The sequence below is a fragment of the Natator depressus genome, chromosome 7, assembly GCF_965152275.1.
Source record: "Natator depressus isolate rNatDep1 chromosome 7, rNatDep2.hap1, whole genome shotgun sequence".
Classification (NCBI taxonomy): Eukaryota; Metazoa; Chordata; order Testudines; family Cheloniidae; genus Natator; species Natator depressus.
Genome location: NC_134240.1, coordinates 29541424 through 29593298, shown reverse-complemented (window position 1 = coordinate 29593298; position 51875 = coordinate 29541424). Strand labels below are relative to the sequence as shown.

At 58.2% G+C, this 51875-nt stretch overlaps 5 protein-coding genes and 1 non-coding gene across 7 annotated transcripts; 1 reads left to right on the top strand and 5 right to left on the bottom strand.

Annotated features, from left to right (window-relative positions):
* Nucleotides 1-259: 259 nt before the first annotated feature.
* Nucleotides 260-7661, bottom strand: RIN1 (Ras and Rab interactor 1). Its single transcript, XM_074959711.1, has 11 exons — nt 7572-7661; nt 7095-7157; nt 6733-6916; nt 5960-6074; nt 5684-5756; nt 5263-5354; nt 4005-4808; nt 3292-3597; nt 2511-2642; nt 1566-1717; nt 260-1257 (listed from the first exon to the last, which is right to left on the bottom strand). The coding sequence occupies exons 2-11, from the start codon at nt 7118-7120 to the stop codon at nt 1003-1005; spliced, it is 2139 nt and encodes a 712-aa protein (XP_074815812.1). The 5' UTR covers nt 7121-7157; nt 7572-7661; the 3' UTR covers nt 260-1002.
* Nucleotides 7662-9989: 2328 nt separating this feature from the next.
* BRMS1 (BRMS1 transcriptional repressor and anoikis regulator) lies at nt 9990-17545 on the bottom strand. Its single transcript, XM_074957822.1, is given in 13 exon segments — nt 9990-10464; nt 10702-10834; nt 11188-11227; nt 11987-12051; nt 12494-12586; nt 13168-13264; nt 13705-13784; nt 14520-14647; nt 14912-15002; nt 15333-15478; nt 16955-17115; nt 17117-17335; nt 17337-17545. Coding segments are annotated over 13 exon segments (1422 nt in total). The 5' UTR covers nt 17388-17545; the 3' UTR covers nt 9990-10346.
* Nucleotides 17546-18157: 612 nt separating this feature from the next.
* On the bottom strand, nt 18158-22179 carry B4GAT1 (beta-1,4-glucuronyltransferase 1). Its single transcript, XM_074957823.1, has 2 exons — nt 20980-22179; nt 18158-18823 (listed from the first exon to the last, which is right to left on the bottom strand). The coding sequence occupies exons 1-2, from the start codon at nt 22060-22062 to the stop codon at nt 18632-18634; spliced, it is 1275 nt and encodes a 424-aa protein (XP_074813924.1). The 5' UTR covers nt 22063-22179; the 3' UTR covers nt 18158-18631.
* Nucleotides 22180-22531: 352 nt separating this feature from the next.
* Nucleotides 22532-22613, top strand: TRNAS-GCU (transfer RNA serine (anticodon GCU)). Its single transcript has one exon. It is a non-coding gene; the product is annotated as a tRNA-Ser (tRNA).
* A 4753-nt stretch (nt 22614-27366) lies between these two features.
* Nucleotides 27367-37289, bottom strand: SLC29A2 (solute carrier family 29 member 2). Of its 2 annotated transcripts, XM_074959710.1 has the most exons (14): nt 36888-37289; nt 36064-36334; nt 33163-33271; nt 31978-32059; nt 31517-31707; nt 30872-31011; nt 30317-30451; nt 30001-30098; nt 29567-29651; nt 28992-29209; nt 28673-28778; nt 28405-28490; nt 27970-28169; nt 27367-27574 (listed from the first exon to the last, which is right to left on the bottom strand). In XM_074959710.1, exons 3-14 carry the CDS (start codon nt 33189-33191, stop codon nt 27463-27465), a joined length of 1482 nt encoding a protein of 493 aa, XP_074815811.1. In that variant the 5' UTR covers nt 33192-33271; nt 36064-36334; nt 36888-37289; the 3' UTR covers nt 27367-27462. The 2 variants fall into 2 exon arrangements, with proteins under 2 accessions (XP_074815811.1, XP_074815810.1); XM_074959709.1 differs by lacking the exon at nt 36064-36334.
* Nucleotides 37290-43747: 6458 nt separating this feature from the next.
* NPAS4 (neuronal PAS domain protein 4) lies at nt 43748-50892 on the bottom strand. Its single transcript, XM_074959708.1, has 8 exons — nt 50691-50892; nt 50142-50290; nt 49583-49685; nt 48920-49169; nt 48108-48217; nt 47876-48014; nt 46113-47389; nt 43748-44880 (listed from the first exon to the last, which is right to left on the bottom strand). Exons 1-8 carry the CDS (start codon nt 50863-50865, stop codon nt 44852-44854), a joined length of 2232 nt encoding a protein of 743 aa, XP_074815809.1. The 5' UTR covers nt 50866-50892; the 3' UTR covers nt 43748-44851.
* Between the last annotated feature and the right edge of the window lie 983 nt (nt 50893-51875).

Here is a 51875-nt window from a genome sequence, read left to right as displayed (position 1 = left end):
TGAAGCCATGGCTCTGCTACCGGATGCTGGGGCTCCAGGGGCCTCCCATTTCCCCCTTTTGGTTTCTCTGATTTTCACCAACATCCAACGGCTCTTGCCCATTGCTGCCTAGAACGTTCCTGGAAATGTTGGAATTGATTGTACGCAGTGTTCAAAAGTTATCTTGTTACAGATAGAGACAGCCAAACAGATGGCACGTCATTCAGCCAATAAAGCAGACCCTACAATAATATCAACAGGAGAGTTTCGTGTTCCAGAGTGTTGTATTTATCAAAACCATATATTGAAGCTTCAGAAAATAAAAAAAACCCACAGACTTGAGTTAAAAACAAAGAATGCCACTCTTCGAACAAAGTAAATCTTTTTTACAAATAGCAAATAAAGCAGGCCCTACAATAATATTGATACAAGAGCATTTTGTTACAGAACTCCTTTTTCTTTTAATATATGAACAATTGTAAATTTGAGGCCTCAGACAAACCAGGCCGTGTCGCTTTTGGGAGAATAAAAAATAAAAATGAATTTCCCCCCTAAAAAATATTTAATAAAGTAGGCCCTATAAAAATAACATCAGCAGAAGAGGTTTTTGGGCCAGCAAATCCCCCTGGTGTATGTACATTGATCCTCTGTGTCACTAGAGAAAGAGTCTCTCTCTCTCTCTCTTTCGGCATTTAACTGACTCTTATTCAAGTCAGGAGTGATTGTCACAAGCTAAGATACTCCCTGCCCCACCCCCAAAGTGAGGAAGAGGCTCCCCCAGCACCCCCCGCCCCCGGAACAGGGAGGGGCTACCGGGGACAGACATTCCTTCCACACTGCTGCAGGTCTTATTCGCCTTGTTTTACAGAAGGGGGAAGCTGAGGCACCAAGAGGGAAGTGGTCATAAAGCCAGTCACAGCAGAGCTTGGACTAGAATCCAGGAGATCTCACTCCCAGGCCCACTGCTCTAACCTATAGGTCCCACTCCCCTCCTAGATCTGGGACAGAACCAGGCATCCCAGGTCAGAGGGGTTCATCCAGGTCGACAGCCCCTTCGCGGAGCAGCCTGTGCGGGGGTCCTGGCCCGGGTCCCATCTCCCCGGGGAGGCGGTGCTGGGCTGGGTGCTCCTGGGGCTGGCGCTGTCCTTCAGGGTGCAGGGGGAGACTGTTGTCTGTGGGATGCCCCCGTAGCTGCTCTGCCGTCCCCTGGGCTCCCAGAGCAGGCGTGGTGGAGTGGCACCCACTGCAGGGGGCCTGGGTCTTCTCAGGCCGTGGGTCCTGGAAGGCAGAGCAAGTCCGTGACTAAGTGGGCATGGGTGTGGGGGGTGGGACTAAGAGCAGCAGGGACCAATGGGGATGGGGGGCAGGGACTGAGTGGGCACTGAGGCGGATGGAGGGGCAAAGATGGGGTGATGGGGGATAGGGACTGAGCAGGCACCAGGGGTGATGGGGGGACTGTGCAAGCAGCGGGGAGGGGTAAGGAAGGGGGTAGGGATGGAGTGGGGCGTGGGTGGAGTAGGGGCAGGGACTGGGTAGGTAGCAGGGAGTCCCCGTCAATGACTCCCCCAGAGCACTTCCCCACATACCTGGCATGGGCTGCCAGGGGGCCGCCCTGGGGGGCACGGGTGCTGCCAGCTCAGGGTTCTCTGGACATCGGGGTGCAGCTCCCTTGGCTCCTCTTCATGGAAACGCTCCAGCAGGGCCAGGCTGGCCTGGAGAGTGGTCAGGTAATAGCCACCTGGAGGAGGATGGGGTGTAGATTGTCAGGCCAGAAGGGACCCTGGGGATTCTCTAGGTTGCCCTCCTCTCTGCACAGGGCTGCCCTGAATTGATTCCTGGAGGAACTAGCACAGATTTCAGAAAAACATCCCCCCTGCTTCAGACACTGCCAGTGACGGAGAATCCAGCCCTTGGGAGGCTGTGCCCCTGGTTAATTCCCCTCACTTACAAACATGCACCTTATTGCTAGTCTGAATTTGTCCAGCTTCAGCTTCCAGCCCTTGGTTCTTGCTAGACCTTCGGCTGCTAGACTGAAGAGCCGTGTGCTCTCCCGTTTCTGTTCCCCACGTAGGTACTTAGACTGGGATCACGCTTAACCTTTTCTCTGTTAAACTAAACAGATCGAGCTCCTGGGGTCTCTCCCTCTGAGGCTTGTTCTCTGAGCCTTTAGTCGTTCTCGTGACTCTGCTCTGAGCTTTATCAGCATCCCTCTTGCATTGTGGGCACCAGGACTGGCCGCAGGGCACCAGCGCCACACCCGGAGGTAACAGAACCTCCCTTCTCCTAGTCGAGATTCCCCTGTTACACACCCCGGGACCGCTTTAGCCCTTTTGGTCACAGCGTCGCACTGGGAGCTCACGTTCAGATGATTAGGTGGTCCCCCACCCCGCCCAGCATTTAGGGAAGTAAACGGACTCAGGGATTTTCCCCTCTAGGGGGCGCCATCTCTGATCTGGCCCCAGGGTGAGGGGACTGGCTGGCTTAGCGGGACAAGGAAAAGGGGTAGTGGAGGGCCTAGGCATCTCCCTTACCTTCCCCCAGGAGCTGGCTGGGCTCCATCAGCTCCATCATGTACTCAGCCTCCATGAGCAGCTGGGGCAGGTCGCACTGAGCCAGGATGAAACTCAGAACTGGCAAGAACTCGTCCGCCCCATAGCTCCCATCTGGGGGGAAGAGGAGACATGTGAGTGGGTGCTGGCAGGGATGGAGCAGGAACATAAGGGGGATGGGGGGGTCCTGGCAGTAGGGGAGGCAGGTGGCGTTGGGAGCATGAGCTGGGGGAGGGGGCCTCCCAGCGGGGAGTAGCATGGAGAGCACAGGCTGGGCAGGGATGGGGGAGGGATCCTGGAAGCTGAGGAGGCATGGGGTGCAGGTTGCACAGATTGGGGGACTGGGGAGGGAGGGGCAGGGGGAGACCAGGGTGGCTATGTTAGGTGTGGGAGGGCACAGGGGTCAGTTACGGGGGTGGGCAGGTATGGGGATATGGGGAGGATCAGGAGGTTGTAGGGAATGAGCAGGTTGGAGGTGGGGGGGGGGGGGCAGACTGGGTGGTATGGGGATGGTGCTGGGGAACAGGGGGCCGTATGGGGGTTGTCCATACTTGGGGACAGATCTATGGCTGCAGAGACGCCCTCCTAGGCCTGGGTGCTGGGCGAGGAAGAACGGGAGGCAGGGGGGCCATGCAGGTTAGGGTGGTCGGGAAGGCTGTGCGGGGGCCCCCCCCATGGCTCTGCAGACACCTTTGCAGCCCTGCAGGAGCAGCATCACGTGGGCGAGGGAGGGGACGGGGGGAAGGGATGAAGGGATCCGTACCCGGGGCTGCCCCCATGGCTCGGTAGACACCCTTGCAGGCCTGCAGCAGCAGTGTCACCTGGGTGCTGGGCGAATAGGCGCGCAGAAGCTGCAGCAGTTTGCGCCGTGCCCGCTGGGTGTCGGGGGGGCTAGGCAGCGTCGCCCGTGCCGGGAAGGCACCAGGGCCCCGCTCCCGCACCAGCCGCAGGTTCTCCCGGAGCTGGCCCAGGGACCCATCTGCCATGCGTCGCCTGCACAGCCGTGATGCCAGCACTGGTTTGAGGGGCTTCAGCACACAACGATGGAGGGCCCGTTCCAGCACAGCATCTGCGGAGTAGGAGTGGGTTACATGGGCTAGTGACAGAGCCAGGAGTCCCGGCTCCCAGCCCCACTGCTCTAACCCACTAGGCCCCACTCCCTTCTCTGAGCTGGGAATAGAACCCAGGTGTCCTGGTCCCCACTAGACTGCATTCCCCTTCCTGAACTGGGAATAGAACCCAGGCATCCTGGCTCTCCCCTGCCCCAACCCCCACCCTTCTCTTAGAACCCAGCAGTCCTGGCTCCCAGCCACCCCTGCTCTAACCATTACACCCCACTCGCCTCCCAGAGCTGGGGACAGAACCCAGGAGTCCTAGCTCCCAGCCCCACAGCTCTAACCCAGTAGACTCCATACCTGTCCCAGAGCTGGGAATAGAACCCAGGCACCCTGGATCCCTTCCCCCAGCCCCACTCACCCAGCCTGTGGTCAGGCAGCAGCGTGGGGCTTGGCAGCTCCAGGGCTGGGCTCTGCAGCAGCTGGGCCTTGGTGTTGGTCAGGAAGGTCCGGATGGGGCTCAGCAGCTCGTGGCTGGACTGCCACTCCCCCCCGCCACCCCTCACTAGAGTCAGGAAATCCTGGACGCTGGCTCCCAGCCTGGTGCTCCGGTCCCGCGCCAGCCCCTCCACGGCCCGTGACAGCTGTTTCTCAGGGGCCAGCACTGCCAAGACGGCATCGCTCATGCAGCGCAGGGGGGCACGGGGGCGGCGCTGGGCAGGAGGTGAGGGGGCCCGTGGACCCCCACCCCCCTCGCTCTCTGAGCCACTGGGGGACCCGCTGTCCAGCTCCTGCAGGGATGGGAGGCTGCTCCCGGCTGGCTCGGGATTAAGAGGCTCCCCAGCCCGCTGGGGCACCCGATACCCTGACATGCTGAGCGGTGAGTACTGGCCCGGTTCCTGGCGCAGGGTGGGGGACGTCCCTGTCTGGCTGGCAGGGATGGGGGGCGGTGGCTTGGGGGGAGGTGAGAGAGGGCTGGAGGTCTCGGTGGACACCCGCACTTTAATGCTGCGCTTGAAGTCGTCCCGCCGTGAGCCCCCGTCCCTGCCCTGGAACAGGGGGTTCAGGAAGCCCAGCGCCCCGTTGCCCAGGCCGCAGTCCAGCTCCCCTGGGCTCCGCGTGGGGATCGCACCCAGCTGGCCAGCTGCAGGGGCAGCATCCTCACAGAGTTGGGGCTCAGGCGACTCCAGGGGGTCCTTGGCATTGAGAGAAGAGCTCCAAAACTCTGGGGGAGGGGGGAGGAAACGAGGGGTCAGCACCGAGGAGAGGACAGGGGGCCTTTCCCCTGTAGGGGGCGCTGGCTGTGATCCAGCCCAAGGTGGGGGGCCTGGCTGGCTTAGGGGGCCAGAAATGGGATATGAGCCTTTCCCCTCTAGGGGCTGCCAGCTCCAATCTAGCCCCAGGCCAGGGGGAGGGGAGGGGAATTAGAGGAGGAATGGAGGGGTGGGATTTCCCGGCTACCTAGGGGGTGCAGGGAGGAGGTCCAGGGTGATGGGGGAAGGGGAGTGGGGATGGGGTGGAAATGGGGCACACAGAAAATGAGCAGGGAGGGGCCAGGGGGATTGAAGGGAGAGGAAGGATCAGGGAGAGGAGTGTAAGGGCCACTGAGATGTGGGGCAGGGGTGGGGGTCTGAGAGAGGGGTCCAGGGGGAAGGGCTGTTGCGGGGGGTGTCACTCACCGAGCCCCAGGTGGGAAATGGCCTCCAGTTCCTTGTGCGACACCGCCTGCTGGATGGGCGGGGGCAGGCGCAGGGCAACCGGGAGAACCTCCCTAGGGGGACAGTGCATCAGGCTCTGACGGCAGTCCCAGGGCTCCCCCCTCCCCCTCGGGCACTCCCCCAATTCCCTTCTGCCCTGCCCCCTCCCCCAGGGGCACTCCCCAATTCCCTTCTGCCCCACCCCCTCCCCCAGGGGCACTCCCCAATTCCCTTCTGCCCTTTGCCCTCTCCCCCAGGGCTGCCCCAACGCCCTCTATCCTATAACCCCTCTGCTGTCCCCCACTGCCCTGGACACTACAGGATCTCCGTCCACTGGGAGCAAGGGAGAGCTGGAGCTGGGTGGGGCTCAGATTTTGGGGTGCCCCCCCATCCTCCCACTCACCGGCTCTGGCAGTAGGAGGCCACCAGGTGCAGCATATCTGGGAAGCTCTGGGATGAGCCCTCCAGGGAGATGCCTGCAAAGAGAAGGACCCTCAGACCTGTGGCACTAGGAGGCACTCTCCCTGGCAGTCAGTACTTGCCTACTGGCCCAGTGCAGCGCTAGGGGGCACTGTGCTGCAGGGAGCTGGGGGGCTCAGTAGGGCGCCAGACGCAGGGCTGTGTGTAGGCGTGGCACTCCCAGGGGGGCACAGGGCAGCACAGACAGATGCGTCCCTACCAGCTGCTCTCTCCTGCAGGCAGTAGCTAGCGACGAAGGCCGGGGCCAAGTCATCTAGGAGGCGCAAGCAGAGAACCCGGCGTCGGTGTGTGTTCGATCGGCGCACCAGGAATGTCTGGGGCAAGAAGGGGGCACCTGTCAGCAGGGCCTACACCGGGGCTGGGGACATGGAACACTTCCCAATATCCACCCCCTTCCCTGCTCAGCCCCATGAACCCATCCAGTGTGGGATCCCCCACTCCCAATCAGCCCTGTGGACCCATCCAGTGTGGGATTCCCCCCCCATCAGCCCCATGGACCCATCCACTGTCGGATTTCCCTCCCCCAGTCAGCCCCATGGACCCATCCAGTGTGGGATTTCCTCCCCCCCACATCAGCCCCATGGACCCATCCAGAGTGGGATTTCCCTCCCCCAGTCAGCCCCATGGACCCATCCAGTGTGGGATTTCCCCCCGCCCATCAGTCCCATGGACCCATCCAGAGTGGGATTTCCCTCCCCCAGTCAGCCCCATGGACCCATCCAGTGTGGGATTTCCCCCCGCCCATCAGTCCCATGGACCCATCCAGTGTGGGATTTCCCCCCTCATCAGCCCCATGGACCCATCCAGTGTGGGTCCCCCCCCCATTAGAGCCATGGACCCATCCAGCCCAGTATTATTCCCCTCCCCAGATGAGCCCCAGGGGCCCACCCTGCCTGAAAACTCCCATCAGACCAATGGACCCATCTGCCCCAGTATCCAGCCCGGCAGGGCAGAGGCCCCCTGAGCCCTCACCCCGGGGGGCTCACGCTGCAGGATGTGCAGGGCGGTGGCAGAATTGAGGCTCAGCTGCAGCCAGACAGACTGGGTGAGGAGCAGACGATCCAGGAGGCTGACGCTGTTCAGAGACCCCCGGGCTGGCCTGGGCTGGGGGAAGACATGTGGGTCTGGGACATCGTACACCGGGTCACGCCCCAGGCTGAGGAGGGAGACAGCGCTGTGAGGAGGGCGGGGAGCCCCTAGCACTAAGGGCCAGAGCATGGAACCCAGGAGTCCGGGCGCCCAGCCCCACCTGCTTTAACTCACTACCCCCCACCCCCACCTGGGCTAGACCTCAGGAGCCCTGGCCCCCCACCTCCCAGGCCCCTCTGCCATACCCGTCTGGCTGGTCCGGGGGCTCCATCTCGGCTGGGTGACCAGGCTGCAGAGACAGGCTCCCTCTGCCAGAAACAGGAGTTGCTGTTAACCCTTAGCGGACCCCCCACCCCCTGGTACCCACTCCCCTGGGCCCCCCAGGGGCGGCTGAGTGTGGGACAGCCCAGCCCAGCACGACGCCAGCCCTGAAACGCTACCGGGAAGCTGCAGGAGGAGCAGGAAGGGGCACGACTCAGACCCACGTGGCCCTTGCTGGGAATACGCTTCTCCCCCGCGCCGGGGGCCCTGGCGGGGCGCTGAGATGCGGCCACCTCTGGGGTGGGGCGCGGGGGCTGTTTGTCCCGGGAGCGCAGCCGGGGAGAGGGGGCTCCTGCCCAGGGCGGGCTGCGGCAGCGGCGACCCAGGCAGTGCCCCAGCTCCGCGGGACGGGGGAGCTGTTCGGGCCTGGGCCAGGAATGCGCGAGTCGGCTCTGACTCACCGTCACACCAGCCCTGGCACAGGGCTGGGCCAGCCCCAGGCAGGGACGGGCGGGCTCCCCCCTCCCGCAGCTCAGTCACGTTTCCAAGGCAAAGCTCTCTGGGCTGGCACAGCCCATGCGGGGGCGCAGATCTAATCGGCAACCCAGCCCCGGGGCAGGGGGAACAGGAGGAGACAAAGCCTCCCAGCGTGCCCATTTTGTACAGGGGTAAACTGAGGCACGGAGCAGGGTTCTGCCCAAGCGAGAGTCCAGGAGTAGTGGCTCTCAGCCCCTCTGCTCTAACCCCCTAGACCCCAATCCCTGAGCTAAGAATAGAACCCAGGCGTCCTAGCTCCTAGCTCCCTGCTCTGACTCACTAGACCCCACTCTCTTCCCAGAGCTGGGGCTAGACCCCAGGAGTCCTGGCTCCCAGCCCCCGCTCCTCTCCCTGCGCTGGGGTAGAACCCATGGACCCATGTCCATGCTCCTAGTGCCCAGCACCCTGGTCTACCCACTAGACACTGTTCCTCTTCCAGATGGGAGAGAAAGGTCAATCTTAGGGCTGCAGGGCAGGTGTGTAATTGTGTGTGTATAATCACAGGGAAATGGTGCTTTGAGGCAGGGCAGTAGATGGAGGAGTTGGGGCGGGGGGTGCAGGGGAGAGAAAATTAGCAAGAGGTGGAAAATCCATCAGAACCATCCCAGATCCCCTCCCCTGATCTCAGCTCTCTCCCAGATCCCACCCCCCCTTTTCAGCCCCCCACCCCCAAGGTCCTGAGCTTGAAATAGCTGCTGGGCTGCTCCCTCCCTGCCTGGAGTGAAGTTTTGATGTGAACGGAGCTTACATTGCGGCTCATCCTGGTGGAGTCCCCAGTGCCCACTTCCCACTCCCCTAGTGCCCCATGCAGCCCCACACCCTGTCCCAATGCCCCCAACCGCAGGCCCTTACCTGGCAGTGCCCCCTCGCTGTCTGCAGCATCGTTATTAATTCATTATTCCCTTCGCTCCCAGGTTGAACTCAGATGCGCTGGGCTCTGAGCATGTCTGGGTTGCCAGCCAAATTCAGCAGCTGCCTGGCCACCCCCAGACACCAGGGGTCCTGGGCACCATCCCTAGGGTCTTGCTTTATCCTGGGTTTTGTATCTGTCTCCAGCCCCCAGCCAAGAGCCCTGCCCAGATGCCCTATCCCCTCACCCTGGCATCAGGGAGGCCACAGTAGCACCCAATACGGGGAGGGAAACTGAGGTACAAACAGGGGAGGGGACTCTGCCACTGTCAGCCAGCCAGCTGGGAAGAGAACCTAGGGGTCCTGGCTTCCAGCCAGCAACCCCCACTCCCCAACCAGTGGACCCCACAGTCCTTTCAAAATGGAGGATAGAAGCCAGGAGTCCTGGATCCCAGTGCCCCTGTCCCGCTTGACCCCACAGCCCTCCTAAAACTGGATAGAACTCAGGAGTTCTGGCTCCCAGACCCCAATCAGCTGGGCATGCAGAGAAGGGAGCTGAGCCATGGGGAGGGTAGTGGGATGTTGGAATCCAGATCAGTTCTCTGCACCACTCATGGGGTGTCAGGCTAAAGCCCCAATGTGGGGAGGGGCTAGTAGAGACCCCCTGTGGGCAGTTGGCAGGAGGGTTTGAAAGCCCAGCACGGGACAGAACCAAGGAGATCGGGGCAGGGTTCCCAGGTCTGTGCCAGATCCCACCCTGTGACCCAGTCCCACTCACCCTAAGGCCCTTGTAACCTCTCCAGGGCCTGTGAAGTTGGGGTGCAGCTCTGGCTGGGCTCATGCAGAAGGGATGGGAAGGGATCCCCCATTCATTACCCCCCTTGCTCTGCTGAGGAGTGCTGGAGGGGTGCAGGCAGCTGCAATTCTGGGGGAGACCTGACTGAGAATGAGCACGGCCCAGACACGAGAACCCCAGGCTGTCGGCCACGTGAGCAGCTCCCAGCAGTATGGTCTGGCCAGGGACTGTGAGGGGCCCTGTCTTTCCCGAGGGGAAGGAAGGCTGGAGAAGGGGCAACAGTGCAGGCTAGGAGAGTTGGCTGGGCGGTCCCAAAGGTGCTGCCACTTGGGGGAAAGGAGCCAGGGTGGGTGTCCCAGAATCAAAGCAGGTTGGAGTCAGGGGGTGCCCTGATGCTGCAATGACCCCTCTAAGGGCCAACTGTTCTGGAGGGGCTCAGAGACAAGAGACTGTGCACACAGCTGGGGCAGGGCTGGCTTGGAGCTGGGGATCCTCGGCGCCCCAGCAAGGGGACACCCCACTCACCCTCCACCCCCAGCCCACCCTGGAGCCAGAACGGAGTTGGCGTCCCCTAGAAGAGAAAAGGCCCATGCCCCACTCCCCATTCCCCCGCATATGCTGAAATAAATCAAAGGGCCACGAGTTTGTATGTTTCACTTGGTTTTTAATGTGAACATTTCCAGGGGGCTGGCCGAGGCCCAGGGCTTTTCCTGCTGAAGCCCCTGGAACCAGCACCCCTATTTCCCTGGGGGGCACAACAGCCCCAGGCACCGGGGTTTACGTGCAGCCCCCCAAGATTGCTACAAACATCAGAGTCCTAGTGAGGGAAGCGAGCAGTGAAGCCTCGTGCTGGCCTGTCTGCAGGGATCTGAGGCGGGAGCGCTGGCCATGGGAACACGCTGCCGGGCAGGGCCCCAGAGTCCTCTCCATCGGAGTCCTAGTGCAAGGGGAGAGCAAGCCCAGCCACTCGCTGCGCCGGGGAAGGTCCGTGGGCCGTTGGTGTCCAGGAGGAGGCCTGTGCCGAGCCGCAGGGCTGAGCCACGAGAAGGCCCGCTCAGGCCTTGTGCACCGAGTACTTGCCCTTCTGCAGCTGTGAGACGTAGATTTTGGTCTTGGTGCCATCCTCCCGGCGCAGCCAGACCTCCCCAGTGCTGACAGCCGTGATCACAGCCCTGCGGGGGAGAGCAGGGGTCACACCAGGCCCCCAAAGAGAGTCAGTTGCGTTGCCTCCCCCGCCCTGGGACTGGATTAGAGCCAGTACCCCCTACAGGGGAAAGGCCCTGTATCCTATTCCCTGCCCCCCGAGCCAGCCAGTCCCCTGCCTTGGGGCTGGATCAGAGCTGGTGCCTCCTAGAGGGAAAAGGCTCCGTGGCCCATTCCCTCCAGCCAGCCAGTCCCTGGCCACTCACTGCGCGGGCGCCTCGTCCCCGACCTCCAGGATGACGCTCTGCCCTTTGCTGTAGATCTCGCCCTCGTAATGCAGCCGCCCGTCCTCACAGCGGGCTGAGAATTGGGCCCCCGGCTTCTCCACCTTCACCAGCACTGGGGGGAGAGAGGTGGTCAATGCTGGGGGGGCAGGCACAGCCCTACATACCTGAGGATGGGCCCTGCTGGCAGCAGCAGGACCAGGTTAGCTCATGTCCTGGCTGAGGCACTGGGGGAGACCAGAGGTGGCAAGGGGGATCTGTGCAGGGTGGTGGAGGGCAACAAGATGGCTGGCGAGGAGCCATGAAGGGGCAGGAGGGACCCGGCTGGGATTCAGGGGGGCCCACGTCAGAGCCAGCGCCCCACTCCCTGAACACCTGAGCCAGCCAGTTCCCTGCCCTGGGGCCAGACTGGAGCTGGTGCCCCTAGAGAGGAGAGGCCCCATATCTTATCCCTTCCCCAGCTCTTACCATCTGATTTTCTTTTCTGGGGGGATACGGCTGCTTTAGCCTGTAGGGAGAGACAAGACGATTAAAGGGGCTTATGCAGGGAGCGTGCTCAACCCCCTGCAACTGCTCACAGAACTATGCAGACCCCACCCATGCTGGTCCCCCAGGAAGGATGGCAGCATTAGCCTGTGTGACAGATGGCAAAACTGAGGCACAGGGTAAGGGACTCACTCAGCATCAGTGAACAGAACCAGGGAGTCCTGACTCCCAGCGCCCACTCTCTGCCCACAGCTGGGGATAGAACCCAGGAGTCTTGGTTCCCAGCCCCACCCTCCCCATCACTAACCCACTAGACCCCTCCCCAGCTCTGCTCCCAGAGCCGGGGACAGACCCCAGGAGTCCTGGCTCCCAGCTTCTGGCCCAGCTATGCAAATGGTGACTTTTAAAGGGCATATTAAGAATACACATGAAAACAATCCCATTTCCACATGTTTGATCCCAAATGGCAGAGCTAGGAAGGGGGATTATTATGGGACATGGTGTTCTGCAGCACAACTAAGGGGGTGTGTGAGGGGTGGTTATTAAGGGACCCAGGCAGCCTGTGGGGCAGCCAGGGGACGTCTGTGTGTGGGAGGGGCTTAAGGGATCCAAGCATTGTGTGGGGTGACCGGGGGTGTGTGAGGGACTTGGGGTCCTGTGGTGTCGCTGAGGGATGTGTGGGATGGGGTTTAAGGGACTCAGGCATTGTGGGGGTTGGCCAGTGGTATGCAAGGAAGTGGGGGTTATTAAAGGACCCAGGCGTCCTGTGGGTCAGCCTCACCTTTTTGATGGCCGTCCAGTCTTCCAGGATGTCGATGTCCCGCAGCATGTAGACGATGTAGGGGCGTGAGGGGCACGTTAAGGGCTTGCAGCCATACATAGCCATGGTGATCATTTAGCCCTATTCCCTTTCACACCAACTGGGGGGGGGCGGGGGCAGCACTAGGATGCGGGGGGTGGGTGGGTGGGGAGATAGTGGCAGCCAGCCAGGAGCCAACAGGACTCCCTGCCACAGGGCACCAAAGGGGGGAGCCCCTTGGCCAGACATCCCAGCCCCCTCTTCCCCCAACATCAGCACTGGGACTGGAAGGGTCAGGGGCCAGGACTGATGGGACGCCTGGTGGGATGGGTCTGTTCTGGGGGAGGAGATACCAGCATGGCCAGCGGGGGGGAGATACCAGCAGAGCGTGTGTGTGTGTGGGCGGGGGGGACGGGACACCAGCATGGTCCTTGCCCCAAGCCCAGCGGGGGGGGGGGGGCGGGGGATGGGATACCAATGTAAGGATATCAGACACAAGTGGCGCTTTCTTCCTCTTGGCGGGCCGGAAGGGATCCCACTTCTTGAGGCTGTTCTTGGGGCGCAGCTTGTCGTCCCACCACTCTAACCCAGGAGGAGAGGACAAGGGTCAGAGGACAGCCCCACCCACCAGGCTGGGGGGGGCCTGCTTGGCAGCAGCCCCCTCTCTCCCTTCCCCCTGCCCCACAGGGATGCCTCTGGGGGGCAAAGGGGACTCAATCCTCTCTCCCCACTGGGGCTGCCAGTGCAGGGGAAGTTAGTGCCCTCTGGGGACAGGGATGAAGGGAATGGTTTGTGCCAGGAGTGGGGGGGCCAGTGATCCTGCCCCATGAGGGACTGGGCTGAGACCCAGCAAACTCGCCTCACACATGGAGCAAATGAACAGCTAGAAAGTGGGAACAACGCTAGGATACTGGGCAGGATGGACCCGTTGGTCTGATCCATGGGGTGCAGGGACCCTGGACACAGCTGCCTTTGTAATGGGGACGTGACACCGGGGCCCTGTTGGGGGCAGCAGCAGTGTGGCAGGGGGCATCAAGCTGGGGATGATTGTGGGGGCACACTGAAGTGAGAGCAGGTTAGAGGCACCCTGGATGACCAGGAGGCAGAGACATGTGGAGAACTGCCGGGGAAGGGGGTCGAGGGAGGCCCCAGGGCTCACTGACCCGAGGTGATGTCGATGCTCTGCCGATCATCCTCCAGGCGCTGGATGCGCTCCAGCAGCTCACTCTGCATGTTGTCGTACAGCAGCAGCTTCTCACTCTGTGTGGACAGGACGGGGTCGGGGGGTGCAGCCAGGACGGACCCACCCCACTGGCCCTGAGGACACTAGGGAGGCCCTGGAGGCGCAGCCAGACCCGATCCCACCCCAAGGCTGTGGGCTCCCAGCCTCCCACCTGGCTCAATTGGTCCCATTCCTGGACCCCCCGCAGTGGTTGGCGTCACCCACAGGTGCTCCCTGGGAATGCTGGGGGTGCAGAAGTCAGCCACTGGGCTCACACAGATGCGGCATCTGGAGCTGGGAAGTAGATGGAGGGTCTGCGGGAGCAAGGCAGTCCGTGGGGCACTCAGAGGCAAGATCGGGGGGCTTATGCAGGGGGCTCCTGCGGGGCGGGGAGGGACAGATGGGGACCTGCAGGGGACCTCAGCAATGGGACTGAGGGGGGCGGGGAAGAGCAAAGCAGGTTCATGAGGGCCCTCACCTCCAGGTGCTGGTGTGCTCCCTGCAGCTCACACTCGTGCTTGTTCCTGACCACCTCCAGGCACAGCCCCTTGTAGATGCCTGCAGAGAGGGGGGACCAGTGACCCCTGCCCACCCACCATCCCTCCACCTCCATGCCCAACCATAGCCCCTGCAAGATGCCTACCTTGGCTAACTCCAAGCCTCCCATGAGGCTCCCAGTCCAATTCCCTGCCCTCCTACCACCACCAGCCTGGGCCCCGCCAGCCTCACTCCATCACTCCCCCTACCCTGAGAAATTCCTGCCCTCTGGGCCCTGCCATCAACTGCCTGCTCTTGGCCCCACCCCTTCTTCCCACAGGTGGGCCTGGCCCCCACCTGCCTGAATCTCTCCACCGCTGAGCCCCCTTCCAGGGCCTGCCTGCCAGCACCCTCCTCTGAATTCCCACCCCACCCTGCAAGCCTGAGTCCCCCCCATGCCTCTCCTGAACCCCCTCCCCCAACTTCCTCTCCCACCCGCTCCCCCACCTGCCATCCATCCTCCCCTCTCCTGAACCCTTCCCTCCCCCACCTCTGGGCCACACTGGATCTGGGACCTGTCATTTCCCCCCCAAGCCCAGCTGCCCCCAGCTCCTGAGCCTTCAACCCTTGCTGCTCCCTTAGAGCTGGTCACTGCCCTCTGAGGCCTGTTTGGACCAGGACAGCCCAGGGGACATAGCCACCCTCCGCCCGCACCCTGGTCCTGAGCCCTGGCATCCCAACTCCTCAGCGGTGGGACCAGTCCCCTGTGGGGCAGCAGGGGATACAGATAACAGATGGGCAGGGCCAGGAGCTCACCAGCCACCTCGATGCGGATCTTCATGTTGTTCTGCAGGACACCCAGGGGGTCGAGGTACTCGGCTGCCCGCCCCGACGCCACATCCTCCAGCTTGGCCTTCACCTGGTTCAGTCGCTCCTTGAATAGCCTGCAGGGTACACCAGCAGGGACTGAGCCCTGTCCAGCCCACCCAGCTTGCACTTGCCCCCCGCTTCCAACCAGCCCTGCCCAGCATGGTCCCGCTCTGCCTACCCCACCCAGCACAGCACAGGCCTGCCCAGCCCACTGTGTCAGCCTGCACTGAGACACAGCCATCTCTGGGGTAGGGTGCAGGGACAGTTTATACCAGGATCCCTCGCCTGGCACTGAGATACAGGCACTTCAGGGGTGGGGAAGTCAACAGGGGACTCACTTTTCCTTGAGCTCAGAGAACTGCTTCTCCAGGTCACACATCTCATCCAGGCACTCACTGCGGCGCCGCTCACAGTCCTCCTCGTCCATCTCTGTAGGGCACAGCACATGTACCTTCCAGCCCACGCTCACCCTAGGCACAGTGCCACACACAGACCACCCGGGGAACTGAAGCACACAGAGTCAGGACACTCACCCAGGGGGCAAACAGAACCCAGGAGTCCTGGTTCATAGGCCCATCCCCCTATAGCCCACTAGACCCCATACTCCTCCCAAAGCTGGGAACAGAACCCAGGAGTCTGGGGAGAGGACACCGGCCTGGCTGGGCCATGGCTCTTACCCAGGAAGCAGGGCCAGCCCCCAGTACTGCTCCTTGATGAAGGGCCAAGCCCCATCCCAAATCCCCTTCCACACCCCGGTACCTGAGCTTTCTTCCTCGGACTCAGAAGGACTGGCACTATGTTCCTCCTCGCTTTCCTCCTCTTCGCCATTCAGCTCAGGTGCTGAGTCCCCATCCCCCTCCATCTCCTCCGCCTCCTTGGGCGCCGGGTGCACCGGCATGGGCGCTCTGGGTGATCAATGGCAGGGGTTATTGCCAGGTGATCTGGGAGGGTCCTACTTCACTGCACCTCCCACTGCCCTCCTCCATCACATGCAGGGCAGGGGACCCTGGACAGGGACAGCTGCCCCCCAACCCATGGGACCCCCTGTGTGCCCAGAGCATGGGTCTGGACAGGGGCAGCTCCAACCCCCAACCCCTGCCAATGTGTAGCCCCTTGCCCCAGGGCCATCATAATTAGTGGACCCCAGTTTCCACTGGGAACAACACTGAGACCCAACAACTTGTTCCACATGTGGGCCCTGAATACATATCACATGGGGCCAGACCAGAGCCAGCGCCTCCTAGAGGAGACAGGCCCTGTGTCTTATTCCCCCCCACATCCTCAGCCAGCCAGTCCTCCTGCCATGGGGCCAGACCAGAGCCAGCAACTCCTTGTTCTCACTGCATTGTGATTTGCAGCCACCTTGAGGGGAGCCCCATGAAGCCGCCCAGTTGCTGTCAGGGAGAGAGGAGCGATCAGCTGGTAGCTGCTATTGCAATGGTGTCGGGACACGTGATGGGACTCTGCAGAGATGGGTGCTGGTCTCATCGGAGCCAGCACGGTGACCCCAGTGCTCCCGTGCCATGAGCCTGGAGCTTCCTCCTCGCCAACACTGCAGGGACCTGACTTCCAACAGCAGGCCCCAATCCAGGCCCATGGGGCACTAGAGCCAGCAGGGAGCAGGGCTAGCAACGCTGGGAATACAGGCAGAGGCAGTAACAGAACCCAGGAGTCCTGGCTCCCAGCCCCCTGCTCGCTCTGCAACCGTGGTCTGACCCAACTCCCTGCTGGGTTTATTGCTGCTTGTGCAATGCTGGGGGACACTCTCTTCCCTCCCACCCCTTGATGGGAATGGTATATCCCATCTTCTGCTCACTTGAGCGCACTGAGGGACGTACCACTGCTATATATTCCCCCTCCAGTTGACATAGTCTGCTCTATTACCGTGCTGGGGAAGGCACCACTGAACCCCATACACAGCAGGAGGGCACAATTCACACGCCCCCCATGAGATGTCTTGGTCTCTTCCAGTTCCTTTGAGTTTGCTTTGGAAGATGCCATTCAGGTTCCCATGAAGGGGGACAGCAGGATATAGCGCACCCCTTCAATGGTGTGAGCCCCCAGTGCGTTTCCAATGGGGAATGGATCATTGAGCACCCACAATACGGGGGCCGCAACCCTCCCCTTTGAGTTGCAATGGTCTGGGCCGGCCGCCACTGTAAATTCTCCCCCTGGGGTTGCAATGGGCCGGCCTGCCCTCCCTTGATCGCAATGGGGATAGAACCAACAAGCTCCAGAAGCAGGGGAGGAGCGAATTCCCCCCTTGGGCTGCACTGCTCTAGCCCAGCTTCCATTGATCTCAGCTGGGAATGCACCACCCAGCACCCCATGGAGGGGAGGCTGGGACGAATCCATCTCCCGCTGCTCTGAGCCCCACGTACCTCGGGGAGCCCAGGCCGGCGGCCTCCCTCCCGTAGGCGCTTCGCTTCTCCGTACCCGGAAGCTCCACACCTACTGGCTCCGCCCCATCCTCTGCCAGCCAATCAGGGAGACCAGTTAGCCAGAGCGCCGTTGCCTCTATGGTTCCCAGTTGCCCCCCCCCTGCGTTGGGCCTTATGGGATAGTGGAGGATGGGGCATGTTCCCATGGCAACAGGACGCCCACAGCCTAGCGTGAGGTGAGCGACATACACCCAAAGTTGGGCTAAGGGGAATCCCCGAACTGGTGTTGCCATGGCACCTAGTCTTATGGGCACCTGCTTGTGACACATCACCATGGCACCCAGTCAGGTTGTTGCCATGGTGCCAGGTCATGACATTACCAGGGGACCTGGTGATTCCTGGACAGTCTCATCACAATCTGCTGCAGCGCCATTGCAGCATCGCCAGAGCACCAGTCACGGCGTTGCCATAACACTTGTCACCCAGTCCCAGTGCAGCCTTAGCACAGGACCTCTGGCCCCTTGCCATGGTGCCCAACTGCAATGTTGTCATGGCACCCATGGGACTGCCCCCATCACCCAAGAGCCTGGAGAGAGGCCAGGGCTGTGTGGCTCTCTGCTTCCCTCTCTCCATCCTGAGCAGCATGGGGTGCATTGGCAGGAGGGTCCCTGCTTTGGCACACCAAGAAGTCAGCACCACCCACCAGTGCCATATCTAGTGAGCAAAGCCCTGTGTGGGATAGATAAGTTCCAGCCACTGCCCCCAGCACCACAGAAAGGACCCACAGCAGGACACAGCCACGAGGAGATGCCCCTGGCCTCCACATACTTTATTGTTCTAAGCCAAGGCTTGCACTCAGGGGGACTGAATGCCAGGCCATTTCCTACAGTGGGGTAAGAGCACTCTGCCAGCCCCATCCAAGCAGCATTGAGCATCTTCATAAATTAAGCCTCATGCCCCCTGCCCTGAGGAGGTAGGTCAGTGCGTTAATTCCCATTTTACAAAAAGGGGAAAAATGAGCTGCAGAAAGGGGAGGGGACTTGGTGGAGGGCAAATAGAATCAGTGACAAAACTGGGAACAGAACCCAGGAGTCCCGACTTTCAGCTCCTCATTCTTTAACCACTAGGGCCTACTCTCCTCTCAGAGATAGGGAAAGATCCCACAAGTCCTGACTCCCCACCCCCCTTCTCTAATCCCTATACTAGCTCCCACCCCACAGCCACCTACAGAAAGGGAGATGGGGATGCTGAGTCCAGAACAGCCCCTTTCTCCCTGCTCAAGAAGGGAAAGAATCATAACAAGGGAGCTGCTGAGGGAGGAAACAACTGTTCTCTGCCCATACAGGCCGCAGCAGGAGGTCCTCTGTTCTGACAGCCTGCTGTTCAATGGGAAATTGGGGAGGAGAATGCTGAAGTATATTGGGGGAGGGGATACAGGAATCCATGACCCCAGCAACAGGTTGGGGCAGGTGCAGGATCCAGTGTCATGTGGCTGGAAAGATTCCCCCCTAGCTATAAACCTCTGTCCGATGTGGGGGTTAATGACTCAATGGAAAGGGGGGGCGTTGCAGGCCCAGATTGGGCAGGGCCCCCTAAAAACACTATGACACCAAAGCTACAGATGAAGGGTCACGGGGAAGGCAGGTCTGAGGAGCTGTGCCAGAGATGGCAGGACCATCAGCACCGGTGCAGTGAGCCAGGATACTTCAGCTTCAGCTCCTGCTTGAACTGGCGGAAGAGCACCTTATTGCGCTGATTCTCGGCATCCTTCTGTGCATGGAACTCGCTCGGCACCTTGAAGCCCTTGTGCACCAGGAAAGCATTGTTCAGTACTGAGAAACTGTACCCGGCCACATGGAGCTCACATGCCTGTGAAAGGGGACAGGAGAGCTGTGAACGAGAGACCAGGGTAATCCCCACCCCCACCAGACTCCGAAATCTGTTACACTGAGGGCTGAAAAGCAGCCACCTCTAGAGTGGAGTGCAGGGGCTATTTATACTGGGATCCTTCTCCTGGGACTAAGATGCAACCACCTCTGGGGTGGGGCACTGGAGCTGTTTTATACAAGGATCCCTCACCCAGAGCTCAGATACAGTGTGGGATGTGGGGGCTATTTCACAGCTTCACAGAGCACTACAGTTCAGCACAGGAAGTGGAAATTCTCCACTGGATGGAAACTGTAGGAAAAGGGACAAATGGTCGTTAGTAAGCACAAGGGGCCAAGGCCCATTTTACATCTCACTGGACAGATGGCACTTCAGTGTTTACGGCAACCCCGGTGCAGCCCTGGCATTGGGAACAGTACTAACTGCAAGGTGAAAGCACCTCTTACTGAACCCCCCACCCTGCTTCCTGCAGCACATTGCCCCCTACATTGTGCTGTTTCTCCCCCCAGCCAGTAAATACCCATGACCTAGGGCTGGATCAGGGCCAAAGCCCCCTTGCCGGGAAGGAAATATTCACTTCTCACACCCTGCCCAGGTGTCTCACAGGGCCATGTTCGGGCAGGGTTGGTGTAACCACTAGGCGAACTACTCGGCCACCTAGGGCGCCGAGATATGGGGGCGCCAAAAAGCGGTACCCCCAAATCTTTTTTTACACTATTGCTTAGGGGAAGATACCTGTCAGTCTCCAATGCTCGGGCCGTGCCAGGGCCAGCAGCCTCTTCACCTCGGAGTCTCCCCTGCTTGCCCGGGGGCCACTCCTCCTCTCAGGCTCCCCAGCCACTGCCACCGCGGCCGCCCAGAAGGACACGGGCGGGGGGCTTCGTCACGGAGGAGGCGCAAGGGGCTGGGCTCGGCTGGGGCCCTGCACCTGCCAGCCGAAAGCAGCAGGAACCGGGTGCCAGGTGGCCCGGGTGCCAGGTGGCCCGAGCCCAGGGCTGCGGCAGCCTCCACAGCAGCAGGGGCATGCAGGGAGCGTAGGCGCCCTGGGCTCGGCCACCTGGCTCCCCCCAAGCAGCACCCGGTTCCTGCTGCTCTCAGCCAGCAGGTGCGGGGCCCCAGCTGAGCCCAGCCCCTTGCGTCTCCTCTGCGGCAGCGCCCCCCGCTCGCGTCCTCCTGGACAGCCTGAGAGGAGGAGTGGCCCCCGGGCAAGCTGGGGAGACTCTGAGGTGAAGAGGCTGCTGGCCCTGGTGCGGCCCGAGCGCTGGAGACTGACAGGTACCTGCCCCTGCCCCATCCCGGCACCGCCTGCCCCCCAGCCCAGTGAGCGTTACCTGCCCCACCAGCTTCAGAGCCCTGCCCCATACTGTCAGCCACCCTAAGCTCAATGTGACACCAGCACCCCTTGGCAAAGGGCCCCCTGATCTTCACAAACTGCTGTCACTGCAGGCCTGACAAACTCACTGCACCCCACATGTGTCTTACAGGGCACTTACCCACAAAGAGGAATGTGGAAGGGATCTACACAAAGCTGGTAACTTGACAAGAGTGAGAATCTTTGTGAGATGTGTGCATGGGTAATATTGAAGGAATAATGTATTTACCTTAAAAGTCTGCTTTACAGACTTGGAGTAGAAATTAGTCACCAGGAGATAATGGCCCTTTGGGGCAAGGGGAATTTGTCACCCTGCCTAACGTGGCTGGCAAGGCTCAATTGTTTAGCTTTGCACAATAGTAAGACTTTGAATGGGACACCATCAGAGGCAATGGCAAACAACTGAAACACCTTAAAGGTAAAAAAGAAACATTACAACAGCCGTTACCCGTTCTGACAGGCTGTTTATAATGCTAAGTTTACTAGTTTTCGGAGGTTGTTGGGGGTGGGGGGGTATGCAAGGTGGAAGTTTTGCCTAGGGCGCAAAATATCCTTGCAGCAGCCCTGTGTTCGGGTGCCCTCTATGAGGCTCAGTGAGCATAACCTGAAGTGCCTAGTGATCAGGAGAGCACCTGGCTGAGACTTCCCAGACTTGTTTCACCCACAGGTCAAGGACACCCTGCTCCATCTCTTGGAGTGGCTGGGCGTATATCTGGGGCTGGCTCCCATGGCACAAATGCCTCCCCATGCCCAGTGAAGCAGGTACCTGGCTGATGCGGTTGAACCCATACTGCTTGAATCTTTCATCATAGGGTGGCACAGAGTTGGCACTGATGTAGAAGGGCTCCCAGGGGTCCCTCCACTCCACGGTGTAGGCAATGTTCAGGGAACTGCCTGGAGGCAGGTTCAGCCAGCGTGAGTAGTTGGTGGGGGCCTGGCAGCGTGGGCAGAGCTCCTCGTAGAACGGCCGGATCTCCCCCACCTGATACAGCTGCAGCAGCTCGGCCTTGGCACCTGGGAGGCGCCGGGTGTGCCGGATCTCAAAGGCGGGCACCACAAAGACGCCGGGTGGCCCCTCAGCACCCAAGGTTGCAGCTAGTGCCAGGAAGGCCTCACGCAACCCCTCGCTGGGCAGCATGTCCACGTCCAGCACGAGCGTGTAGTGCCCCGTGGCCGCCCCCCGCGCCACATTGCGCAGCAGGTTGTTGGGGTATGAGGCGTTGGCGCCCAGGGCATAGTTACGCCGGCCCGCCCCGGCCCGGGCCAGCTTGGCGAAGACATCCCCACAGGCCTTGAGCCGGGCAAACTCCGCCCGGTCCTCTAGCTCGGGGAAGGCGGCCAGGTCCCCGGAGTGGCACACCAGGTGGGCACTCACCAGCTGCCGCACTGGCCCGCACAGCGCCCCCAGGGCGTAGAGCATCAGCGTGGCCAGCCGCACCTCGGCGGGGCCCGGCGCAAAGAGCGCCACGGAGACCGGGCCCTGCCAGCGCCCCACCAGCTCCTGCAGCTGGTGCAGGTTGCTCAGGCTGGTGTGGGTGGCGAGCACCAGGTCGGGCGCCCGCCCCGCCCGCTCCGGAGGCCCCAGCATGTCCGTGTAGATCCGGTACTGCCCGCTGGCATCCAGCCGCCCGCCGCTGGCCAGGGCGCGCTTCAGCTGCTCCTTCTGCTGCTCGCTGGGCCGGCCGGGCGCCTCGCCCCGGCGCCCCCCGAACAGCTCCGAGTAGCGGGAGCGCTGCTGGCGGCCGTGGAGCCCCGAGAGCAGGGACAGGTAGAGCAGCTGCAGCAGGGCCACCAGCGCCAGCGCCCACAGCAGCGCCTTGAAGAAGGAGCATCTGGCGGGGCCCTGCATCCCCGCTCAGGCCCGGCGCGCTGCGCCCATGCTCGCCAGAGGGGACCGGCGCAGGCAGCGGGCGGCTGCAGCTCCCGGCCCCTCCATGCAGCCAGCCGGGGGCCGGGAATGGAGGCGCCCGTCGCTGCGGCAGCGCGCCACCTGCCCTAGGGAGGAGCCACTGCAGGCCGGCTCGCCACCGCGCCCCGCCCGCCGGGGACAGGGGGCGCCGGGGGAGTGTCGGGGGGGGGTGTTCTGACCATTGCACGGGACTGGCTCGCGCGCCTCCGGCTGCATCCGGGCCCGGCTCGGATGGGGCAAGGGAGGGACAGGGAGGGGGAGGGTGTCCGGGCAAGGGGGTGTGTGCAAAAGGCAGCGCAGGGGGAATCAAGGCCTCTGCACACAGACCCTCCCCGTCCCGTGCACTCTTGTCCCCACTCACACACTCTCAGGGGTATGGCTGGTTTGGCAAGCAGAACTCAACATGAGAGACGAGGTGGCCGAGTGGTTAAGGCGATGGACTGCTAATCCATTGTGCTCTGCACGCGTGGGTTCGAATCCCACCCTCGTCGCTCCCTTTTTGGGACGAAGAAGAAGGTTCAACGTGCATTATTTTCTGGACTGATTCTGGAAGAAAGGGGGTGGGGGATGTTCGCAGCCTTAAGGGTAATGAGAGCTGCGTCTACTGTTCAACTTGTCTCATTCTTTCTCCATTCATGTAATAAAGTCTCAGCCCCTGGGGTTAAGGCTGTGGGGAGGGGTGTTCAATAAAATCCCCCCTCAGTATCAGGGGCCCCAACAGGTGCATTTGGGGTGGGTGAAATGACACACTGGAACCCCGATAGCCCACAGTAGATCGAATGGGTGGGGGGGTCTATTGGGTGGTGGGCTGGGAATTGTATTAGACTCCCCAATACACTGCCCTAGGAATATGAAAGCGAGCTATTCGTGGGGTGCAGGTAGGGCAGCCAACAACCCCTGCTTAGACGAAGGCAGACGGCAGGGGATCTGTCACTCACTAGAGGGGCCGAAGGGAGACCTCTGGATGGGATGGATGTTCCTCCTCATTCGGGCATAAGTGGGGCCTGGGTGTGTCCTCCCCCTTGAAAGATGTGGAAACTGAGGCAGAGAGCTGGGGAGGAACACACCCAGACAATCAGTGGCTGAACGGGGACTGGAACCCAGTGAGTCCTGGCTCTCCGCCCCTCTGTTGTAACCACTAGCCCCCTCCAAGACCTGGGAACAGAAGTCAGGAATCTATTTTCCATGCCAGAGTTTGTGGTTATGCTGAGTACAGCATGCTGGGGGGCACATCCCTCCCATGGACTCCCTCCGAAACACCCAGCTTTGGCCACTGTTGGCAGAGAGGATACTGGGCTAGATGCACCATTGGTCTGACCCAATATGGCTGTTCTTATGTGATGTTTTGCTTCAGGCAGTGCCGTCATAGTACCCCACCATTCATTCCCCATCACCCCATCATTCCCCATCACCACCACCAGCCCCCTCTCAATTCATCACAGATCCTGGAGAGGGGCCAGAGAGCAGCCCCAGCATGGGGTATCCCCTCTTCCCTGCGGGAACCCCACCTGAGGGAAGAAGGTGGGGGCTTGGGGTCTGTTGAGGGGGATGGGGGCAGGTGTGGGGGTGGCATGAGCCCCTGTGTTGCAAGGAACAGGGCGAAGACCCAACAGACTCACTCTCCCAACATGGTGAGCTAGATGAAACTCTCAGATTAACCCCTTCTTGGCCGGGAAGCTAAGGCAGGAGGTTGAGTCCAGCAAACAGCAGAAGATTGGCAAAGAATTAGGCTGAACAGGATAGGTGCCCTGGGCAGTAGCAGCTAAAAGGAGCCCAAGGGTACAGCTGGCATCGAAGTAGCCTGACCTGTGAATATTTGTGGCTTCATTCATAGAGTTTAAGGCCAAAAAGGGCCAGCAGATCATCTAGTCTGACCTGCTGTATGGTCCAGGCCAGAGATTGCCACTGGTATCCCTGCACTGAGCCCGGTCACTTGGGTTTGACTACAGCATCTTCCCCCAAGGCAGCCAGGCTGGATTTGAAGACCCCAAGAGATAGAGAATCCACCACTTCCCTTGGCAGTTTGTGCCGCTGGTTAATCACCTGTTCTGTTAAAAACGGGTGCCTTATTTCTCCTTGGAACATGTCTGGCTTCAGCTGTCACCTCTTGGTTCTTGTTTTGCCTTTCTTTGCTAGCTTAAAGAGCCTGTCAGTATTTGGTGTCTTCTCTCCATGAAGGTACTTAGATACCTAGATCAAGCCACCTCCTGATCTTCTCTTTGAGAAGCTGAATGGATTGAGCTCCTTCGTCTCTTGCTACAGCATTTTTCCCATTCGTTTGTTTGGCTCTTCTCTGCAACCTCTCCAATTTTTCAACAGCTTTTTTATAATGTGGCCCCCCAGAGCTCCGTTAGGTCAAAGAGCCGGTGAGTACTTGGCCTTTTGTCCCCAGAAATGTACACACAGACTGTAATCCAGTCACCTCTCCTTTTTGGTAAGATGAACAGATAGAGCTTTTTAAGTCTCTCTCTCTCTCTCTCTAATGATTTTGCACAGCCAGGGGTGACATCCATCTAATTTTCTAGTGGAGACCAGCCCTTAGCATAAACCAAGCCCAAGACACCAGCCAGGCATCTATAAAATTGATTCTCCAAACCATCTTCAAGCACTGACAGAGCCTGTCCAGCATCTTGTCTCCAATTGTGGCTGATCTCTGATGCTTCAGAGGAAGGGGGCAGGGGGGAATTATGCGTCAGGGAAAAAAAATTCCCTTCCTGACACCTGCAGGGGGTCAGCCGAAGCCCACAAGTATAATTTGATTAGTCAGTGTCAGGGCTGTGGGTCTAGGGAGCCATGTGGGTGACTGGGCTGAGGTCTCTGACTGGAGCTGACTAGAGACAGAACTGCTCCTTAGGATCTGGTTTATGGGACTCCTGGTAGGAGGGATTACCCTGAGGGCGAGCTACCCTTCCACTAGATGGCAGGTGCGTATAATGTAAATAACTCACATGGAACAGTCCTAGATCCGCATGGCTCGGCTACCTGCTCCTACCCAGCGTAGGGGGTGGGGGCAGCAGTGGTACTGGGAGAAGGGGGAGATTTTTACACACATACACCCTGTCCCCTGCAGTAGTTTAGGCAAAACCAGCAAAGCAGTGCACAGGATGGCACATATCCACACCCAGCCCCACGTTGCTATGGGATGGGGTGGGATGGGGGCTGTGCGCCTACAGAATACCTGCCCGCTTAGCCTTGGTTTCCCAGGTCCACCACCCCACAATTGCTCTCAGCGACAAATGGGGAGTTAACCCACAGAGGCCAAGACAAATCCTTGTAAAAAAACCTCACATCACTTTTATTGAAAAAAATAAAAATAAAAATCAAACTTATTAAAAAGAGCAAAAAGCAGCCTATGAAATACAGTAAAACAGCCACCCCAGCCCCACACACACAATAAAGCCAACGGGGAAAAATGCCACCATATCCTTCTCTCTCACAGGGATTTCTATTGCACCTGCCACCATGGTATCTGGGCACATCACAACATGAACTGAATATACCCTCGTGCCCCAGGGAGGGGAGGGCAGGGCAGGGCAGTGCTAATATCTTCATTGTACAGATGGGGAAATTGAGGCACAGAGAGGCTAAGGGACATGCAGGGAATACAGGGCACAGCAGGGAACCAAACCCAGGTCTGCTGAGTCACCAGACCTGCCCATGAGCCACCCTTGAACTCTTCCAGTAGCACAAAGCTGCCTGCTAGCAGCTGGGCCATGGCTACTGATGCCTGCTAGAGGAATCACTCCTTTGGCTCGGGAGGTCCAAGGTTCGTACTCAGAAGGGGGCGAATCTAACTACCATAAAGTCCTAAAGGTGGAGAGAAGAATCTGGGGGAAGACACAAAGGGGCAGAGGTTCCAGTGGAGAAATTAAACCTTTATGCACCAGAAAGTTAACAACAAAAGAGGTTTCTTTCCCTTCTTTGGACGCTGCAGCAGGCAGTGCCCCAGGGCACTGCCAGGAGGGGATGTGCCAGTCCTGGGGTGCTCATGGAGACCTGGCTGGCAGGCTCAAGAACTGGGACCAGCAGGGGTTGGGAGGGAAGTCCCTTATCTAGGCCACGAGATTATTGTCCTTCAGCACCTTCCACTAAGGGACTCCAAAGTGCTTTACAAATGCAGATTACTCTGTACGTCAGTTTCCCCTCATGTGACCAGCTCTCAGCCCCTCCCTGAGCCCAGAGTAGAACCCAAGAGTCCTGGGTCTCAGCCACACCTACTCTAACTATTATTATTTATCTAGCACCTAAGGCAGGGGGGTTCTCAAACTGGGGGTCGTCGTGAGGTTATTACATGGGGAGTCACGAGCTCTCAACCTCCACCCCCAAACCTCTAGTATTTATAATAGTGTTAAATACACAAAAAAGTGTTTTTAATTTGTAAGGGGGGTTCGCACTCAGAAGCTTGCTGTGTGAAAGGGGTGACCAGGACGGAAGTTTGAGAGCCACGGACCTAAAGCATACTAGGCACTTTAGAGCACAGACAAGACCTTGCCCCAAATAGTTTACAATCAACTGGCCAGCATGCGCCTCCCAGAGCTGGGGACAGAACCCAGGTGTCCTTGCTCCCATCTCCTGTCCTTCCCATTAGGCAATATTCCCTCTAAAGGGCAGTAGCCACCACACTGTGGCATTTGCCAGTCAGGAGCCAGGACCTTTATGGGGGTCAGGAGAGAGGGGATATTTAACTCTTTAGAGCCCAGCCAGCAGTCTGGCTTGGATGTGCGTTTCTGCAGCAGAGGCAAAGCCCCAGCAACCCTTGGGGTCCTCTCCTTCCTCAACCCCAGGGTGAAGGGGCAGGAGTTGGAGACAGAACCCAGGAGTCCTGGGCTCTATCTGAATCTCCAGGCAAAGTGGTATGCTATGGTGTCCCTTTGTGTAACCCATGACACCTCATGGGCTCAGGCCCCCCACTTGGGCTCAGGAGCCAGCCAAAATCAGCCCAGGAGCCCCACAAATAAAGACATTAAAAACCCAGATATCTCTTTACATTAACCCTTTCCTCCCCCTCCACACCATTCTATAGACATCCCCTTTGCTGGAATTTCTATGGAATGGTGGTGGGGAGCAGAATGGGGCTGGGGGGCAACCCCTGATGGGGTATCTGCCTTGTAACAGGAGACTGGGGGGGGGGGGCGGGACAGGATACTAATCTTTACACCCACCAGGCTGAGATGATGCCCGTGGAAAGAAAGGAGGAAGTCAAGAGGTACCAGCCCCCCTCCTATGCAAAGCCCCCCGTCCCTCCTATTCCAAGCCCCCCAGTTTGATGGGGTGCAGTCAGACGAGCCGCTGGCGATGGTGGATGCTGCAGGAAGATGAGGGGATGGATCTGAGGGGGGCTCACAGCAGGGCCTTGAGGAGGAAGGAGAGCCCTGCCCCACACGACAGTCCTAGTGCCAGGAAGAAGGTCATGATGGCTCCAGCCAGCTCGCTTTCCTGTGGCAGCACCTGCCTATGGGGCAAGAGAGGACACGGCTGAGAACCACACACACCACTCCCCAACATGCAGAGAAACCCAGCACTGAGATGCAGCCACTTCTCGGGTGGGCTGTGAGAGCTGTTTACATCAGGATCCCTCTCCTGGAGCTGAGATGCCACTCTGACCGCGCTGGGAGAGCGCCCCCTACAGACCTCCCCTTGCAGTGCAGCACAGCACCCCCTAGCAGCACACTGGGGCATTGGGCTCAGCACTGACTGCGCTGGGAGAGCACCCCCTAGAAACCTTCCCCACCCTGTTTCCTGCAGTTCAGAAAAGCGCCCCCTAGCAGCACACTGGGGCATTGCGCTCAGCACTGACTGCGCTGGGAGAGCGCCCCCTACTGAGCCCCGACCCTGGGCAGCACTCACTTGGGGGCGAGGCACATGGTGAGCGAGACGAAGTAGCCATTGGAGAAGGAGAAAGGCAGCATGAAGAGGATGAACCAGGCATCCTGGTGGAAGAGCACGGGCAGGCGGGTGCGGGGCTCGGCCTGGCACAGCATCAGCAGAGGCACAAACAGGAAGCGCAGGCCCACCAGCAGGGGGAGTAGCCATAGCCTCTTCTCTGGCTGGAGAGCAGCAAGGTGGGGGGGGTCAGAGTGGGAGGGAAACCCAGCAATCATGGGCTAATCTCCCCCATGCAGACCCAGTGCAGGATTGTGCCCCCCGCAACGTCACCCACTCCATTAAGCCCTCCCTTTGCCCCAAGGGTTCACCGCCGATGGAGGCTGCCGATTCCCCCCCCACCCCATCCCTGCCAATGAGTGCAGAGCTTGGCCAGGGGCTGGGTGTCCCCCCACTCACCCAGAGGCAGCATGAGGTGACGCTGCGGCCCATCCAGTCCATCACGTTGAACAACAAGAAGCAGCAGACAGGGGTGAAGAACTCACCTGCGTGAAGGGGGGAAGAGTTGGGGAACAGGACATGAGGCTTTCATCTCTAGGGGGCGCCTGCTCCAACCCAGCCCTGGGGCATCAAATCACAGCACCACCCAGAGCCAGGGATTCACGCCAGGAGTGCCAGCTCCCAGCCCCCCATGTTCTAACCATGAGACCCCACTCCCTATACTCACTCCACTGCCTGCTCTCCGAAGTGCTGGTGACGGTAGCAGTGATGGCAGGGAACACGGACAGGGTGACAGTGAAAACCATGACAATGCAGAGTGCCAGCAGCCAGATCTGCAGGGGGGTGGGAAGACAGTCAGAGCCAGCTGGGCCCCACCCCCAATAGCTCCAGAACCCCTCAACAAGACGCAGCTGCCTGCAGGGGGTAAGGCAGGGGCGGTTTACCCAGGGATCCCTTGCCTGGCACTGAGATGCAGCTACCTCTGGGATGGGGCATTGGGGCTGTTTATAGGGTACCACAGGGACTCTTCCCCCAATCCCCCTTACCTTTCGGAGCACACCGAACACCGATGGTCTCTCTGGTCCCGGCCCCCTGTTCTGGGAATTGGCTGTCCCATTGTGCAGGGCGAAGGCTCCCTTCCCAGAGCTCTCCACGCTGATCTCTTCCAATGTCCTGAACGTCCCGTTAACCATTCCCACCATTGGCTTCTCCGGGCCCTGCGGCTCCTCCCCAGGCCTCTCCAACTGGTCCCCACTCTGTTCCTCTGGGGACACAGGGAAGAGAGGCAGTGTACAGAGATCCCAGAGGTCTTCAGCTAGCCTGGGCATAGCGGGGGGTTTGGACACCACCCATTGCAGCGCGAGGGCGTATGATAAAGTGCCTGGGTGTACCAGGGGGTGTGACACCCCATGCGGCGTGCAACAGGGTCTGTGTGCAAGGTGTCAGCACAGCACGTGGGCACATGAGGAGCCAGGGCAAGGTGGGTGAGCACAGCACATGGGTGTGAGCGGCCTCACCTGCCCACTCGCACCCTGCCCACCAATGAGCCCTCTCCCAAGCTGCGGGCAGCGAGGTGTCCCCTGCTGCAAAGGGCCCTACAACTCCCCAGGGGCTAGCGTACCGGGGCCCAGCAGCCCAGCCTTGGTCTCCAACTCATTGCGTGGGTCACGCTGCCAACTCCGCTCCATGTAGTGACAGAAGAAAGCCTGCAGGGGGCAACAGGACAGGAGCAGGTCTGTGGAAGGGGCACACATCTGACCCCAGGGCACCACACCCATGTCCCTACAATCCCTCCATTGCTAATACACAACCCCCCTGGCTGCTACACACTGCCCCCCACTCCCCCAACAGCCCCATCCCAAAGCCCTAACCTCTCCCACATGGGTCCAGCCAGCTAGGGACACTGCTGGGACACTGCTTTTATAAGTCCCCAACCCTCTGGGGCCTGGCACACCCACACCCACTGCTTGCATCCCCAGCCGGCTTGGAGCCAGCGCCCCCCAGAGGGGAAAGTCCCTATGCCACATTCCCTGCCCCGGCGGTGCAGCATCTCACCATACGGGGCAGCATCAGATAGCAGACAATGGAGATCAGGGTCCCGATACAGGGGGTGATGAAGTAGCTCAGGGCAGACGTCTGCGCATCCACACCACCTGAAACAGCCAGCACAGCACGTGGAGCAACAGCACGCAGACAGCAGGAAGGGGCGCTGAGCCCAATGTCCCAGTGCAGCACTAGGGGGCGCTGTGCTGCAGGGAGGGAGGACTCAGTAGGGGGCGCTCTCCCCTCACACTCAGTGCTAGGGCTGGGGCTCAGTGGGGGGAGCAGGAGAGGGGCTGCGGGTGGCGAGGCGGATCCCCGTCATACTCACTAGCCATGGAAAGCAGCATGGCACTGGCGGCGAAGGTCCCGGCCATGCCCTGGCCGCTCAGGAAGCGCGTGCTGTAGCCCTGGGGCAGGGTGCCCAGCTGCCCGAACAGGCTGCCTTGCAGGACGGCGCAGAAGGCTGGGTAGAGACACAGTGGGTCAGAACTGCCCCCACGGCCCGGGGACCCCCAGTGCCATGGGAGGAGGAGGCGGGAATGCTGAGCCCAGCCCCCTCCCCGCCAATCCCCTGGGAGTTAACGCTTAGCTTCCCCCCCCCACAAAAAATACACCATGCCCTCGCTGCCCCCTCCCCCACACCATCATCAGTCGCATCTCCCACGTGGGTGCACAACCCCATCACGGACCCCCCCAGCTCCCTTTTGGCTCCAATCCCCCTGCACTCAGTGGGCTGTGAGTCACTGTATTTGGCCCCATAGGGGCACAATGGAAGGAGAAGCTTTGCAGACCCACTCCCCGCCCTCCCAAGCCAACCAGCCCCTCAGCCTTGGGGCTCCCGAGAGGGGAAAGCCCCTGTGTCCCATTCCTCGCCCCCACTCACAGTTAATGAACCACACAGAGCCTATGGTGATGGAGAAGAAGCTGTGGGGGGGCATTTCCACCCTGACCAGCACGGCCGTGAGGATGAAGAGGAGGAGGATGCCACTCATGCTGCCGAGGACCCGCACCTTGTCCGGGATGCTGCGGGGGGAGGGGGAGCAGGTCAGAGCCAGGGGGTCTCACCCATCACTCCGGGGCTGACTCAATGTTGGGCCGCTGGTGCCTTGTCACCCCATCAGCCCCGACTGCAGGGGGGCCAGCTCAACAAGACCACAGGGGTGTGTGGGAGGGAGAGGGACCCTCTGGCTTCCCTGCTAGCCCCTGCGGTGGGGATGGGGCACTGGCGCTGTTTATAAAGGGACCCCACCCATCCCGGTGCTGAGGTTGTCAGGATTAGAAGCCCCTGGAACTGCAGGGGACTGCAGGTCAGAGCTAGGGGGTGAGTGGGGGAGCCTGAGGCTGGGATCGCAAGGGGCTGGAGTCAGGACTGAGAGGCACCGGCAGAGCTGGGAGGAGGGGGAACCCCGGGCTGGGGTCAGGACTGAGACGCCCCGGCAGAGCTGGGGGGTGGGGAGGAGCCCCGGGCTGGGATCGCAGGGGCCTGGGATCAGGACTGAGAAGCCCTGGCAGGACCAAGGTCTCTCACCATTGGTAGAGGAAGGAGTTGAGCAGAGTGAAGAGAAGCAGAGGGAGCTGGGAGAGCAGCGTGAGCCAGTTGTTGAAGTTGAAGTCATCCCGGGCTGGGGCTGGCTGCGTCCCAGAGCTGTTCCCCCAAGAGCTGTTCCCGCCCGGGCCCACGGACGAGCTGGTCCCTACGATGAGCCGGGCCTGGAAATACTGTGGGGTAGAGACGAGGTGAGATGGGGCTGCAGCCCTGCTGCCCACACAGCCCCAGGGGCACCTCCCCCACTGAGCCACCCTCCCCTAAGCCCCGCCAAGACCCCCACATGCAGGGCTGCACACCTGTCCCCCCAGTGCTCCCCCTCCCTTAGCCCAGCACCCCACTTCCCCTTCTCCTCCCCGCAGCACTGTACCTGCCCCTTGCCTACACCAGTCCCCTCAGCCCCTCCCATCCCCCCAGAGCCCCATGGCACTCAGGGTCAGTACCGGGATGGCCGTGATGAAGAAGTTCCAGGGCAGGAGGGTGCCCAGACCCAGGATGAAGATGATGATTCCCACAGCATGAAACCTGGGGGAGAGACACCATCACCATGGGAACAAGGCCTTCCCCCTCTAGGGGGCACTGGCTCTGACCCTGCCCCAGGCTGGTGGGGGACTGGCATCTGGGGCATTTCCCTTCTGTGGGCACAGAGAGGGACTCAGTCTTGGTGGCACGTTCAGTCCCCGGTCAGCCAGCTGGGGCTCCCTCCTGAGGGACTGGGCTGAGCCCAGCAAACTTGCCTCAGATGGGGCCCCGATTGGGGATGGTCTCCATTTAGGACCCAGCTATGTGGGGTGCAGGGACTAGAATCCTCATGGACCTCCCCGCTCCAATCCAGGCTACCAAGCCAGGCACCCTCCCCACCTGCCACCACCCTCTTTCCTGGCTCTGCTGCTCACACCTGGACAGGTAAATCTCTTTCCCAACTTAGAGATCTGCAATTCTCCACCCACTCCTCCCCCAAGCTGCCCCCAGAGTGGGATGGGGTGGGGACTGCACACTGCCTTACGTCCGAGGCAGGGATAGAACCCAGAGTCCCCTGGCTGCCAGCTCTCCCCTCCCCCGCCTGCCCGCTCTAACCCACCATACCCCACTCCCCTCCCAGAGCTGGGGATAGAACCCCGGAGTCCTGGCTCCCAGCCCCCATCTGCTTGACCCACTAACCCCACTCCCCTTGCTCTGCAGTCATTTCTCATTAGCTCCAGGGAGCACTGACTGCATAGCTAATGGGGGTCCCCTCCCTGAGGGCCTGCGGGGATGGGTCAGGGTGTGGTGTTAGGCATGGTCCGCGGCTCGACCCCTCCTCCTGCCCCCCTTATGGGTGGGTTCAGGGAGCGCAAGTGCCTTGGTTTGACCAAGGTTTTACCGAGTGGGCAGGGTGGCCACTTATCTCCCACCCTGCTCCTTTACTCCCAGGGTGTCCATGGGGCAGCCCCTTTCCCTCCCCAGCCCACACATGAATCTGGCACAGAACCCAGGTGTCCTGACTCCCAGCCTCTCCCACCCCTCCCCACAGGACACAGCCCCTGGGGGATGGTGGTCCCAGAGTACGTCCCCTGCCCAGGCAGAGCTCCACCCCCCCACAGAGGGTGCCCAGGGTCTGTTGTTGGCAAAGGGGATCTGCCACTCACTGGTCCTTGGGCTTGTCCTGTCGAGCCATCTGGGTACTGCGGGGGATGTCTCCGGGCCTTGTGGGGAGGGTGGGGGCAGTGGACAGCCCTGACTGGTTCCCTGCAGCACCTAGAACAAAACACTCTTAATAACAGGGAGGGAGCAGCCCTCAACCCACCAAGGAGCCCTGGGGGATGGAAAAACACAACCCATGGAGGGGGGATGGGCTTAAGGAGAAATCTGCTCATACAGGGGCCTCACAGGGAGGCTCCCAGCTCCGCTGTGGAAGGCAGGTGAAGACAGAGGCCAGCTAACCCCAGGAACAGAAAAAACAGCCCTTGGGTACCCACGTTTCCTTCCAAAGCTAGGATAGACCCCAGGAATATGGACTCCTGTCCCAGCCCCTGTCCCCTCCCAGAGCTGGGATAGAACCCAGGCTCCTGCCCCTAACTCACTAGACCTCACTCTGCTCCTCAAGCTGGGCATTACACCCAGGAGTTCTGGCTCCTGAGTGCCCCCTACTGAGCACCCTGCAGCACAGCACCCCCCAGCTCCGCACTGGGGCATCGAGACCAGCACACACTGTGATGGGAGAACACCCCCTACCAAGCCCCCATGCACTCCCTGCGGCACTGCACCCAGCACTGACACCTAGGGGAGAATGCCCCCTACAGAGACCCTGCCCTGTTCTCTGTAGGACAGTGCCCCCTAGTACCAACCAGGGGCATTGGGCCAGCAGTGACTGTGAGGGGGGAGCGGCCAGCGCAGCGCCCCTAGCACCAGGCCTGCTTGTGAGATTCTCCACTGCAATGGCGAGGGGGGAGTGACTGTCAGTGCCTCCCAGCGCTGGCAGCAGACCCGGCCCAGGCTTTATTCTATACAGAGCTCCCATTACCTGCTGGGAATCGGCCAGGCATGCCACTGGCAAACAGCCACAAGTCCCTTCCCTAGCCTGAAGGCCCTGCCTTTGCCTGAGGCATCTCAAGCCCGAAGGACGTGTCCCAGCCTTGCTCCAGGTTGTGTCTGTGGTGGGGATGAGGCTACAAGCTGCTTTCGCAGCTGTCAGCCAGTTGGGGGTGCCCTGGGTTCCCCTCTGACCAGCTAAAACAAAACATCACTCCAGCTTGCACCATCTAAACTGAGGGTTTTAACAGGAGACTTGTCTGCACTTTGAAATTTACCAAAATCTCTTCGGGACTGCTCAGCCAATGGTCAAATTAAGACATCAGACCGAACCGGAGAATTCCCTAGGCAGGGTTGGGAGCCTGACACTTCCCATTATAGGACGCTATTGTTAAGTGCTTAAAACTTTGCTAGACTTTAACCAGACAGGCTGAAATTTCAGACTCATGTCATCAGGCCAAATATTTTGGGAAAATTTCAGCCAAAACAGCTCCGCCATCTCCAAGAATGAGGTTAGGGAACAATGTATGGTTTTGCCCATGTTAACTATATATATACATATTTTGGAGACCTTTACTTTGGCTCTAGCATCCCCATGCTTTGCAGCAGGGACTTTATTTGGCAGGGTGGGCTGTCTGCCAGGGCTGTGCCTTTTGCAATCCCCACGAAAATCCATCTACCCAAATTTGAAAATATTGCGGTTCACATGTGCTCAGTAGAGTCTCCTTAGAGCTTAACTAACATTTCTAAGAATCCATCCTCACTGGGCATGCTCCATCCTCACAGAGGGCTTGAGCATTCTCCCTCCAGCTCAGGTCTATGGGGCAAAACCAGACCTTTTCCAGGCACTGGAACTGAGAGCCTCTCTCTCTTGGGTGGTCAATGGGTCCCTTACTGGCACCCAGGCAGAGCGGAGGAGTAAATCACCCAATTCAAATACAGAGGGGACAAGATCCAGATCAGGCGGAATGAAAGGAGTAGACTAGGACAAGGAGCTGGAGGATCAGAGGTCTGCGGAGTGGAGATTGGGACTGACTAGGTGAGGCGAATGGGAGTGGGACAGATTGGAGGGGAGGGGACAGAAGGGGTCAAGCTTGAGGAAAAGGGGCAAGAGCCAGGATCACACTCCTCCCTAGAGCTTGGAATAGAACCTGAGATTCCAGGGTCTGCTGACAGCTGAGGAATAGTGAGACAGCTGTGAAATACACTGGCAAAGTATCCCACCCTCCTGGGCCACACAGAAGAGAACAGCTATCAATTACTCAATAAGCTCAAGCGGCAGGGACTCCCTGCTGATGACCCATGTGGGTGTCAATAAGATGCCACATGATAGAATTGGCATTTTTTTTAAAACCTAGCCAATTACACACAAAAAAAGGCGTGAAAAGAACATTAGCAAGGTTGGAAGGTCAAGCACTAGGAAGTTCCAGAATTAAGGTTGCCCGTGCAGCCTCAATTCAGCCCCTTGTGCCTATTGGATCTGATAGAGTCTTTAACCACAGTCTGTTTTTCTACACAAGCCCCTGCTGCATTCAGCACACAGGCCGGACCTGCTCTGGGGATGAATTAGAGGTGTGCGGTGAAGGAGGTTGTTGTTCGTGGGACCCTGCCTCCTTTGTTGTAGCAGCTGGCAGGTGAGCAGTGGAGGAGGCAGGGGGCTGCAGGGAGAGGAAGGAGGGGCTCATTATTCAAGTAGGTGAATGCTGCTGTGGAGCACTGGAGTCTGCCCCTGCCTCTGCCACCGAGTTCCTGTGGGCTGCTGGGCAAGTCACGTCACCCAGACTTTAGTGATTGCTAATTGTGTGTTCCTCGTTTTCTGGGTGTCGGACTTGAAAGCCTGGGGTCTGATCTGTAGAAGCACTGAGCACTCACCGCTGCAATTGAAATCAGTGGGAGCTGGGGTTTGAACATATGTTGTTCTATGTAATGCTAATGGCACTGAAGAAACAGATTGTAGCTGACTCAGTGGGTACCCAAAATTAGTGGATACACTTGACCCTAAACTCTCAGTGCCTCACCTGTAACATGGGGGTAATACCCGCCTCTCGCTTATAGAGGTGTTGAGAAGATAAATTCATCAATATTTGACAAGCTCTCAGATACTCTATTTCTGCGCGCCATAGAAAAGCCCAGGAGGAAATCAGCAATTCTGTATTCAGGGCAGGGGCTGGGTGGTGTACCCAGGAAGAAGGCCTGGGCACCCATTGAACAGTGAGGAGGAAACAAAATATTGAAGAGCCGCTTGTTTGACTGGCCAGAGGTCACCTGAGCACTGAATGAAGCAGGGTCCTGTGGAGGAAAATAGCATACGGTCATGAAGTTAAAGCCTGTAACATAATGCAGACACCCAGGAAGGCTGGACGCTTTCACTCATAGGGTTTGTATTGCTTTGATGCTGCAAATTGTTAAAGTGTTGTTAAAGTGATGTACCCCTTGTGTGGCTGCAGCTGTCCTGGTACAGAGGTGCATCTAGCACCCACATGGTGCCCTGTTTTCGAACAATGACATTGATTGAAATTAACCAGGAAGAAGAAAAATACCAGAACTTCCCCCCACCACACTCTCCCAAGTCACCCCCCCCATACCATCATGCACACACTGTGTAGCCACACACCAACACCCCCCATCTTCACTCTGTACACTGCTATGACACCCCTCATTGCCCCCCAAACCTCCCCACAGGAGGGAAACCGAACCTCCACGACAATCCAGCCACCCCCCACTGCAGACACCCCCGAATTCCCAACAGCACACTCCAACTGCCCCCTTTACCACCCCTCTGAGGCACCCCGACAATGCAGACCCCCGCCCCCAAGCCAGTGACCCCCAGCACAGCCATTACCCTCTATCTCCGGCTGAAATGCCTCTGCACTCCCTCAAGGGCAAAGGGGAGAGTCCTGCCCCCTTACAAAGCCCCCGAGGTCACACGAGGAACGTGTCTTCCGGCTGCGCCGCAGCGCTGCCCAGTGCAACCACGTGTGAAAACGGAACCGCTACGCTGCAGGGGGCAGCGACATGGTACCGGGCGGCCAGAGGGGTCGGAACCGGTTTGTTCCCTTCGCCCCGGCCCCGCCAGCGGCCCCGCGGAGCCGGCCGGCCGGACCCCCCGGCACGGGGGGTGGGAGAGGGAAGCAATCAGCCGGGCTGAGGCTCCATGGCCCCCAAGGCCGATGCGATTTCACCAGCTAGCGCGACCCGGTCTCCGTGCGCTGGCGGGTGTGCGCCGGAAACAGCCCAGCCGCGCATCCACTTGCTGCCTCGCCTCGCCCCGCCCCCGGGGTCCCCTAGAGAAGGGTCCGGACCCCAGCGGCCCTTCCCGCCGGCCGGGGATTGCCGGGGCGGGGGCCACTGACACCCCCCGTAGCACCCCACGGGACACGCAGCGCCGGGGAGCGGAGCAGTTTTAGCCTGGGCTAGTCCCGCCCCCTGGGATCGCCCCCGCCCCGGGAAGGCGCGTTCCAAAGGGTGACGCTGCCCGCGGTAGCACCCCCCCCCCGGTAAATCTGACCCAGCCCGTCCCGACTCACCTGGGCTTAGGGGAGAGGGAGCTGAAGTGGAAGGAAATCGGGTTTAGCAACATGGTCCTCGGATCGGGGGCTGTGAGGTCCCCGCTCTGGGGCGCTGCCCCCACCCCGTGCCCGGATCGCAGGGGGGGTCCCCGCTCTGGGGCGCTGCCCCCACCCCGTGCCCGGATCGCGGGGGGGTCCCCGCTCTGGGGCGCTGCCCCCACCCCGTGCCCGGATCGCAGGGGGGGTCCCCGCTCTGGGGCGCTGCCCCCACCCCGTGCCCGGATCGCAGGGGGGGGTCCCCGCTCTGGGGCGCTGCCCCCACCCCGTGCCCGGATCGCAGGGGGGTCCCTGCTCTGGGGCGCTGCCCCCCATGCCCGGATTGCGGCGGGGCTCCGGGCACCCCCCCGTGGTGCACAGAGAGGCCCTGTTCTCGGGAGGCGGGCAGCCCGTCTCAGGGGCTGGGCAGTGCCAGGCGCTCACTCACCTCCACTTGTTGTTGTACTTGGTACTTCCCGTTCCCGCCAAAACATGGAAATTTTGACGGGGGGCGGGGCCAGGCTGCATTCTCCAATCACAACCCCCCTACCCCCGCGACCCCTCCTTCTCCAGTCACATCCCACTCCCCTGCAAACCGCTTCCCACTGTAGCTGCCCTGAGCGCCCCGTCCCCAGTCACACACTGCTCCCCCTGGATCCCAGGGGCTCCTGCTGGGACTCTGGGAAAGGGGGTCTCTGCCCTGCTCCACCACTCACCCTGATTGGTGACCTCAGGTAATTTCCTTCCCCCGCTCGGTGCCTCAGTTTCCCCCTCCGCTTTTGTCTATCCGGACTGTGAGCTCTTTGAGGCCAGGACTGTCTCTCCCTGTGTCTCTGTGCTGGGCCCATGGGGCCCCTGGTTCAGCTGGGGGTTGCTCTGTGCAGCACCCAGCACACTCTTCGCAATGTAGGGCTGGAAGAGACCATGAGAGGTCAGCTAGTCCAGCCCCCTGCGCTGCAGCGGGCTCGGGTGTTTCTCCAACCAGGTCTTAAAAACCTCCAGTGATGGGGATGCCACAACCTCACTGTGGGACCTGTCCCGGGGCTTAACTAGCCTTGGGGTTAGCAAGTTTTCCTGAATGTCAAACCTCAATTTCCCTTTCTGCAAAATAAGCTGATTACTTGTCCCATCCTGGTGGTCACAGAAAACAATTGATCCCCATCCTCTTTATAACAGCCCTTAGCATAGGTGAACCCCTTTATCTGGTCCCCCTTCCGTTGTCTTTTCTCAAGACTAAACAGGCCCAATTTTTAAAAACTTGCCTCACGGGCCGGGTTTTCTAAACCTCTCATCGTTTCTGTCTCTCTCCAATTTGTTCACATCTTTCCTGCTGTGCAGCACCCAGAACTGGACACAGCTCTCCAGCTGAGACCTCCCCAGTGCCCGGCAGAATGGGGCAGTTACCGCCCATGTCCTACATACAACACTTCTGTTAATACATCAGTGATGGGGCAACACCCCCGAACACACACCCATGTGGCACAACACAGCCTTGCGGAGGCACTGCCCTCTATTGCCCCCATCCCACCTCATCCACCTCTTGTTAGAAGCCACTCTCCAGCTCGAGTGTTTAAACAGGGGTTCCTTTGTGAGGGGTCTCGTTTCTTACAGCATGTCAAATTAGTCCTTAAGCCCTCAGGTCCCAGCCTTGTTTCTGGGCTTCCACAGCCCTCCTTGGGGTCTGACTGATCGTTCAGGCCAGCTGCAGCCTTCAATCAAACTCTCTGCACGGCCCCTTTTAATCCTGTCCTTTCCTGCAGGGCTGGGAGAGGTCACAAGCAAGCAGGTATCTCCTAGGGACATCTCTTTCCAGCTGTCTGTTTCTGCACCCACACACAGCCCCTGGGCTCCCCAGTGACCCTTCTTTTTTATCTCCAGGCCTGCACTGACTTTTTAAAACTATTTGTGTATTTAGGTAGGAAGTTTTAACAAGCTTACAAATCCTTGCCATGTAAATTTCAGAAACCCAACAATCATTACAACAGTTAGCTTTTGTACAGGGTTGTAGTCATCAAATCTTTCTGTTTAACAGCGTGTTACCATATTACAGAGTGCGCTTTGCTACAACACCTGGAATATGTCCCTTCTAGCGATAAACGGAGTGAAATCTCTATACGCACCTATTTAACTGACCAGGCATGTCTATCAAATGTTAATAGTCACAACATTTGGACAAGCATGCTGAGGTTTTTTTGCAGGTGACTTTGTCTGAGTATTGAGTAAAAAGTAAGCAAATATCTATCCATTCTCTGTCTATTTTGCTGGGTACGTAATTGGTGTATTAATTTCCCCCTAATCTCAATCTCCCATATTTTTTAGATAAGTTCCTGCAGGACGGGTCCATCAATGGCTGTTAACCAAGATGGTCAGTGGTGCAGCCCCCGTATTCCAGGTGTCCCTATACCTCCAACTGCCAGAAACTGGGATGGGGGCTGGATCGCTTGATAATTGCCCTGTTCTGGTCATTCTCTCTGAAGCATCTGGCACCAGCCACTGTCGGAAGACAGGATAGTGAACTAGAGCAATGGCTCTCAACCTTTCCAGGCTATTGTACGCCTTTCCGGAATCTGATTTGCCTTGCGTACCCCTAAGTTTTGCCTCATTTTAAAACTACTTGCTTACAAAATCAGACAAGTGTCACAGCACACTATGACTGAAAAGCAGCTGACTATCTCATTTTTACCATATAATTATAAAATTAATCCATTGGAATATAAATATTGTACTTACATTTAGGCGTATAGTATATAGCAGCAGTTCTCAAACTTTACAACCTGAGGCCCCACATTTTGATTTAAAATTTTTCATGGACCCCACAAGCCGCCCCCCCAGCCCCAGGCCCCCCCCACTCTACCCCTTCCCCCAAGACCCCACTCCTGCCCCACCTCTTCCCACCCCCACTCCACCCCTGCCCTGCCTCTTCTCCGCCTCTTTCCGCCTCCTCCCCCTCCCTCCCAGCACCTCCTACATGCCGCTGAACAGCTGTTCCCCGGTGTGCAGGAGGCACTGGGACGAAGGGGGAGGAGTTGATCAGCGTAGCCAGCAGACCCCTTGGAGTTCCCTTGCAGACCCCCAGGGGTCAGTGGACCCCAGTTTGAGAAATGCTGGTATATAGAGCAGTATAAACAAGTCATTTATCTGTATGAAATTTTAGTTAGTACTGCTAGTACTTTTTTATGTAGCCTGTTGTAAAACTAGGCAAATAGCTAGATGTGTTGATGTACCCCCTGGAAGAACTCTACGTACTCCTGGTTGAGAACTACTGGGCTAGATGGATCATCGGTCTGACCCAGCGTGGCCATTCTTATGTTCTTCATAATTCCTCTGGAATTGGAAAAGGTTCAGAAAAGGGCAACAAAAATGATTAGGGGTACGGAACGGCTTCTGTATGAGGAGAGATTAATAAGACTGGGACTTTTCAGCTTGGAAAAGAGACAGCTAAGGGGAGATATGATTGAGGTCTGTAAAATCATGACTGGTGTAGAGAAAGTAGGTAAGGAAGTGTTGTTTGCTACTGCTCATAACACAAGAACTAGGGGTCACCAAATGAAATGAATAGACAGCAGGTTTAAAACAAACAAAAGGAAGTATTTCTTCACACAATGCACAGTCAACCTGTGGAACTCCTTGCCAGAGGATGTTGTGAAGGCCCAGACTATAACAGGATTCAAAAAAGAACTAGATAAGTTCATGGAGGATAGGTCTATCAACGGCTATTAGCCAGGATGGGCAGGGATGGTGTCCCTAGCCTCTGTTTGCCAGAAGCTGGGAATGGATGACAGGGGATGTATCACTTGATGATTACCTGTTCTGTTCATTCCCTCTGGGGCACCTGGCACTGGCCGCTGTCAGAAGACAGGATACTGGACTAGATGGACCTTTGTTCTGATCCAGTATGGCCGTTCTTATGTTCTCTGTGACTGGGCTAATTTTCTTTTTCCCGTTAGAGGCTACCAATAACCGAGCATCTAGGAGATGATGAGAGCTTAATTCTTCATTTCTTCTTGTGTGGCCATTTCCACTAGGAGGAATATTACCAAACAATCACTTGGTAATAAATATGGGCCTGGACTGATTTTAACCACACAACCTATCTGCCAGGTATCTACACTGGGGAGGAGGGCTGAATGAGTCCCAGGTGGAGCTGGACCCATTACCTCTTAAAGGGGCCAGTCAGCTGGTGACAACATCCCAGAAAAAGATTTGCCTTTTCCAAAACAGCTTCATGTTGTTGGCTCGTATTTAATTTGTGATCCACTATCACCCCCTGATCCTCCTCCATAGTACCGCTGCCTAGCTGGTGAGTCCCATGGTGTATCTGTGCCTTTGCTTTTCCTGCCTACATGCCATACTTTGTACTTGCCTTTGCTGAATTTCCTCTTGTTGATTTCAGAACAATTCTCCAACCTCTCAAGATCATTCTAATTCTAATCTTGTCCTTGCAGTGCTGGCAGCCCCTCCCAGCAACTTTTATCAGCATACTCTCCACGTCACCAGCCAAGTCGTTCATTACAATTTTGAACAGTACTAAACCCAAGACAGACCCCTGAGGGCTCTGACTTGATATGGCCTCGCAGTCTGACTGTAAACCATCAAGAATTACCCTTTGAATATGGTCTTTCAACCAGTTGTGCACCTGCCTGATAGGAATCTCATCTAGACCATATTGCCCTAGTTTGCTTATGGGAATGTCAGTGGGGACTAACTCTTTACTAACATTCAGATATAGCAGGTCTACTGTTTTTCCCACATCCACTAGGCCAGTTATACAACTCCTGCACTCTACCCCAGAGGCAGCTGCATCTGGGTGCTATGCGATGAGTCTCTATAGAAAGAGCTCCCACACCCCACCCTAGGGACAGCCGCATTTCAGCACCGGGCGAGGGATCCCTGTATAATCAGCCCCCCCACCTCATCCCAGGAGTAGCTACATCTCAGTGCCAGATGAGGGACTCCCGATATAAACAGTTCCTGTGCTCCACTCCAGAGGTAGCTGTATCACCACAGCCACGGGTTAGCAATCCCCCACCCAATCTGTGTGCAGAGAGCGGGGGCCCTAGTTCACTAACCTGCCACTAGGGCACCCTGCCCTTGGTGCTGCTGACATGGGGGCTGATGTACAGCAGAACACATCTGGTTTCACCCTGCAGGGGGCAGCAGTGCTGCTAAGATGAGGGAAGGGCCAGGAGGTCTTGGTCACCACTATGCCATGCCCTGTAGCAGAGACCCAGGAAATCCTTGCTCAGGCTCACAGGATATGGGGATACCTGGCACAATAGGGGCCCTGATCTCAGGGTCCGTGCAATGCACAGCACCATGGGGGCTCTGGGCTCAATTGGGGTTTGTGCAGCATCTGGCCCAATAGGGCCCTGATCTCGATCGGGGTCTGTCCAGAGCCTGGTGCAACGGGATTGCCAATCTTGGTGAGTGTCTGTGTAGCTCTTGGCACAATGGGGGCCCCTGATCTCAAATGCAGCCTCACGATACAATTACTAACCCTCTCCCAAGGAGATAGCTTAAGAAATGCCCCACATCATTTTTGTTAATTTCAGTTTTATTACAAAGATTTTGGCATTACAAATGCACTCACAGCGACACACACCGAAGAACGACTCCACGTTGTCCATGACCTGGTGCACAATGATCCGTATATATAATATAGAGATATATGTACAGCGATGGACACAATGATCTTTTTTGTTTTAAAAAAAGAAATCCCGTCGTTTTCCTATACAAATATACATGTGTCTTACAATACTCCACATTTCGGCAATGTGCGAATTGGTAAAGAGTTAGAGGATTCAATCCTGATACTTGAGCGTAGACAACTCTACGGTTAGCGACAATGGCGCCTCTCTGGGCGTCACATCTTAACATTTGTTTATTTGTTTTTTTTATCAACACCCCAAAAAGAAAGGAAAGGGGGGAAAACCCCCCATGGATCCTGATGTCTTACAGCTTATCCGTATCATGGCACAGAGACTGTGCCCAACTCAGGATCCCACTCTGGAGAAGTTAGAAAATCATTCTTTTGGTTTTTTTTAAAAAAATTAAAGATCTATATATATTTATATCTATAAACATTTCTGTTCTACATTGGTATATTTCACCCCGCCCTGCCCACCCTAAGTGGGGGAGAGGGGGTTTTTTTGGTGCCAGGAATCATTCTGAGTAGCTCATTCTGGTGACAATGTTAAGCTCCGATCTGGAAGATGCTTGCAGGGGATTATTCCAGACAGGGTGAGTTAACATTCATGGGTGAAATTTCAAAATGAAACAACAATTAAAATGACTCCTGCTGAACAACGATCTCAGTCAACGCTGAGAGTCTCAAAGCTGGACCAGGGGCTGGAATGTCAGTCCCTTAGGGTAATGAATTCTTAGGCTCAGATCCTGTCTGCAATGGATAACACAGGCTAGAGAATTTCACCCCATTACCCAAGCACTGAGTCCAGTGATTGGTGGTCAGGCTAGAGAGAGTCACCCAATCTGGGTTTACAGCCCACATGATGGAGAGTCCATCACATCCCCAGGCCATTTGTCAATCACCCTCCCCACTTAAATATTTGCCTTTTGTTCATTGGTCAGCTGCCCCTGTGCAAGAGACTGTGATCAAGCCAACTTTGACAGTCCCAGCTTAGAATCCCAGCAGAAGTCTCCCGGTGAAATGGACGTAGCCACAAACACTGTATTTTGCCCAAAAGCTCTGAGAAAAATCAGAGCTGGGCCAGTTGAATCTAGGGTTGTTTTTTTTTTTTTTTTTTTGAGTCAGGAACAGAAATGCAATTGCCAAAAAACGCCTGAACAGCCATGGGCCCTTACTGCGGTAGGTTAGATACCACCTACGCCCACCATTCTCGGGGGGTGGGGAGGCCAAAGCCAGGCACCCCTGTGCCTTGTTCCAACACTGGGTTGAATGCACGTGGGGGTGCAGGCCTTGGGGAGAGGTGACTGTAGTATTTCTTATTAAATTACATACATATACTCACTACGAGTGAATACAGTTCTATGTGTAAAGCCACGTACAATGGTCCTTTCAAGAGCTCTGGTTGGCAACTCTAGCTTCGACAGCACAATGGTGGTCGTTTTGGGGGGGGGTATAAAAATGCTAGTTCTTCGCCCAAAGCTCACCCCAGGGACGCCCAGCCTGGCGGCCACTCCGGATGTGCACAGAGTCAGGTCTCAGCTCGAGTATAGGTGGAAGAAGCTCCTCAAAATATGACAATATGCCATACTTGGTGAAGTAAGTCACAGACTTATTTCAGAACGAAGGGTCACTTTCGCTTCCATCTGTAGGGAGACACAAAGCAAAGGGGGTGGGGGGTTAGAGGGAACGGGGCATCCCAGCCAGCTCCCACCACAAAGCCAGACCATGGTCTCCCCAACCTCTGTCAGGCATGACTGAGCTAGGACCAGCCCCCTCATGGATCTCCACTAGAGGGCGACCTGCTCCACAACGTTCCTCCCAGGCTAGCTACCTGGGAGAGGTTATTCTCCCCTACGTTTACAGAGGGGGAAATTCACACATGCAGCGTGATAGGGTCAGGAGTAGAACCCAAGAGTCCTGATCTTATACTCTAACCACTAGTCCAGGTTCACTCAGTACTGGGAACAGAAACCAAAAGTCCTGGCTCCTCGCTTCCCTGTTCTAACCAACTAGATCCCACTCCCCTCCCGAGCTGGGATACACGAGGAGTCCCCTCGCTCCCAGCCTCCTGCTCTAACCACTGGTCCCATCCGAGCTGGGATGGAACCCAGGAGTCCTGGCTCCCAGCCTCCTGCTCTAACCACTGGTCCCCTCCGAGCTGGGATAGAACCCAGGAGTCCTGGCTCCCAGCCTCCTGTTCTAACCCACTAGAGTCAGACCCTGACTCTCTCAATCCCTTGCAAGTTGCTCATGTGCTGTCCCCAAGTGGAAGCACCATTTTGCAATGCTGGCCTTGAGATGAATGCCACAGGCTGGTGCTCAGGACACCTGGGTTCAGTTCCCAGCTCCACCACTGCCTCCCCATGTGACATTGGGCAAGTCACTGACTCTTTCTGGGCCTCAGTTTCCATCTGTAAAATGGGGAGGATAATCCCGCCTATGTCTAGAGCTTGTGATCTCGGTGGGACAGGGATTGCATCTGTGCAGTGCCCAGGCTGACGGAGACCCTGATCTCAGTCAGGGTTGGTGCAGTGCCTGGCGCGATGGGGCCCTCGATCTCAGCCTAGCTGCCTTTACATAGTGCTCTGGCAGCAGCCTTGGAAATGGTCACACAGCCGAACTGGAGCCGTGGGACGTGTAACCGGGGAGGGACAGGTTACATTTTGGAGGGCAGGGGGCAGCATGCACGTGCCTTAACTGGTGGCAGATGTGCTGCAGTGCAGGGTTGGCCCCCTGGAAGAGTGATGTGCCCCATGGTGGGGGCAAATGGGTGGCCAACAGGGGATCCCTACAGTCCATATCCACGCAGCCTGAATTCCTGCACTGACCCGGTCCCTCCCCCCCGCCCCCAGCTGGCACCGCCTCTGCCCCTTACCTTCATGGAAGCTGTCTTGCAGGTGGCTCTGGAGTTGATACAACTCATCTAACCCATCACAGGGCGACCTTGAGGCACATGCCTCAAAGACTGTTTCATAGGAGGCCAGTTCTTCCAGAAAGCACTGCTCCTCTGGAGACAGGTCCGTGGAGGGCGAGGGAGCCAAGGTCCCACTGCCGCTCTCTTCGGCGTCCAAGCTTAGTGGACTACTGACGTTCCCACCACAGAAGTGGTGGTGGAGGGGGCAGCGGACACCGGTGCCACTCTTCTCGAACAGAGAGGTGGGCAGGTCCTGGAGAAGGTTCTCCACGGTGTCCTCTTCCAGGAGGCTCTCCTCTGGGCAGGAGAGGAAGGAGAAGTCAATGCTCCTCCAGTTCTTGAGGGGCTGGAAGTCCAGGCAGGGGCTGGGCATGCCGGCCGGCAGGGAGGAGCTGCGGCTGACCTGGCCTTGCTTTGCCTGGAGAGAGAGCTCCGTGGAGTGGAAGGAGCTGAAGTCTTCCGCCAAGCAGCTGATGTGCCTGGCCAGCAGGTCAATCTCAGTCTTTTCTTTTTCAGAATATCTGAAGAAGGTCTGTTTGATGGGCGAGGCCTCCGGGGTGAGCACCCCCTCGGGCACCATGGGCACATCAATATAGAGGGGGGCTCTGACCTCCGGCAGCGTCATGACGGTGCAATCCCCATTACCGGGGCTGTCAGGAGTGGGCGGCAACTTCTCATAGAGAGCACTGCAGTTCTCCGGAGGGTAGAGGAGCTCGGAGGAAGTGGTGGTGGTGGAAGTGGTGGTGGGAGGGGAGGTGGCTGTGTTGGGAGGGTAGGACTCCTGGGTCCCAAACATGAAGGTGCAGCCCTGGTGGGGCGTGTAGGGAGGCGTGCAGACAAAGTCCTTGCCGGAGCCACCTGGGTTGTCCCTCCGGAAGGCCGGCTCGTAGGCAGTGGGGAAGAACACATAGCTGAACTCAGTGTCTTTGCCTGGCTGTCCCAGGGTGGAGCTGGGGGCCTCCTCCATGGAGGAGAGATTGCCCAGCTCCATGGCCATCGATGCTCCCTCGTGGCTCAGGCTGGCGCCCTCTGCATACTCCAGGCTGGTGAAATCGAAGGAGGGCACCGGGGCGGCACTGGTGGGTGTGCCGGACAGGGGCGTGAAGACCTGGTCGGGGCTGGAGAGCTGCGCCGGGGACAGCAGCCCCTCAGAGCAGGGCGGCGCGGCGCTTAGCACGTAGGCCACCTGCGGCTCCTCTGAGGCCAGCTGCTGACGCAGGCACCAGGCTTCCGAGTCACTGGGGACCAAAGGGAGGCAGGGTTAGTGCTGGAGCTGGCAGGAGTGATCCCCCCCCCCAGCCCAGGGCTCTCAAATACACCCGCCTATTGCACCACGGACACACAGACCAGGCTCTGGACAGGGAGTCAGGATGTCTGGGTTCTATTCCTAGCCCCTGACCTTGGGCAGACCCCTCCCCCTCTGTGGGCCTCAGTTTCCCCTCACACCATCTGTCTATTTAGACTGTGAGCTCTTTGGGGCTGGGACCATCTCTCGTGCTGGGTCTGTGCAGCATGCAGCACAATGGGGCCCTGATCTCTGTCAGGAGCTATGCAACACCCAGTTCAATGGGATCCCCAACCCTGCCTTGGGCTCCTGGATTCTAGCCCAAACCAAATCAGGGCCTGATCCCAGAAGCTGCTGAGTGCCCAGGCCTCTCAGTGAGGGGAGCGCTGTCTGGCTCGGGGCCCTGTAACCCAGGAAGAGGCTGGTTGCATGCAGTTACCTGATGATGTAGTTCTGGCAGGTGATGGGGATCTCAGCGCTCTCCATGCATGCCAGGGAGTAGATCCAAACCCAGCTGACACCATTCTTGGTCTGGAGTCGGATGACCATTTCCACCTGTGGCTCACCAGCATCGCCCACTGCAGGGGGAGAAAGAGGGCAGGGGGTTAGTGTCATGGATCCTCTGGAGCCCAGCCCTCAGTCGCTCGGGGTGGAGAGGAGGAGATACTCACACAGGCGGCAGTGCTGGGCTGAGGCATGGCTCAGGTCCTCTGGGTGCATCAGGCTGTACCACGACCGGCATAGGAGCTCACTCTTCTCAAAGCCCAGATGAAAGATCACACTGCAGGGGAGCCAAGCAGAGGAAACCACTGAGCACTCACGAGGAGCGGAGAACGACCCCCAGAGCAGCACCGAGCTGGGGCCCAGAACACCTGGGTTCTACTTCTGGCACTTGGAAGGGAGTGGGGTCTAGTGGGTTAGAGGTGGAGACAGGACTCCTGGTTCTCCTGCCAGCTGTGCCACTCAGCTTGGGCCACAGTCATAGGATCATAGAATATCAGGGTTGGAAGAGACCTCAGGAGGTCATCTAGTCCAACCCCCTGCTCAAAGCAGGACCAATCCCCAATTTTTGCCCCACATCTCTAAATGGCCCCCTCAAGGATTGAACTCACAACCCTGGGTTTAGCAGGCCAATGCTCAAACCACTGAGCTATCCCTCCCCCAAAGTCCTTCCCACTCTTGCTGCCCTTGTTTCCCCTCCTGATGTTTGAACAGAGGAAGCAGGGATTGTCTCTCATTCTGCATCTGTGGAGCTCCTGACATGATCAGGGACCGTGGTTCATAGACTCAGCCCAGGGGCCCATCTAGCCTGGTACCCCAACTTTTACAGATGCCCAGAGCAGGGTTCATGGCACCCCGCAGAGATGGGGTAACCACTCCCTGGTTTTCTTCCTAACCCCTTCACGCAACTCCTTGTGCCCTAAATCAGGACATGCCAGAAGGTCCCTCCTCCCCCTGTGCTGAATGCTGAGCCCCTCCTCACCTCTCTGAGATGTCCAGGATGGCCAGGTCCTTGCTGTGCCGGCTCTCGAAGGAGGCCAGGAAGAGTGAATTGTGGCTGAGCCGTGGCTTGGGCTCTAGCGGGGTGCAGAAGGCCATGAAGACAGGGTTGGTGGACCAGTAGGAGCCGGGTGGTGGCTGATGGAAGCGGCCCCGGATTAGGACCAGCTTGTTCCCCGCGCTCTGGCGCCGCACAGTCTTGGAGGTGTTGAAATGGCACCGGAACAAGCGGTCTGGAAATCAGCAAGGGGAGAAGATGGTGAGTGTGTGAGGCAAACGTAGGGAGTCTTGACATGCAGGGAGGGAGCTCACAGAAGAACTTAATGCACTGGGAAGTGTCAACTCCAGGAATATTAGATTAGTACAGGAGTGAATCTATCCTCCCATGCCCATCTCTAGCTATCCACCCAGCTTTATATAAGCCCGTCCACCCACCCATCTCCCCCTCTCATATTTCCATAGTATCTGAGCTCTCTCTCATTTCTATGTCCATTTGCATACTCTGTATAGATGTCTCTACCCTCTGTCCCTCCTTGGCCAGCTGCTCAGATCCTCCGCTCTGCTCTTTCTCAGTTTTCATGCTCTTCCCAAGTGGCATCGCATGCAGAATGATTTCAACGCAAGCCCCAATCACACAAGGACCCACCTGTATCAGTTGGGGAGGGCAGCGCCAGCTGATTCCTCATCACAAAGTGGTCGGTGGGGTCAATGATGTCGTAAATACTGTCTCCTTGGGCTACCAGGTCCACCTGGGGGGTGAGGTAATAGCGAGATGTTAGCTCACACTGTCATGCAACACAAGGAACAGGCTGCTCGGAGCTGAAGCCCAAGGGTTGGCAACACACATCATTGTGCCAGGATTTCTGTGTGGTCATATAACACAGATCGGCATTTGCCAGGGAGCTGTGTTTTTATGCTTCACAAGCTATCAGTGTCTGTGTTAGAAACACTGCTTAACAACAGGCACAGGGGAAATACACAGTGAGATCCTCACTGGTTAACTCTAGAAATATCTATCTATCTATCTATCTATCTATCTATCTCCACATGCATCTCTCTCTCTCTCTCTCTCTCCACATGCATCCCTCTAGTTATCCATCCACCCCCATACACATACCCCCTCTCCCCCAACTCTGTAGTATGTACAGGAGCGGGAGAGTCGGTGGTAGATAGCCCGGCCACCGGCTCGCCGCCGGAGCCCTTACCATCGAATGTCCCAGGTGCTCTGCTACGTTCTCCGAGACGTAGATCAGCTTCCCTTCGCCGGTGAACGCCAGGAGGAAGCCTGGGAGCGTCTGCACGAACTCTTCCAGGTCCTGGGATGACAGCAGGCTCTCCAGCCCTCCCAGGGCACCTGTTGTGGAAGAGGAGCGGGTGTCAGGATACAAAGCCCTTTCCATGCATCGCAGCCCGGCCGCACCATGGACAGCGACCCGCAGCAGCCTGCCGCTTCAGAGCCACGGACAGCGACTCCACCGCCACCTGGGCAGCACCGTGGACAGCGACCGGGACTCAGTGCCCCTAGGCCATGTACTTCAGCACCACGGACAGTGCCACGAGCCTTTTACCCCTACCCCGACCCCCTTGGCTGGAGGCGCCCCATAGCCGGACACCCACCAGGCACTGGTGTCTAACAGGTGTCCGTCCGGGCACACTGCCCCCTCACTTCTCCCTGCCCAGTGCCAGCCAGGCAACGCGTCTCCCTCGCTCACACACACACACACACTCTCTCTCTCTCTCTCGGTGCTGGTTACCTTTGGCGAAGAAGATGGACTTGCGGGTGTAGATACAGGCCAGCGACATGATGTGCAGGTAGGAGAGCCGGACTTTGTCCCCTTCCGGGATGGGCAGCAGCTCCTTGAGATTGCGGATCTCGGCGTTGATCTGGTCCCGCCGCGCCTTGGAGGCGCCCTTGGTGGAGCGGTACATCTGGGCTTCTCCACGCTCGGCGCTTGGCGGCGGTCGGTCGGTCCGTCTGGCTGGCTGTGTGGCTCCCAGATTCCTGCCGGCAGATCTGGTTGAGAGCCTCAGCCTGCATCCCGGCTTTTATAGGCTGCTGGGAGTGTGGGCATTGGCATGGTAAGGAAAGTGGGGCGGGAAGATTTGCTCAGATCAATGGAGGGACATGGCTGGGAAGCTGCTCCCCCCTCCCCTCTACCCCCTCCTTCTATGTGCTGGGGGAGCCACACGTCACTCTCTCCTCAGTGACGTGATCAAGTGAGGGAGGGGGAGTGGAGGAGGCAGGCACAGAAACACACTGCACCGAATTAGGAGAAAAGCAGCTAGAGGAGAGACTTGACTGTTGGAATCACACCTAGCTCCAGGCTAAGTCTGCCCCTGCTCCTTCCCAGAGTCAAACATTAACTCTTACACTGACTTCTTGGTGAAGTATTCTGTAGGGGAATCTAATTTAATCCTATCTATCTATCCATCCGTCCATCCCCCTTTCATCTATCTACCACTCTCTCCATCCATCCACCCCCTTCCACCTATCTACCCCTCTATCCTTCCATCCCTCTTCCTTCTATCTACCCCTCTATCCATCCACCCCTTCCACTTATCTATCCCAGTATCCCTCCATCCCTCTTCCATCTATCTACCCCACTATAAATCCACCCTTCCATCTATCTACCCCTCTACATCCATCCATCCATCCATCCACCCTTTCCACTTATCTATCCCAGTATCCCTCCATTACTCTTCCATCTATCTACCCCTCTATAAATCCACCCCTTCCATCTATCTACTCCTCTATCCTTCCATCCCTCTTCCATCTATCTACCTCTCTATAAATCCACCTCTTCCATCCATCCATCCCCCTTCCATCTATCTACCCCATCCATCCACCCCTTCCATCTATCTACTCCTCTATCCATCCACCCCTTCCATTTATCTATCCCAGTATCCCTCCATCCATCTTCCATCTATCTACCCCTCTA

Bases quoted from the DNA above. Each gene is read 5' to 3' on its own strand.
- RIN1 (XM_074959711.1), bottom strand. From the start codon at position 7,120: ATGGAGCCCCCGGACCAGCCAGACGG. The intron at 5,757-5,959 runs GTAGGGACGCAT...TTCTCTTTGCAG, and splicing joins CCTGCAGGAGAGAGCAGCTG to GCATCTCCCTGGAGGGCTCA. The intron at 2,643-3,291 runs GTACGGATCCCT...TCTTCCCCCCAG, and splicing joins AGCCATGGGGGCAGCCCCGG to ATGGGAGCTATGGGGCGGAC.
- NPAS4 (XM_074959708.1), bottom strand. From the start codon at position 50,865: ATGTACCGCTCCACCAAGGGCGCCTCCAAGGCGCGGCGGGACCAGATC. The intron at 48,218-48,919 runs GTGAGGAGGGGC...GCTCCCCTGCAG, and splicing joins ATCCTGGACATCTCAGAGAG to TGTGATCTTTCATCTGGGCT. The intron at 44,881-46,112 runs GTAAGGGGCAGA...GTCTCCCTACAG, and splicing joins GCAAGACAGCTTCCATGAAG to ATGGAAGCGAAAGTGACCCT.
- B4GAT1 (XM_074957823.1), bottom strand. From the start codon at position 22,062: ATGCAGGGCCCCGCCAGATGCTCCTTCTTCAAGGCGCTGCTGTGGGCG. The intron at 18,824-20,979 runs GTACCTGCTTCA...CCCCTTTCACAG, and splicing joins GGTTCAACCGCATCAGCCAG to GCATGTGAGCTCCATGTGGC.
- SLC29A2 (XM_074959710.1), bottom strand. From the start codon at position 33,191: ATGGCTCGACAGGACAAGCCCAAGGACCA. The intron at 31,708-31,977 runs GTACTGACCCTG...TCTACCCCACAG, and splicing joins TCTTCATCACGGCCATCCCG to TATTTCCAGGCCCGGCTCAT. The intron at 31,012-31,516 runs GTGAGAGACCTT...CTCCCCCCGCAG, and splicing joins AACTCCTTCCTCTACCAATG to CATCCCGGACAAGGTGCGGG.